The 72,089-nt window shown below is 36.2% G+C and overlaps 1 protein-coding gene across 1 annotated transcript; it reads right to left on the bottom strand.

Annotated features, from left to right (window-relative positions):
* Positions 1-2,311: 2,311 nt before the first annotated feature.
* Positions 2,312-44,682, bottom strand: LOC121386855 (synaptogenesis protein syg-2-like). Its single transcript, XM_041517877.1, has 5 exons — positions 44,418-44,682; positions 20,402-20,704; positions 4,693-4,998; positions 4,092-4,244; positions 2,312-2,401 (listed from the first exon to the last, which is right to left on the bottom strand). Exons 1-5 carry the CDS (start codon positions 44,623-44,625, stop codon positions 2,367-2,369), a joined length of 1,005 nt encoding a protein of 334 aa, XP_041373811.1. The 5' UTR covers positions 44,626-44,682; the 3' UTR covers positions 2,312-2,366.
* Positions 44,683-72,089: the final 27,407 nt, after the last annotated feature.

Raw genomic sequence — 72,089 nt, forward strand, 5'->3', positions numbered from 1 at the left:
TTCTCTCGTAGAAAGAAAAAAAAAAAAAAAGAAGAAATGTTTTATTTAACGATGCACTCAACACATTTTATTTACGGTTATATGGCGACAAACATATGATTAAGGACCACGCAGATATTGAGAGAGGAAACTCGCTGTTGCCACTTCATGGGCTACTCTTTTCGATTAGTATGCACCATCCTACATACCACGGCCTTTAATATACCAGTCGTGGTGCACTCGCTGGAATGAGAAATAGCCAAATGGGCCCACCGACGGGGATCAATCTCACACTGACCGTGCATCGAGCGAACACTTTACCACTGGGCTATGTCCCGCCCTTTCTCTCACAGTCCCCAAATTGTAGTTATCACACTATTTCTCTCGCAGTCCCCAAATTGTAGTTATCACATTATTTCTCTCGCAGTACCCAAACTGTAGTTATCACACTATTTCTCTCGCAGTACCCAAATTGTAGTTATCACACTATTTCTCTCGCAGTACCCAAACTGTAGTTATCACACTATTTCTCTCGCAGACCCCAAATTGTAGTTATCACACTATTTCTCTCGCAGTATCCAAATTGTAGTTATCACATTATTTCTCTCGCAGTACCCAAACTGTAGTTATCACACTATTTCTCTCGCAGTACCCAAATTGTAGTTATCACACTATTTTTCTCGCAGTACCCAAACTGTACCCAAATTGTAGTTATCACACTATTTCTCTCGCAGTCCCCAAATTGTAGTTATCACACTATTTCTCTCGCAGTCCCCAAATTGTAGTTATCACACTATTTCTCTTGCAGTCCCCAAATTGTAGTTATCACATTATTTCTCTCGCAGTACCCAAACTGTAGTTATCACACTATTTATCTCGCAGTCCCCAAACTGTAGTTATCATTCATTCATTAGAATTTTTAACATGCTCCTATACCACGAAGGTTTCAAGCATGACCTCCCCGGGCTCGATCACTGGAGGCCAGTAACCCAGTCCGGGGCGGTAAGAATTATTTGGGACAATTTTGATATTACAGCCAATCCAAGGGGGGGGGACCTTAGTATAGTTAATTTTGTATGCGTCTTTTCCAATATAAATTTTACCTATAAAATCATATACTAAACTTTTGGACGCCATTTTAGAGCGGGTTTTCCGAAATAAAGAAGTAAATAATTTAGAGCACTCATTTAACCCTTAGTTTGTGTAGGTTTCTAGGAGGTTGGGCCTAGGCCACAGGAAAGTTAGCCATTAAGGGGAGTTTAGTAGACACACCGATCCTATTGGGAACTTCAGCGTGGCCGAAGCCGGGGGAGGGTCGCCCGGGGGCAGCGGACAGGCCCCCAGACATGCCTAACTCCCCCTACGGCCAAAACCGCCTACGCCTACCGCCTAACCTATTTCTGGTGGCATGTCCCCCCCCCCCCCCCCCCCCGGCACCCCGCACCCCGCCGACCCAGCCGTCATGCCCTCCATTTTCGGTGTTCCTTGGTTATCACACTATTTCTCTCTCAGTCCCCAAATTGTACCCAAATTGTAGTTATCACACTATTCTCTCGCAGTACCCAAACTGTACCCAAATTGTAGTTATCACATTATTTCTCTCGCAGTCCCCAAGTTGTAGTTATCACATTATTTCTCTCGCAGTCCCCAAACTGTAGTTATCACTCTATTTCTCTCGCAGTCCCCAAAATGTAGTTATCACACTATTTCTCTCATTCAGAGTATGACTGTTTATATATAAAGCTGAAAGAAAGTAACAACCGAAGATATATTCAGGGAGGGGTTTTATCAAACGTTAGGTAACATTTTAGAAACAATGTCTCATTTTTATTCATAAAATACAATGCAGACAGTATGGTCATTTTGTTCCTTCCAAGTGATTTTTTGCTGAGTATTCTTTGCCTCAATCATGAAACAAAAATACAAACAAATTATGTCAAAGTGACAGGAAACGTTACGTTAAGGAGAGGTATAAAATGTCAGATTTTTATGTTATGTAATTTTTGAAAGGTTCCCAAAACATAAATGAATAAATTAATGTTTAAAATAAGCCAACGTGGTTGTGATTGTATGTGTATCTGCTTGTACATCGTGATGGTGTGTGCGCGTCTGTTGTTGTTGGTGTCATCCATGAGTGTGTTTGTGTATGCATGAGTCACTGTATGTGGTGGCATGTGAGTCTGTCTGTCTGTCTGTCTGTCTGTCTGTCTCTCTCTCTCTCTCTCTCTCTCTCTCTCTCTCTCTCTCTCTCTCTCTCTCTCTCTCTCTCTCTCTCTCTCTCTCTCTCTCTCTCTCTCTCTCTCTCTCTCTCTCTCTCTCTCTCTCTCTCTCTCTCTATCTCTGTCTCTCTGTGTGTGTGTGTGTGTGTGAGAGAAAGGTTTGCAATGTTATACGTACACTCTAGCTTCAGACTGCTTCCCATCTGTCAAAAAAACCCCAAAAAAACCAAGAGATAAAAGATATAAAACAACCAACTCGTGTAAACAAACAATATGTTCAAGTAATCCTTCAACTTTTAGTCATAATACACTGAACAACAAAAGAAACGCCAAAATAGTTTTTCATGACAAAATTAAATAAATAAGCAGACTGCCAATACGTTGACTGCCTATACGTAGACTGCCAATACGCAGACTGCCTATAAGTAGACTGACTATACGCAGACTGCCAATACGTAGACTGCCAATACGTAGACTGCCTATACGTAGACTGCCTATAAGTAGACTGCCAATACGTAGACTGCCAATACATAGACTGCCTATAAGTAGACTGCCAATACGTGGACTGCCAATAAGTGGACTGCCAATAAGTGGACTGCCAATACGTAGACTGCCAATACGTAGACTGCCTATAAGTAGACTGCCAATACGTGGACTGCCAATACGTGGACTGCCAATAAGTGGACTGCCAATCCGTAGACTGCCTCTAAGTGGACTGCCAATACGCAGACTGCCAATACCTAGACTGCCTATAAGTGGACTGCCAATACGTAGACTGCCAATACGTAGACTGCCTATAAGTAGACTGCCAATACGTAGACTGGCAATACGTAGACTGCCTATAAGTGGACTGCCAATACGCAGACTGCCTATACGCAGACTGCCAATACGTAAACTGCCTATAAGTAGACTGCCAATACGTAGACTGCCTATAAGTAGACTGCCAATACGTAGACTGCCAATACGCAGACTGCCAATACGTAGACTGCCTCTAAGTGGACTGCCAATACGTAGACTGCCAATATGCAGACTGCCAATATGCAGACTGCCAATACGTCGACTGCCTATAAGTGGACTGCCAATACGTAGACTGCCAATATGTAGACTGCCTCTAAGTGGACTGCCAATACGTAGACTGCCAATACGTAGACTGCCTATAAGTAGACTGCCTATACGTAGACTGCCAATAAGTAGACTGCCAATACGTAGACTGCCTATAAGTAGACTGCCTCTAAGTGGACTGCCAATACGTAGACTGCCTCTAAGTGGACTGCCTCTAAGTGGACTGCCAATAAGTAGACTGCCTCTAAGTGGACTGCCTATAAGTAGACTGCCTATAAGTAGACTGCCTATAAGTAGACTGCCAATAAGTAGACTGCCTCTAAGTGGACTGCCAATAAGTGGATTGCCAATACGCAGACTGCCTCTAAGTGGACTGCCAATACGTAGACTGCCAATACGCAGACTGCCAATACGTAGACTGCCTATAAGTAGACTGCCTATAAGTAGACTTCCTATAAGTAGACTGCCAAATTGGGCCTAAAATGTTCACAAGATATTAATAGACAAAAATACCTAATGGGATTAAAACAGAATACTTTTAAACATTACAAACTAAATTAATATCCGTCTTTCTTTCGTTGCGGAGTATAAAATGTGACTTAATGTAAAATATATCAAAACATCTTAGTGACAAAATAAGAGAAAATACCAAACGATATAAACAAAAGCAATACATGTGTTACATGTTTATACCATACTTGTTAAATGCATGCGTGAGAACAGAATAACGCAACTTGTAATGTAATAATATACATCATAGAAATTAAACTATTATCAACTGAAAAATAAATGTCTTAAATTTACAAATTTGGTTTTCCTTAATAGTATTACCTGATTTTGAAGATGCACACACATAACCTCGTCGCCACAAAATAAACACTGTAACTGTCACTGCAATGGTGGCAACAGCAATCCCAATAACAAGCCCTACGGCAATTCCTTCTCCAGTTACTTTGTTTGATGAGGCTGGTACAAGAGATTCATCTTTAAATAAAATAAACTGCAGTTATCACTAAGACAGTCACTACCACGAGTGCAATTGGAATCCCTATCACAATCTTCACTGCGATACCTTGCCCAGTTACTTTGCTTGATGCCGCTGATACAACTTTAACTAAAATAAATTGCAATTATCACACAGACAGTCACCACGGACGTTCGGGTCATAGTCTGCGGTTATAGGTGTATGTATAGTACCAGTCAATGGAACACCGATGTGTACAACGCTATATAGCCATTGTTCATATATATAGAGAGAGTCGGAAACGATGATCGATCAGAAACACACACCTACTCACTAAAAATGACAAATATAAAACATAAAAACATACATTTACACCACACAACTTATATCAGTCGATTCCTAGAATGATAAGCTTTCTACCATCAAAGATGAGTTTAGGCTCCGCTCACCGACCTTTATTGTTATTACCTGCAATTAAAGTCAAAGCTTCCTGTTCTTTGGTAAAACCTTTGTATCCATATCTGTTATAAGCCAAAACCCGCACCAGATATCTCGTCTCAGGTTGAAGATTTGATATGACAGCTGTGTGGTTTGTATGAAGAACTTTCTCTGGAAACTGTTTAGTGAGATTTGTCCACTGTGATGTTGTGTCTGCTCGGTATTGTATAAGGAACGTCTGATTTGATCCTCCATTAAATTCCTCTATCCAAGACACTGAGACTGAGTGTGGACCATTGCTCCATGCTGTGACATTCATGGGAATATTCGGGGGACCTTCAAAAATCAAAATATAAATGTTTTACTGAAATAATCACTTTTTTTTAGCATTGAATATGTAAATATAATTACCTCGATGATTTCTGTGACTAACTGTTCATTATCCATATTTCAATATGTACTTAGCCTTTATCTAAATGACAGTTAAAGTTAGCCTCATTTTTATTACATATTTTGTAAGTGCAATGAACTACATTCTCAACACACTAAGAATTATTGGGCCAAATTTACGAAGCCTGTTTTTTTAAACGCAGGTATTTAAAGAATGCTTAAGCAAGGCTTTTGGACTGGTGTCCTTATTCAATGATACATAATGCACATTATTGCTTAATATCAACAAGTATAATCTTATAGCTAATTAATAAAATGGTCAAATGTGATGGCTATTATATATAATGGGCGCAGCCATTTTGTACCATCCCAGTGAATATGCCCTCTGGCGAGCCGGTGGCTATGTAATAATTAAGGCGTAACGTCAGGAATGAGTCTTAGAAATAGACAAACAAATGTACCTGGTTTTTGCGGGATGATAAAACAAGCATGCATTGCAATATGTTCTGTAATAATATCCATCCCAGTAAGCCAGCAATAAGTATATATTATTTTTCAATACAAAATAAACCACCATTGTCAAAGTGGTTACACAACAAGTTGAAATAAATACATCATGTTTTGTCCATGCATTAACCTACATACTGAAATGATACACGGAGTGTTTTCTTAGTTAATTGGTCTATTCTGTTAGTTGCCTCGATCTACCCGTTATTCCTGATTTAGTGTTTTCCCTAGTTTGTTTTAGCACAGTGCGCCAGCACCATGCCTCAATAGTCTAGCACCATCTTGCCTTAATCAGCACTATGCTGTCCTGTGACTAAAAAAGCCTTTTTCAATAATTAATTCTAAAATTGCCTTTATAAAACACCAAAAAAGGTATTATTAATTAATAAAATATGTATTTTATATCTTTTGCCATTCATTTATTAACGCAAGCACATAAATTACATTAATGTTTATTTCAATTAATTTTTGTGTATTTTTAATGAAAAACAAGTGCCCTGAAAATGGTGAAAATGCCCCAAAAGTGTTTGGTCTACCATGCCTTGCCTAATTTCTAGGGAAATCTCTATGATTGGCAGGTGTCTATTTGATAGGTAACCAGACCAGCCAATTAATTACCTCTGTCTAGACACAAAAATACACATCGGTATTGTGTAATATCCTGTCGCCCCTAATATGGTAATGGACATGGTTTATTACTGTAAATAGTTCAGTAAACCTATTGATTAAGTAGACTTTCCCATCTAAAATCACAGAACTGACCAATTATGTAGTTCAAAAGAAAAGAAAATTATCACTTGGGTATCATGGGTTGTCGTTTTGCTCCAACGTAGCATACCTATAGGCCTAATAGTGTACATTTTTCCTTTGGATTATTTAACAGAGAAAAATACTATAACCTCATTTCGTTCCTTTAATGCAACTTGAAATATATTTAGTTACCATAAATAGTTTATTATATTATCATGTTATTTATGTTGTTTTCCAAGTTAGGTTGATATAAGAGAAGCACCGAGTCGTAAATTACTGCTTTTCTTTACACTGTCCATACAGGAGTTGGTCGGAGCTGACGTCACTTCGCCCCAAGCTAGAGTACCGGATGCCTCAAAAACAAAAAAAAGTGGCACTGCTCCCAGTTAGCAGGAATAATCATGTTTTTTTATTAACTCTAAAATTATGCATTTTTCATTTGCTAAAGTGTCAGTATGTGTTGGTGGTCCGGGTATGCATCTTTCCAACACATAAGGCTCATGTTTGAGTTTACTCTCCCTTTAAGCATAGTAAATGTATGTACATGTGTAGTTACAGTATGTTTTAGTGGTCCAACACATAAGGCTCATGTTTGAGTTTACTCTCCCTTTAAGCATAGTAAATGTATGTACATGTGTAGTTACAGTATGTGTTAGTGGTCCAACACATAAGGCTCATGTTTGAGTTTACTCTCCCTTTAAGCATAGTAGGCTTTGTAAATTCGGCCCATTATGTTTAGTGGCATTTCAGTCTTTGACATTTCTCAAGATGCTTACACATCTTCACGAACATGACAGTCAACAAGTCACCAATCACTCAGTCACATCATTGCCTTTTTATACAAGTGACTGACACACAGACAACAGTGATTGTCTTGCGTTGTTTTATTGCAGTCATTTATAGCACCTGATATTACTGTAAGTGGCAATAACACAGTCATGAATGTACCTGGTGGAATGGTTGGACTTGTTTTGATTTTATCGCATTAACTACCTGTAACGGGGAGTAAATATTTGTAATTAGTTTATTTTAATATTTACTGTATATGTATTTTATTTAAGTTTTCTAGGTTACGATATTCTGTTGAGAATATCGTATTTCATTTGGACAACACCCTAGCTTGTTATCAGCCAATAGCCAATGATATAGTTTTATTTTATCACGTGATGTTTCATGTAACATCCGTGCAACATTCACATACACACACACCACCATAAGATTTTCATTAAGAAGGGTCTGTTGGTCTTTTTCTGATTCATCGTCATTGAACACAGCACAGGTTTCGATGTGACAGTTTCTTATTTCTGTGAGACTCATCGCCCACAGCGAAGAGTCATGTGTATAATTGTTTTATAAGTTTGGTTCTGCCTGGGAATAAATTCCTTAACCTTGACCCCACCTTGTTTTCTGTCAACGACAACGAGTGTGTTACAATGGAGCCGACGTAGGGACCCAGGTGTTCGTGAACTTGCCGGACTGCACGTGCTGGACCGGAGGGATTCTTTTATGTGTGACATTCCTTTCTTTGGTGTTTTTACTTTTGTGGAGGAACACTGACTTTAGAAAATTGTGAACTGTGACGTTAGTGTTTATTTGTTGTGATTTTATTCTCTTTTCATGATGTATGGAATATACATAAGTAATATTTAGTAGCTATACTGTGAAAATATCTTTTGATATATATATTTTTAATGTTTTTCTTCTTGCCATGGTGATTGATAGATTGTGTAATTTTTTTCCCTGTGATTGTTTTTCATTTTTCATTACTTGTCATGTTGAGTTATGATGTTAACTGATTGCGATAATTATTCGGTTAATAACTCTCTTTTCATTTTTTCTGGCACCAGTGTATAATGTATACATTGAGTAGGTGTACACGTTTTTTTACTTGTTTTCTGAAGCTTCTGTGCGCGAAATTTTAATGATGTATTGAATATGTGGTTTTTTTTTTTTTTTTATTCCCCCCCCCCCCCCTTACCACTCCAATAACTTGTTTACTTAGTCTTGATTTTGGCTTTGCCTTTATTGACTTTAATTTTTTTAATTTATTATTATTATTTTGTTGTTGTTGTTGTTGTGGTCTTGACTTGGAGCTGTGGTTGACTTTGATAAATTTCTGGTAGCTCTTGTCTGTCAGTATGGCTGCATTATGTTTTTTAGTCAAGGATTTAGAACTATAAACTTACATTTAAATTTTAAATTAATTAAATCTTAAATCTTAATTAAATTTTAAAAATTTAATAGCAAAAGGTTTACATTAGTTTATTCAATTTAAAAGTTGATTGTTAAACTTTAAATTAAATTTAACTTAGATGAGTACAACTTAGGTAATAAATTGAATTTTGCACTTGTTTTAATTGGTGTTTGCACTTAACAGACACTGTAGATACACTTGCATTTATTTCATGTACTCATATATCATTTCCCTTTTCAGCTTTCCTTGTAGTTCTTAGTTTCTTTGGGGTTATACATACCTATATACACATACACACACAGCAAATGTTTTATTTCAGGTTGTGCTTATGACTGTGTGTTATTTATTTTAGTAGACACTGAATGGAAACCTTTGCTTTATATTGATGTTTGTCATAGGTTTGCTGGATTAGGTGTACTTATTTGTTCACCTTTGTATCACTTTGAAAGTGGAATTGTTTTACCCAGTGTTGTACATGGGTAATGTTTATATGTAGTGTATCATAGCCTGATTTCAGATTATGCATATTATGCATATATGAGCCAATGTCTCCTTTATCATACATGAAAGGTTACTGAGCTGATATTACTTGCTTATATTTCAGCTTTGATTTACTTTTCTTTTCTTTTCAGATTCAGTGACTAATTTTATTTTATTGTATTTGATTGGTTTTCACGATGGCAGAAGAGAAACCTGGAGATGTTCCTTCAGATGAGGAATCATCTGATGGCATTTCTTTGGTGGAGATTACCAAGTTACGGTACTTAGCACTTTTAGTAAACTTGGAGTCAAACTCAAAGTGGATAGTCCAGAGGATTTTAATGCCTGGGCTGTATCACATGCACAATCGTTGGGTGAATTACCACCACCACCACCACCACCACCGAACTCAGCTGTTAGTACAGTTGAAATCAGTCAACCTCCCAGGGTCTCTTTCTTTTCAGGTGACAGCTGTGCTAAAACTGATCTTTCTTTTGATGCTTGGTTGTACGAGGTGGAATGTCTTCTAAGGGACAAGAAGCATTCTACCGATGTTATTACTCAAGCTGTTCGTCGTTCCTTAAAGGGCGATGCAGCGAGAGTTGCAGTGCGTCTGGGTTCAGATGCTAGCCTTCATCAGCTGATCCATGAACTGAAAAGTATATATGGTTCTGTTGATGAGGGTGAGGCACTACTTGCCGACTTCTATAGTGCACAGCAGCACGAGGATGAAAACGTTTCTTCTTGGGGTTGTAGGGTAGAAGACTTGTTTTACAGGGCTTTCAAGACCAACACACAGCAGATGGACTCCAACCACATGTTGCGTACCCGGTCTACAGCAGTGGCTTAAAGACTGCAGTGGCCATATTTTTGATAAAACCCATGACTTTGATAAGTTAAGGATGGAGTTGAGATGTGTGGAACAGAGCCATTTTGTTCATACAGAGAAACGACAGTCGTCCAAGAAGCCTGTTCCTGCTAAGAGAACATCAGTATCTGTAGCTGCCAAACCGCTGCCGGAAGTCCTATCCGAGGTGGAAACTGGAGGGATGAAGAAATTGGAGACTATGCTTTACCAACTTTCTTCTAAGTTTGACAAGTTAGAGAGCCAGTTACAAGACCGATTCACCCAGAGTAGTGCTCTACAGGGTCAACAGCGATCAACATTTAGGTCTACTCCTTCGACATTCCTGAATAGAAGACCAGCCTCAGGTAATACTGTTCCTGAGAGGGATCAGAACCGTCAGAGAGAGATTCGTTGTTGGAACTGTGGACAGACAGGACACATCGCCAGAGGATGTAGGAATCAGTCTGCTAATTTAAACTGAGTAACACTTTTGTTGAGGAAAAATCAAAAGTAAAGGAAGATAAAAGCTCCACAGTATTTCCTAATTCCATTCCAGCTGGACTTATAGGTAATGTTAATGAGGTGTCAAAGTACTTTATAGTCAAAGTATAATACTTATCCACCTTCTTAAGTCAGGTATCATAACCAAGTGGTATTCAATATACTGCTTACTAATGCATCACACATAAACTGATACTTAAATACCGGCCTCGGTGGTGTGGTTAATTTAAGCCATCAGACATAAGGCTGGTAGGTACAGGGTTCGCAGCCCGGTACCGGCTCCCACTCAGAGCGAGTTTTAAAGACTCAGTGGGTAGATGTAAGACCACTACACCCTCTTCTCTCTTACTAACCAACTAATCTACTGTCTTGGATATCTGCATGAGGTGTGTGCCCAGGAGAGCGTGCTTGAACCTTATAAGCACGAAAATAAGATGGAATGAAATGAAAATAAATGATACTTAAATTTAAGACAGTGTACCTCCAAGAGGTCTGCTAACTTTAAGTAATTAGTGTATTTCTAATAAAAATTGTTTCATTTTGTTAAAGTTAGTGAAGGGGAATTCCTGTATTAATGTTGGTAGCCGAGGAAACCAACAGAATTGAAATACAGATTTGAACATCCCCCCCCCCCCCCCCCCCCCCACTTTTTATTAAAGGTAGGGTCAACTCAAACAAGAGCCTTATGTGTTGGAAAGATGCATACCCGCACCACCAACACATACTGACACTTTAACAAGTGAAAAATTCTTAATTTTAGAGTTAATAAAAAAACATGATTATTCCTGCTAACTGGGGACAGCCATTTTGTTTTGTTTTTGTGACATCCGGTGGTATAGCTTGGGGCAAAGTGATGTCAGCTCTGTCCATCTCCTCTATGCACAGTATAAACAAACGCTCTAATTTACGACAAGGTGCTTCGCTTTCATCAACCTGACTTGTAAAACAACATAAATGACTTGATAGTATAATAAACTATTTAACTAAATATATTTCAGTTTGCATCGATAGAACGAAATGGAGTTATAGTATTTTTCTTTTCTAAAAAAGGCAAAGAAAAAATGCAAATTATTAGGCCTATTGGTAGGGTACATTCGAGCAAAAACAACCACTCAAAATACCCAAGTGATACTTTTCTTTTCTTTGGGACAAAGTAATTGGTCAGTTTTGTGATTTTAGATGGGAAAGTCTACTCATAATCAAGGGTTTTACAGAATTACTTACAGTAATAAAGCAGAACGGCTGATAATGTCCATTACGATTTGTGGGGTATCTGTGCGGTTATTACATAATACTCTGTGATCTTAATAAAAGAGGCACGTCTTTATAGTGTTTCTAGACACAGTGTCTGGGGACCATCTAAATATACACCTGCCAATCAGGAACCACAGGTACAGGCCACGGAAAGAAAATACCAATTAACCAAGAAAACACTCCGATTATAATTTCAGTACATGGATTAATTTATGTACAAAACATAATAGTTATTTCAACACTTTGACAATGGTGGTTTATTTTGTATTGAAAAACAATATATATTGTTGCTGGCTTACTGGGATGGCTATTATTACAGAACATTGCAATGCATCTGCAAAAATCAGGTATGTTTTGTTTTTTCAGTTCAAAGACTAATTCCTGACGTGACACGTTAGGTATTACGTAACCACCAGCTTGCCAGAGGGCGTATTCACTGGGATGGTCCAAAATGTCTGCGCCCGTTATATATAATAGCTGTCACATGTAGCCATTTTATTAATTAACTATATGATTTTACTTGTTGATATTAAGCAATAATGTGCATTATATATCATTGAATATGAATACCAGCCAAATGCCTTAATTGTCCCCTCCTTTAAAAGCCTACTTTATCTCACTTTTTGGGTCTCCTAATTAAAAATCATTTAATATGACAATATCAGCTAGTGAATTGTTTTAAAAAAATAAGTTAATAAATAATAATAAAATACATTTCAGTCTTAATACATGTATATTAACAAGACGCCCATGGGGCCTGAATCACTCACATGGTATTAAACTAACTATCAGGGGTTCAAAAATCCCATCGCCCGACGCCCGTGCCAAGTGGAATTTTCATGCCGGGCAAGCAATTATGTTAACTGCATATGCCCGATGACAAGTGACTAATGTAACCCCTAAAACAGTTTTTAAATTTTGTTACAAATTTCGGTAAAACCTTTGGAAAGAGTTCCGATCGTGCGAGCATTTACATAGCTCTATAAGGAGAACTAACCCTAACCCTAAATGCTGGAACGATCGGAACTCTTTCCAATGTGTTGACACACCAAAATGGAAAACAATGTGTTGAAAAGTTCGATAACAACTTTTAGAGTTATTCACCTTTTACTATCGACTAAGATCGGTAATTTCCGCCTCTGAACGTTCGACTGAATTCATACAAGTAATCGGTTCGATGATCTTCAAACTTAGAAATAGCATCCAATACGCTTTACAGCTTATATAAAAATAAAGTATACCTGCCGTGTGTGTGCAATCATAATGTTGAATCCTTGCAAACATGGTAAATGAGGTGGGATACAGTTTAAAATTGTCATATTCAAATTAAATTAGACGTTAACGTGGTTCCTGAATCTGCTCTTTGCAAATGAACGGGGGCGTAAAGCAAGTTTATAATTTCTGAGTTCACTTGAACAGAGCCTAAATATTATGAACTGTATTCTTATAAAAGTTGCAAGACATTTTAGTTTAGATATAATAAACCTTGTAACAGAACATACTTGATGGGGTTTTTTTCAGTACTTCACAAATGTAAATCTACGTTCGTGTAAAATGAACGGGTAAGGTAAAGTTATATTTCATTAGCCCATCGTCATAATCGTGATGGTGCGATGCCCTCTAAGCATACATGAATATATCTTTTTTTCTGCTTTATTAATAGTGTTTAACAAATAAATTATGCCCAATAAGTTAAAAATACAAGGCTGCAATCGATGTACACCCAGGGAGGCTGTTGTTTACCAAGCCTGCACTATTTAAAAACATTTGAAAAGAAACAGAGCTCATGTTTACTTTGAACCCAGCCACGGCTGTTTGCGAGACTTTTCTCAGCTATTAACAGGGTAAAAACACCCCAGAGAAGTGTTTTGGGGTACAAAATGTTAAATAATATACACACAATAATGACACATGGGCCAAAATCCCTAAACATTTTTGAACCAATGCCAGCCATAAAAGAATTCCTTCAAGATTATTACACTATTAAGCACTGTATTAAATTAAATAGGAGTAACACAATTGGTTACCTTAAGAAATATGGGTAAGTGGAAAAATATATGGGGCAAGTGAATATCTGATTGTCACTTGCCCGGTGGCAAGTAATTTTTGTGAAATTTTTTGAACCCCTGACTATACATGTACCTCTAAAAAATGAACCATAGTAATACTGATTTATCGTAGATGGTCATTTGGTGACTGATAATTTGAGATTCAAATAGCAAATGAACAAACTGAGGATGTGCATAAGTATGTATTGTAACCAGAAACAATAGATGATCCAATTTTATCACAGAATATGCCTTGAAATTTGGTGAATTCTAATTTCGCCTGTATCATAAATGCAGCCACAATGGATTTCAAAGTGGCCCGAAAAATAACAATACTTGGTCAGGGCCATGACAGGATCATTTAGAACACATTTGGTTGAAATGTGCCAAATGGAACTTGAGAAGAACTCGAAAATGTCTTAGTCAATCAGAGGACAGGGTGGCCATCTTGGTCAGAACCATGAGAGGATAATTTAGAACACATTTGGTTGAAATGTGCCAAATGGAACTTGAAAAGAACTAAAAAATGTCTAAGTCAATCAGAGGACAGGGTGGCCATTTTGGTCAGAGCCATGAGAGGATCATTTGGATCACGTTTTGTCGAAACCTACCTGGTGAAACTGGAGAAGAAGATGAAATTGTGAAAAGTTGATGGATGACGTGACATAGCATTTAAGTCATTCGGGCCAGGTGATTCCTGTCGGTGGGCCCATTAACTATTTCACATTCCTGTCAGTGTTCCACAACTTGTGTAACAAAGGCTGTTGTATGTACTATCCTATTGGAGCTAATAATGTTCACAAAAGAACCAGTAAAAGGAAAGGACAAAACCCCCAAACTAATAATTGTTAGCAATTTCTTTTTTTCAACTAAAATATTCCAAGATTGCATGGTGACAAGAAAGATGATAATAATAATAATAAAGACTCCGCAAAATAAAACAAAATTTTATTTTAAATGTTTTGTCAGTCACTTTAATACATGTGTTTATTTTACAGTAAATCAATGTCATTTAATATGATTCTGCTGTTTAATACTAAACTGAGATTAATTAAGTTTAAATTATAAGTTAAAAATAATTAGCTGCTTCTTAATATCAATTTGCTTTGAAAGGAATAATGAGCGATATGCTGTAAAACCAATTTCTCTCATCCTCGGATATATAGGACAGAGCTACCCCATGAAAGAAAGCTATGTAAGAAATTTCTATCTTACATGGGATATCACGCGCTTGCATTTACCATTGGTAATATATTCCTGCCAGTGTTCCACAACTTGTGTAACAATTTAAGGCTGTTGTATGTACTATCCTGTCTGTGGGACGGTACATATAAAAGAACCCTTGCTGCCAATATCTGATTGACCCATAACCATATCTCAGACACCACATAAAATAAAATGTGTTGAGTGCGTCGTTAAATAAAACATTTCCTTCCTTTGGGCCAGGTGAGCTAATAATGTTCACAAAAGAACCAGCAAAGGGAAAGGGAAAAACCCTAACTAATAATTGTTAGCAATTTCTTTTTTTCAATATGATGATAACATAAATAAAGATTACGCAAAATAAAACAAAACTTTATTTTAAATGTTTTGTCAGTCAGTTTAGCTACATGTATGTTTCTTTTACAGTAAATCTATGTTCATTTAAATTAATGATTCTGCGGTTTAATAATAAATTGAGATTAATTAAGTTTAAATTATAAGTTAAAAATAATTTGCTGCTGCTTAATATCAATTTACTTTGAAAGAAATAATGAGCGATATGTTGTAAAACCGATATCCACACTTACACAAGAGATCTATAACAATTAGTGCACAGTTTATGTCTGCATTGAAAGTACTGCAAGAATTATAGGATATTAAACGAGCTTCCATTTCGTATCATGTTTATGTCCCGAATGAAATAATTTTCAATTGTCACAAGTTTCAATGAAAATTATTTTGACGAAGGACATAAACATGATACGAAATGGTAGCGAGTTTAATATCCTGTTTATTACCCATAATTGATCTTAATTTATATCACTCAACTCGTTTAGCTGATGTTCCTGTAAGGTTGTAGTGCACCAATTGATGACGTCATTGTGTGTCGTCAAAAGTGTTACGACCCACTCAGCATTCTAGTGGGATGTATAACTTTGATATGTACCAAGATATTTTTAACCATATGGGTAATAATATCTTAATCTACTTTTGTCATACATTTTTATTTGAATTATAGCATTTAAGGAAATAAAATAAAATAGTGGATGGGGGGGGTGGGCGGGGAGGTTGGAACGGTTGAGGAAAACAGACATGATGGCAGGTACTAAATTCACGTTGATATTTTAATACTAAACAGAATTTATTAACCTCAGAAAAATGTGTCTTTCTCCTGTTTTTGTGCATAATTACCTGTACAAGCTATTGTATCATTCAAAACATTTTAATTGAACTGCAATCGAGGGAATTCCATGACACACTTCATTTTTTAAATTTGGAACTCTTTTTGTGAAAAGTCATAAAACGTACGGCAAAACTGACTCGTAGTGATGAGACTATATATACATGTACGACAGCCCTGTAATGTATCCTTGAATTTTATATGAATGACCGCTGTGTATAGAGATTTGGCAAATGAGGGAAGACTATATAAATGGCAAATAATTAAAAATATATTATTTCATGACAAATAACGGCGAATACGCTGAAATAAAATAATAAACAGTCGGAACATGAACTCACAATTTTTTATATTATTATTATGATTTAAAAAAAAAGGAATTTGTGTCTTTTGGGGTTTCTTTTACGGAGATACCGTACACAGCACCAGTGCAAGTGTGTGTGCATGGAATTTAGCAGGGGCGGGTAACATGTTTTCCAGCATTGCCAATGTGGCTTACGACCAGCCAGTTGTTTTTCGCTAAACGTTTGCAAATTATTTTGACTGATTCGCAAAGTGGTCATTCAGTTTAATGTAAGTTGTAAAAAAAACCAGTGTACTGTTGCATGTTTTGCCGTCAAGGTTGGGTTAATTACAACTTAACCCAGTTGAATCCAGTTCTATATACATGCAGGGGCAAGCTCAGCCTGCCGAATGTGTATGCACACATTTTTATAGTAAAAAAAAAAGAAAGATAAAAAACCACCCCTCCACCCCAAAAAGGTAGTAGTAGGCTAATAATAATAATAATATTACTATTGTTATTATTATTATTATTATTATTACGGTATTATTATTATTATTATTATTATTATTATGTAGGTAAAATCACATCGCTGTGGGGTGGGTGGGGACAGTTTTACAGAAACATTACATAAATTTAGAGGGGGTCCCGGGAGTTGTCTCAGCCTTACTGGTATAAAAAAAAGAAAAAAAAGAGTTTTATTGCTCCTTCCAATTTTGTGCATTTGATATATGACTACATACAGCAAAATAACCTTTTAGTCATATTTATCTGCGGTAAAATTCACTTTTTCAAAAACTTACTTAAGCAGCCTAAAAATTGCAATTGGTGAAAAATTATTAAGTTCAAGTGCTGTTGTTAGTTTGTGTACTGTCCGTAGTTAGTTTCTCTGTCAGATAATCTATCTTAGCAGCTGATAATTTGTAAAATTATTATTTATTTATTTTTGATTTCTATTTTTTTTTTTTTTTATATTATTATTATTATTTTTTTTTTTTTGAGTACTGCAGGGGCAATGTCTGAAAAACATACACAAAGTGTCCACTAGATTCATATACAATCCCCCACCCCTTCCCCATTTCAGACCATGTGCTGTTTTTACAGTACTTAGTATGTATTTCTTCTGTTCCAGATGGTTCGGTAATATGAATCAATCAAATACTTTTTTACCACCTATATACATTTTTGCTGTGTATATAGCCAGCCCTCAACGTATATATATCCACATCATATATAAACACCGTCTAGTTCAGAGTATTCTTTAAAAATGTAATAATTCTAATCCTAAGTCAGCTGTTATAATGGCATATTTTATTTATGAATTTGACAAGGTGAAAAATGAAGGTGTTTTTTTATCTAGATACATGTTTTAGATTTTTTTCACGTATGACTGACAATAAATTTACCTATAGATGCCTAACTAGTCGGGATTGTCAACGTTTAACATGCTTCTGTTACTAAAATAAATTAATGTATAAGCTTATCATTCAGTACATGTTTTCATTAATTTTTAATAACTTATTTTCATTGTTTTTTCTTTGTCTTATTTATTTTGTAACAATATATCCCACAATTCTCACTTCAGCAAACGTTAAACAGTTTGTTGCATTGTTGGAAACCGAAATTAGCCGAAGAGTTCTGAATGAAAAAAAAAGTGGAGTTACTTCTTGTATGATATTTTAGCAAAAGTAGATCTTGTTCTTTTTTTGTGCTTACAAACATTTTATTTACTGGGAGGAATTTTTTCTTGGGAGGATTGATCAAATACCGAGAGACTCCCATGGAATCCGGGTTGGCAGGTCTGATACCCAGGGGTTCACATGAAGCAGGAATCCTGCATATTTGATGCAACTATGAACTAAAATACTCCTAAATAAAATCTGTGTGCATCATGGTTGACGCAAAATATTTCCGATGTCAATCGATTTTACATTCATTTTTTTTTAATACATAAAAAACTAATTCAATTCAATTTCAATTCAATTTATTGCACAATACCAAACAAACTGGTGTCAGATAGAAAAAAAGAAAAGCATACAACATCAATGAAGTTCAATACGAAAATAGCCAACTGGTTCCCAACCTTATTACTATGTTTAACATAACGTAAGTGTTAAAACCAGTGTGTCTCATGTAGTATGCCAGTCCCTTTGTCTAAATTTAGATCATTGCAACAATTATGAATACGCGGTCTTTATACGAATATCAGTCGCGAGTTTTTTTGTGGGGTTTTTTCCCCGCTGTCAATTGCTTTGACATTAATTTAAAAAAAAAAAAATCACCTAAAAACCTAACGACTATGAAGTTTCAGAACAAATATAGACAGGTTTTTCCAATTGTCGCCTAGCAGTTTATGAGGTTGTTGATAGATGGCATAACCATATGGCCACTATTAAGGGAATGAAATTCACACAACAGTGACATGTGACGGCATTGCATCTGGGTGCAATTTCAGTATTTATGACATTTTTGGAATGTTTTGTAAAAGCAAAACCAGTCTGTCGGATAATTCAACCTCATTTAAAGATTGTATATTCATATCAATGTCGGTGGAATCTGTGAATGATTAAAAACAAATAATAAAGCACCTATACATGCCAATACTGTGTACAAAAGCATAGCGAATAAATTAAATACACGCGTTTTAACTGGTTCCCAACCGTATCGTAATAAGTGTTAAAAACAGTGTGGCTGATGTGTGCCAGTTCCTGTCTAAATTTAGATCATCGCAACAATGTCGAATGCGTAGTCTGTTTACGGACATCAGATCATAGTTGACCAGCCGCGAGATTTTAGTTCGGTCTATCTACGGTATCTAGTTTTTTGTTTTGTTTTTATTATTTTTCTTTATTGTTTTTAATAGATGTAGATGGTTGAGCAAATCTCATAATAGGAGTTAGTCATAATTATTGCGCAGATGCAGCTATGTTATAAAGCAGGTTAGCAAGCAGCATTGGGTGATTAAAAGCCAAAGGGTGCATAAAAAGATAGTGCAGGGCGCACATTAAGTCATTACTTTTCTTAATGTGCAGGGCGAGTTGCTTCCCTCTATATAGCAAATTTAAAATAGCGGGGAAAATGTTTTATGTTGTCGTTGGAAGATTTATTTTGTTAATAATGACGTACGTACTTCAGTTAGGATTTATCGAGTACAGTAGGTTATACATTTTTGGTATCTATGTCCATTTGTTACACTAGTACGGTTACAAAATTGTTGAAACAGGGTGCCACAAGTTTTGATTACCAGCTACACAGAGGATATAGAAAGAACCACACTTGATACGTCCCTTCAGACTACATAAAAAGATCCCTTACACGTGTTGTAACCTCATCGTGGTGCAGGGGTGTAACATTCTCTTTCAGAATGGTCAATACAGCACAAATCCTCTTGTTTTCTTTGAGATACAATTGAAATTTTGAGTAAAAGTCAGTATCTATCTGTGATATTTGTATTTTGCACAGTTCTTTACACTGTTTTTATTTAAATCTTGAATTTTTATATTGATGTTGATCATCACTTTATTTGTTTGCATTACCATAGTTTGACACCCAATAGCCGATGTATTTTTCGTGCTGGGGTGTTATTAAACATTCATTCATTCACATAAAAAGACAAGAAAAAGCGCTAAATTATTTACAAGAAAAAACCCAATGGATATACATGTATATGTATTATACAGATAGAATAGTGAATATAATATATGCATGTAATATAAACGAGACAGTTATTCAGTTAATTATGTCATTTAAGAAATATATACATTTTATGCATGACTCCCAAAATAAAACCCTGTGAGTCATAATGACTCACATTTTCCAGATGCTAGGTGAAACCCTGATACTAACTTAAGTATGACTAGGTTAGTACGATATTTAGGGTTCAAGTATACATGTACTTAAGTTAGGCATTTTCAGGAATACAGAACCAGACCTACATTATGGAATGGCAGTAACATTCAATGTCAGTATCTAGCTTTATAATGAATCTAATGAAAGAAAGAGATGTTTTATTTAATGACGCACTCAACACATTCAGTATCGATCTAGCTTTACAATTAATCTCATGATGTTCTAGTTCTAGCACATACACATCTACTCATACCTGCTACATCAAGTGTCAGGTTCACCACAAAGTCTTGTCTTGGAGCTCTATTAGACACAGCAACCTGATAGGTACCAATATCTCCCTGCTGAACATTTGTCAGTGTGAGTTTCCCAACAGCAGATACGTCAGTTGTAGATGAATCGCCAGACCCAAGTCTGTTTTTGTTTCCATCAGTCAGTTTGTACCAGGTGAATGTGGGTGTTGGGTTGGCAATCACTGATATATTCAGAGTCACATTTCCACCTTCTGCTGCTGCAAACTCTTTCTGGAATGGAACTCGATGATCTAGTCTTGGTGAACCTGAAATATATTGATTGGTAAAACTAATTACAATCCACCATGGGCACAGTTCAAGGCTCCTTTATACTAAAGAATCATAGCTAAAGCTGGATTGTAGTGATTTATGGTGAGTTTTATGGCTGGCACACATCCGTACCACAAAGAAATCTTAGTAAAGTCATAAGTACTCTTCTAATGATTAAAATCTATGTGTAGTTCTAATAATGTGAGTTACTGTTTGGAACATCTCAGACTTAATTATTCATTGGTATTGGAAACTTAACTGTTATCTCAATCAATAATAATTGCTGAATGCATAATACTGGAGAATTATTTCCTATGTAATTGCAGTAGTGTTGGTATATATAGTGGATTCTGTCTAAACCAGACTCACTTCGTACCATTGAAATAGTCCGGTTTACATAGAGGACTGGTTTAGACAGAGTTCATCCAGAGTTATGGTTCTTGAATGATCGACAACTCGCGATCAACAATGACATTTGAACCCATGAAACTGATTGCTTTGCAGAGCTCGGTTACATTTGCCCTGTCTTATTTCCATCCGTGAAATGAGAGATCACATCAAATATTTTCGGTATTGTGCCTTGAATGCCTTATTAATACCCTGGTATAATGGCTGCAGCACTGAAGTGGTGTTAGCAGGAAGAAATTTCACCGTTACATTGCTTACACTTAGATATTGACCGTGGGATGATGCATTGTCAATAAATAACAGTATATTTCGTCGTTGTTGTAGCCAATCGCAGAACAGTTGAGATGTCATCCAAGCTTTGTGGTTGGCTGTCCAAGTGACATGTATTGTCCTTGTTTATGTTCTTGAAACAACGAGGATTCTGTGCTTTGCCAATCACCAAGAGTTTTAACAATTTGTCCCGTTGAACTACAGCACAATAAAACAGTTAATCTTTCTTTTGAAACTTTACCACCTTTTGCCGCCGGCGTTTTATAAGCAAGTATTTTGTCAGGTATCGCTCGAAAGAACAGTCCGGTCTTGTGACAGCTGAAGATATCCTTGGAGTCAAAATCTCCAATTATCGTTGGTAGGCGTGTTTTGCAATTGTCAACAACGTCATGATTGACACCTGCACTTTCCCCGCTAACTTTGAATTGCCTGATGTTAAAACGAGTTTTTCACGATGTCAGCCAACCCTTTGATGCTTTAAAGTCTGCTATGCCAAGCTGCTCGACGAACAGAAGAGCCTTTTCTTTTAAAATTGGGCCAGAAATTGGTAGAGTTTTAGATCTTGCCTGATTAAACTATTGGTGCAACAATCCATTTAGATTTTCAAACTTTCCATTTGTTATTCGTTTTCTCTCCCCACAAATATCAGCATTGTACAATTGCAGGTATAATGTTGTTTGCGCTTTATGATGTCCGATACTGTCTGTTTTTCGATTTTAAATTTGTGTGCTAAATCGTTCTGTTTTGACCGATTTGAATCACATTCTTGTATTAATTTGACTTTAGTTTCTAACAAAAGTTTGATACGTTCCCATTTTTTGGGTCGCTCAGCCATTATAAATGAAATAAGACAACACAAAATATACGAGCGACTCGCATCTATTTATACATGCGTTAGGTTGACAAGTATAACTCGCCGAATTCATGAGTGAAATCAGTTAGGTATCAACACACACTAATATTAATTCGATTGATCTAACGGCCTACCGCAATAACTTCACACGAGTGCGATAACATTTTGTATTTGATCTTGCGACGGCATCCTGATTACTTGGCAATTGACGATCATTGATCAACTAATTAAGCAGCCTGTCAGTCAGTCAAATCCCAATCCGGTGTAGACAGAGGTGTAGACAGAGGTAATTAATGCATGAATGGTTCTTTCATTCTTGATTTTTGATCTGAGTCAGGAGTAGACAGAATACGGATTAGGCAGAGATTTATACCTAAGAGATAAACGGTAGCTGTACGGGGCTTTAGAAGTGGACCTGTTTACGTAGAGAGTAGAGATATATATCGATATATAGATATAGATATATACTTTTCAAAAAAAGTAGGGGTACCTGAAATATTAATGTTAATAACAACTAATAGACAGAACATATGTTTTGACCACAGACATCATCTTAGTAAAGAACGTTCAGGTCTGTTTATCAACACTGAAACACATTCCATAGTTTGCACATGCATCACACAGTTGCCCCGTACACGTGCGTAGGGCGTCATTCTCGATTAATCACTGTGGAACATTATTTTCTGTCAATCTTTTTCATTCTGTTGATAATACAGTTGTTATCGTTTTGTTTTGAGTCATTTTTATTGTTTAAATTTGCAATTTACTGATAAAAAATGTCAACTTTCAAATTTCACTTCTGACCCGTCATCCTTCAAGATATTTGGTGGTCATAAAACCAACTGTAATAATGAACTACCGGTTGTAATGTTTACCCAATTAATTCACTATTATTATATAACCATTCCCCACAGCTACTATACCGTACAATTTTGGCAATTGTAAATTCTTATTAGAGTTCCCCTACTTTTTTTTAAAGAGTATATATATATATATATATATATATTGCTCCTGCTGGCAGTAGCTAGTGGACCGGCCTCGGTCGTGTTGTGGTTAAGCCGTTGGACATAAAGCTGGTAGGTACTAGGTCAGGGGTTGAAATTCAATTGTTTTACCACTATCCCAAAGGAATAGTGAATTTGTGGGCATCAAACATTTCTTGTGTCACTGCCCTCTGTTCAGGGTGCATAGAAATACCCATCTACAGAAATATCTACATGTTAACTATAACATTTTATTATTTGCTGATCTACACTTAACTAATCAGGAAAATATAGACATTTTAAAATCCGTTCATGACTTTATTGTAAGCACTAAACGTTTTGAAACTTATTAGCACTGTTTCATTTCTCTACCTGTATTATTTCTATGTACCGTATGTACCTTTCCTTTCTGTAGCTCACTTTTATGTTATTCATCTACTATTATGTTTTATTATTATTATTAGTTATTAATTGTACTTTGTCTGTCATCTTGTCAGTTTGTTTGTAAAAAAAAATGTAGGGAAAGGTCCTAATATAGGCGTGTAGCCTGTCAACCAATTCCACCAGCAAATGGAATAAATATTGTTTAAACTAAACTAATTAAAAAAAACACTATTCCATCTAAAAATGTACTGTCCCTTCAATTATTAATGTACCACTAGTTTTCCTGACTGTGCTACGTCACCCTGTATAACATTGCGTAACAATCAATTGTTTATATACTGCGTACTAGCTGGAATTACAAACGAACTCACTCCAAACATTAGTCTCAATCAAAAAGACGTTTATTTTGTACCGGTAAGTGCATGAGAAAGGTCTTAGTAGCGTGAGGATTTGTTCTGCAGAAAAATGTAGCTGAAGAAAAAGCATAAGCGGAATAGTCGCAGGCAATTTTAGATATTCCGTGCTTTATTTTCACTTTCATGACGGAATATTGGAAGAATTGTTTTACTATTCCCTTTCAAAATTTACTATTTGTGGAATAGCGTAAAATTCGACGCCTGTGGGTTCACAGCCTGTTACTGGCTCCCACCCAGAGCAAGTTTTAACAACTCCACTACACCCTCTTCTTTCTCACTAACCACTAACAACTAGCAACTAACCCACTGTCAAAAGACAGAGAGCTCAGATAGCTGAGGTGTGTGCCTAGGACAGTGTGCTTGAACCTTAATTGGATAGAAGCACAAAAATAAGTTGAAATGAATGAAATGTAGCTAGTGGGAATTTTCCTATAAGTTCAGTTGGTAAAGCGCTGGACTCTTGTACTGAAGGTCTCTGGTTCAAATCCCCTCAGTGGAAGTTGATTTTTCTGTTACATAATGATCGAAATGCTTTTTGTCTATAATGCTGAATAATTATAGGTATATTTGATTTGTTTTGACTCAAATTACTTTGTATGCTTCATTGAAAATTATTATCCAGTGTAAGCTGACACACTGTTTTGAAATGTCATAAAGTGTTCTGAAATAGTCTATAAATGTATTTATTGTTGACTTTTCAATGTAATGTGTCTAATACAGTAAACTGTTGTCTTGAAAAAAAAAGAAAAAAAGGTTTCAATTTGTTTTGTTGTGGTGGTAAACAGGATGGACTGAGCTCAAAAATGTTCTCTATAGACTTGTTTATAAGGCCTTGTGTTTTAAACTGCCCGTCTAGTCCAAAATAATGTAAAAAAAATTGCCAGCCTACAGGACCCTATAGTTTTAAGATAAACATCATGTTGTGGAGTGACATTTAAGCTACATGTCAAATACATGTGAAAATCAATGTTTGTTACATCTCTTTTTAAGTTGACAACACAAATGAATACTATTAATTACCTGTAGCTGTCATGACTTTACCAGTGTGAGACATGCAGCTGAAGTTCTGTAAACATAATGTTCAATGCTCTCTCAAACTTCTTATTTAAACAGAAAGTTTAACATCATGATGCGTGAACTCTATTTATGTGCCCCTATCTAAAAGGTTCAGGCATGCCAATCCCAGGTCAGGGCTCTGACTTCGCCAGTGACCAGACCTGGGACCTGTTAACATGATTGTATTTTTTTAAACATTGTAATTTATATAATGTAGTGAAAGGTTTTTAAACAGGCTTAGCCTGTTGACCAATCCCAACTGTTAAATAATAACAGGGCTCACGCACGAAGGCAAAGTGAGCCAAAACTTCACCTTGACCAACATGACCCCACTGCATGTGCCAATGAACGTAAGGCAAAATCAGTGTTGCCTTTTAAAAATAGTGACCACATGCATTGTACACAATCACGGATAAATGGTGAAGAACTTGTGAAGATAATAATTAAGTGTTAAGTGTTTGAAAGTACAAAGAGATATAGAAAGGCGGTCTAGCTCAGACACCAGTGCCTGTCACTAAAAGTAGCCCTACATGTGCTACTGACTGTTGAAGCACATAACTTTCATTCTATTGTCAGGCGTGTGTGCTGGAAATCATACAAGGGTGGGGATCTAGAGTATGGCAAGCAAATTTTTAGGCAGATTTGGTCGGGCTCCACCAAGAAAATACATTGAAAATAAAACAACAAATTTGTCCCAAAAAATATTTGGGGAGTGATTAACTAGTTTTACATAGACTACATGTATCTCATAATAAATAAATTAAACATATAAACAAAGATGTCGAAATTATAAAATACAGGCAAACCTTTCTAGCAGTCACATGTAATCAGTGGTCTGCTGTAAGCGACCACTTTCCCTACCAAAATATTTTCAATATAAATGTGCTCGTAATAAGCGGTCGCCTGTCTAATGGACCCAGCAGCCACCTAATTAAAGTCGCTAAAATGCACGTGTTAGGCAGCCACTGTAAATTCGATTTAAAAAAATGTTTGAAACAGCAACAAGGTGCAGCAAATAAGCAATCTTCACACCTTCATGGATGGTACCCATTCAGACCAACATGTCTGCTGTGTGTCAATTAAGAAATTGTGACCATCATGGAATGCATCTTGTTATGAATGGATTATTGAGAATACTATTCACTACAGTAGAGACACGGAAACTAAGCTTACCTTTTGCAGATCAAATCTAATAATTGAAACATATTCTAACAACATGGGGCTTAAAAATCATAAAAATTAAATGATTTGGCCTTGTTGATCTGGCACGTATGAGGTCATGTCACACGCACCAAATATTAACTCATCTTCCTCCATTTTAAGTCAATTTCTATGTGTCATGTGGACCAGATGTTTTTTGTGTTTTTTATCCAACTGCCCTCTTTCGTTTCTCTCCTTTGAATTCCATCTCATTTCTTCCCGATCTGGCACATCCCAGTCCTTCTCTCCAACCGCGACAGGTGCTTGTCTCTTGTGGCTATTTGTGCCACACATCTGCCATTCCCCATCAGCTTTTAGCTGTGGGCTCAGTCTGACCACTACGGGGAGTGTTCAGTAGTTACTTCTGGCATTGTTAAGACGCACTTGTAACCACCTACTATGCAGTCCTACTACTGACGGTCGTTAGTGCCATGGGTCAGACCAGCTTTATTAGCGGCAGAGGAAAAGGATGCCAGGTGGGTACAGGGAAATACACAGAGACTGCACCCATGGAGGATGTTCAGACAGGTAGGCGATGGTGTGGACAGCTCAGAAGACAGAGTCGGAGGAAACTGACAGAAAGGGTCGAAACTAGATTAATATCATGGGAGAAATTGGAAAGTTTTTTATATTAAGATAATGAGAATGATAGATAAAGGGTGATAGATGAGAAAGATGAATGAATGTGTGAGCCAGCTTTGACGGGATTTGAACCACTGTCATCAGCTTGATTATCCAGCAGCTTATCCACTAGATCACGTAGCTCATTATGTGGACCCAATATTGGTAATTTTAAGGAATAAACAGAAACGACTTTGTAAAATTAATGATTTTAGGGGTTTGTAAAGTTTTGTATTTAGAAAAACCTCAAAAATGAACGACAAGATTGCGCAAACCGTGCATGAGAAAACAAACTGAATGGAGTTGGAAGCATAACGCAGTTAGGGACATTGACAATACACACACAAACACAGAGAGAGAGAGAGAGAGAGAGAGAGAGAGAGAGAGAGAGAGAGAGAGAGAGAGAGAGAGAGAGAGAGAGAGAGAGAGAGAGAGAGAGAGAGAGAGAGAGAAACGTGTGTATATGTGCGCTCACAGGCATTCGGTTCTTGGTGTACGGGTGAGTACCACCCAATGGGACGAGTCATGCACGTACACTGTATGGTCATACCGGTATATATAGTCAATATATACGATAATATAGCGTATTTACATAGCTTGTTCCATCGAGTTGTCATGACGTCATATTAATTAAGTCACATTGTTCGAAGGCTTCCACCCCTCTTGAAGTGTTCCATTAATAAAAAAGAAACAAGAAAGAAAGAAAAAAAAGAAAAATGGCAGTCAGCAAACAATTACAAGCTTTTTCTCCAAGAGATCTCAGCAAAGTCGATATAGGTGACATGCATGGTTACAATTTAGTTTGTGAAATCTGTGTCATTGTAATAGTTTTTTCTCAAGGATTCTGTTGGGACAAAATGTGGGGGAAATCTAACAGTAATTAAAGGTAGATGAGTAATTTATTGTCATTAATCGTCGTTAACAATGTGGTTCAGACTTTAGAGCATTACATAATTATTGAACGGCAGGATGGAAGGATATGTGACGTAATCAGACACGTCATGACGTGTTGATTATTGTATAATGCAAAAGTGATGACATCACATTAATTACGTCATATATTTGAGAGGCTTCAACCCCTCTTGAAGAGTATTCCATAAAATATTACATGTTGTTTGTCCTAGAAGATCTCAGCGAAGTTGATATAGGTGACATGGTTATAATCTGGTATGTGAAATCTGTGTCATTGTTATGTTTTTTCCACGATTTCTGTCTTGGCAAAATGTGAGGAAAATATATTGGTAATTAAAAGTAGGAGAAAAATGTATTGTAATTGTTAACAATGTGGTTCAGACTTTAAAGCATTATGCAATTGTTGAACGGCGCAATATATACATGTATGTATATATTATTATTTTGTAATGGCCACACCTAGGTGGATGAATTCATTGTTAGTGTTACAGTGTACTATGGTGCTAGTGTATGACAGTGAAAAATAGTATAGAATAGCTTTTCAAAAAAAGTAGGGGAACCTGAAATATTAATGTTAATATCAACTATTAGAGGGAACATATGTTTTGACCACAGACATGCTAGTAAAGAACGTTCAGGTCTGTTTATCAACACACCGAAACACATTCCACAGTTTGCATGTACATCACGCAGTTGCCCTGTACACGTGCACGGGGTGTTATTATCAATTTTGACAATTTCCAGGAAGGTCAATTAATCACTGTGGAACATTATTTCTGTTAATCTTTTTCATTCTCTTCATCATATAGTTGTTATTGTTTTGTTTTTAGTCATTTTTATTGTTTGAATTTACAATTTACTGATAAAAAACCGTCAACTTTCAAATTTCACTTCTGACCCCAATCGTCCTTCAAGATCTTTGGTGGTCATAAACCCTACTGCAATACTAAACCACCGGTTGTAATGTTTGCCCAATTAATTCACTAGTATCATATAACCAGACTTTCGTTTTTGAAAAACCCAGGAGTGCAAAATGCTTACCCATGAACATGATTAAGTTTGAGGAGTAATGATTTCTAAATTAAATATCTTAAGAGTTAATGTTTTGTGTTTTCAAAATAAATATCCTAATTTAACTAATATGATGGTTGTTCTCAAAGATGAAGGAATGGGCCATTGCAGTCTTACACAAGAAAAAGAAACCCCATGAACATAACATTTATCGATTTCTTATGTATTATATGCATATCATGTTGGATTAAAATTCTGAATCCTGATAATCTGTTGACTATTTATGAATAAAGAATTGAAACTGATTTGTTTGTGCTTATTCTGTTTCATCACAGAATGATATAATTTCTCCATGGACACAAACCTGTGAACGAAGAGGAAGGGAAGAGGAAGGAGGAAGAGGAAACCTGCACCAGGGACGGCTCAGGGGGGACCTAAACTGGCGGCTCAACCGCCAGCGGCGATCCTGTCTGCGTCGCCGCCCCCACCCCCGGGACCCGACCAACCAGTGCCAGCCGACGCAGATAACTCTGAACAGACTGAGCCAGTGGACCAGTCGACCCCGCCTGGAGCCTAGCCATCTCCAAGATCAAGGGCCAGTACGCTCGATACTTGGTCGGGGACACCTCGGACACCAGCTCACTGCCGGGAGGCATTCTTGATGGCAACTTTAAGAAGTTTCCTGACGGAGTTGAGTGTGCCATCCACGCCATGGAATTACGAGACGGGAAGTTTGGACTTGTGGTGACGTCGCGCCGAGATGATCTCTACAGACAGGGAATACTCTTCGAAGACATGGACAACTACACCATCCACAGAGTACTGAAGATCATTGCCGGCGCCCATTAGGTCGAGCTAGCTAAGACCTTGCTAGCCCACCGTTGGAGGAAACTGGTGCCACAGTTCAACGCCAAGCACTTCATCTCGTCCCCGTAGTCACCAACCGTTCCAAGGGCTTAGTTGGACTTTAAATTTTTTTTTGTTTTTTTTTGTAAACAGTCCGACGCACTTTATTTTGGCAGCCCGTCTAAATTGCTCAAATCACCTTAAACCCTTTTGGTCGAGCAGTCTATTTTGTTCTTTGGATTTAAATTTTTGTCCAGACATGAGTTGTATGAATGAGCTCACTACTAAATTCGTATTCCAAATTCCGCCCACCTTAAACTCACACGCCCCCCTGAACTAGGAAGAAAACAAGAAACATTCAGTAGCACCTATTAATTAGTGTTCCATTTGTTATTAATAAATAATAATTGTTTATTAATTAAATTGGGTTTTTAACTAGTATCTGATTAACTGCGGACCCAGTGTGGTGGTAAAAATAGACATTGGTTTTGGTTTAGACTTGGGCTTGTGTACTTCAAAGAAATACTGCAGGCATGAAATTGGAAACAATGTTATACACTGTTACTGTTAGACTGCTAAATCTCACTGGTGGTAAAATATTGTGTTACATTTGTGTTTAATTATCGGCAGGAGGTATGACCTTTTAAATGAACTTTGAGCAAACTTGCAGTTTCATGTTATTTATAAGGTGACGAAGTTGGGGGTGGGCTTACTTACAAATGAGGGCCTAATTTCTTAAATGCTATCAAAACGGAGGGGGGCTTATTCAAAGACATGGGCTAATTTCCGGTCAAATACGGTATCTATCTATCCTGTGAACTGAATGTGAATTCACACTGTAACAACTATGGTACTGTTATTAAGAATTCTAACTGTAAAATGTCTAATAAAACTCTTACAAAAAGTAATGTCAGTAGGCCTATTTGTAAATCATTTAAACTAAAAAGAAATTAAAAGTGTAACAACCACATAGCATAGGGTTATCACATTTATCATGATATCATAATATACATGTTATGTACCTGCAAATTCTCTGTTTAAAAAAAATACATATATCATAACAGAGAAAATGTCAACATCTGTTGTTTTCTACCCAAATATATCTTACTGTAATATTTATAAATATATATTTTTTGCAAGCAGGATTAACTCTCATTATCGGTGTACTGTAGCTAACACGTCATTTATTATACTACTAACTTGAATCATAGCAATCCATCAAAAAACTAATGTAAAATTAATTTTAAAATATACATGCTTTACAGGTAAATTCAAATTATAGAGTTGAAATTAAATCGATTTATGTTTGTTTCAGGTGCCCGTCAACTGATCACATGTACTAGAAATCTGACTCTACCAAGGTCAATGAATGTCCTTGGCTTTAAATCACTTGGCAGTATCGTGAAACAAAGTAGAAATGTGCGAATACGTCATATTGCCATTAACAAAACCAAAACCTGCTTTACTAAATTAGTTTTTTGTTGGTGTATGCGTTTATTGTGATATCAACATGTATAAACATTGTACACATCATAGAATTATTGGACAACACACCTATTATTTTTTCTGTATGTAATCAAAACGACGACAGAGTAAAATTTCGCGATCATTACCTGCATTGTACGAAATTAAACAAAACAAAACCGACGAGATCTTAATAATAAGTGAACTCCTAGCCGATTGGCTCAGTGTAAAGATAACCAACCAATCGTGATTCATTTTATAAAAAGTATTCTTGGACATTCATTGTGAACAGAATGGAATGGTTTGTGGCGTTGTGGATTGGATTCAATAAACAATTAAAATGGCAGAGTTAAAAAAAATATACAAACGTGATTTGTTCAATTTCGGGGCACGTTATTTCGCGCCCGTCAGATTGAGTTGAGGGGGTTCACGGGTGTGATAGTGCTCGTGCCCATCAAAAACGAAAGTCTGTATAACCATTCCCCACAGCTAATATACCTTACAATTTTGGCAATTGTAAATTCTTATTAGGGTTCCCCTACTTTTTTTGAAGGGTATAATTTCCAATGTGCATCTGACAAAAATAACAAAACACTAAAGTTTCCTACAGGGAATGCCTATTTTCATACTATGGAATTTAACTACAAGTTAATTATTTCTGAGCCAATTGATTTCTAAATTGTACACAAAAACAGTATTTTTTTGTTATTTCCAAACCACTTTTACTTTTTTCTTATGTGAAACTAAACTGAAATATTTACAAAAAAAACCATTTTGGTAGGAGGAAGGAAGGAACAGACTATAAACATTATTCGTTGTATTGTTAGTGATGTTTTTTGATAGATGTTTTAGTAATTGACAAAGTAACTATACAGCAATGATTAATTTTACTTACAGGTTTATTTCTGCAGAATCGCCGGCATTCATTTTGGACATGGCACGGACCAGAATGTATAATTAACATTGTACTTCTGAGGTGTAAATATCGTATTTTAAAAATATTAAACACTTACTAAAAAGGAAGTTAGTCAATGAGATAAAGAAAGAAAAGAAAGAAAGAAATGTTTTATTTAACGATGCACTGAACACATTTTATTTATGGTTATATGGTGTCAGACATATGGTTAAGGACCACACAGATATTGAGAGAGGAAAATATTGTCAGGTATTCCTTGTGTAAAATTACATTTTTAAAGAAAAAAAGCATTGACATGATTTAGGCTGTGTACTATTTACAATAGTATTTGTTTTAAATTATCGTCAACTAAGGTCGACGACAGTCACTTTTTGCGCCCTTGTTTTGGCTTCATACACACTAAATATAGCATTATCTTACCATAATTTCACATGAAATCCATATTTTGTAAAGGGTACATTTTTTTTTTAAATCACAAGATTTTCTTCAAACACATTCAGGTGCATATTAGTAATGTTCAAACAAAAATGTTCAATAGCAATTTAACATTGGAATTTTTCCAGCATTCTTAAAATGGAAATGTCATATACCCAGTGTATGGTTATTGTAAGGAGATGCAAAGTGACGTCATTGGAATATACTGACATCATTCAAATTCAAAATTAGCTATATTATTACAATGCTTTGTCACATTAAAATAAAAACTGGTCTACTAGCCTTGACCCTTATTAAATTTCTATAGCAAGCAGACAATGCTGTTTACAGGTCAGTATGTTTTTATTTTTCATAATTCTGGACAAAATATTAAATTTAAGTTTTAAGAAGATAAAAAAAATAAAAAGTACCTTTTATCAAATACATGTATATCATATAAAAAAATTACCGTTGGATATGTTTTATTTATTGTGTACAAAACAAAAACAAAGGTGTGAAAAGTGACTATAGTTGACCTTAAAATGTATTTTACGAATCATGTCGAAACATTCCGTAAATATTCCATTAGTTTGTCATATATTTTGTTTGTTCATATATTAATAGACCACAATACATGGCAAAACACATTTATACTGTTCATGTATTTATGAATAATCTGATTTCATTTATATTAAAAAACATTTGTCTCACTCACAATGCATATGCGAATCCGCCATGTTTTTTCTAATTAGAATTTTTTTTGCATTCATCGTAGATCTGTTACCCATAATCAGAGATGGGGTAATCATAATCAGTAATCGTAATCGATTGTAATCGATTACATGTTTTCATGTAATCGCAATCGTAATCGATTACATTGTTTGAGAATGTCATGTAATCGCAATCGTAATCGATTACATTGCTAATGTAATCATAGTCAGCGATTACTTTCATGATTACTCATAATTATTTACTAAACTTAGACGTGTTTAGCATCAACTCCATTAACAGTGCCTATAGTTAGAAGCAGTACTGGTCAGTCAGTAGAACTGATCTCCTATTGTCTACTACTCTCTATTATTTGCCTTGAGAAACAGGGGATCATAACGTCTGGATTATCAAATGAATGTTACCCAGGGGATGAAAGAAAGAAAGAAAGAAATGTTTTATTTAACGACACACTCAACACATTTTTTATTTATGGTTATATGACGTCAGACATATGGTTAAGGACCACACAGATTTTGAGAGGAAACCCGCTGTTACCACTTCATGGGCTACTCTTTCCGATTAGTAACAAGGGATCTTTCATTTGCACTTCCCACAGGCAGGATAGCACAAACAATGGCCTTTGTTGAACCAGTTATGGATCACTGGTCAGTGCAAGTGGTTTACACCTACCCATTGAGCCTTGCGGAGCACTCACTCAGGGTTTGGCGTTGGTATCTGGATTAAAAACCCCATGCCTCGACTGGGATCCGAACCCAGTACCTACCAGCCTGTAAACCGATGGCCTAACCACGACGCCACCGAGGCCGGTATATACTATTAATATCATCAGGAGAACACATGATGTTTATTAAAATTCTTGGGTTCTTGGTAAGAAATAACAATGATATACAAGAGATTGAGATGAACGGTAATGATTTTAAAATAGCATTTGTTTTTACCAATGTCACAATATGTGTGTGTCTCTGTGTGTGTATGTCTCTCTCTGTGTGTCTCTGTGTGCGTTTGTGCGTGTATGTGTGTCAGTGTGTGTCTGTGTGTGTTTGTGTGTGTGTGTGTATGTGTGTCTGTGTATGTGTGTGTGTGTGTTTGTGTCTGTATGTCTGTGTGTGCGTGTGTCTTGTGTGTGCATATATGCAATTTCAGGTGCCTTTGTGCTACAAAAATTGCTCTGTAAGTTTCTAATTAATATTTAATTATCTGAATGATGTTTATCTCAATGTTCATATTTTGTATCAATTTTAGGGGTGGGTAACGCAATATGACACGTTTTGTTAGAATGAAACACACACACCCACGCATGCACACGCACACGCACACACACACAGGCGGCTCACAGGATGGAAATAGTTCCATGTGATACAAACATTATGGAAGGAATTTATGTTTCATTTATACAAATAATGAGAGGGAACTGTCGTTCCAAAGGCCACTTTTTCACATAGTAGTAATATATAGTTTATAGGTACCATGCCACAGACATGAATGATAGTACATACCAGTTGTGGAGCACTGGCTCGAACTAGAAACGACGAGGATTTATTGGGCTATGTCATGTTCAAATCACCGCCCCTCGTTTAATTGTAAGGCCAGGATGATGATGTCAAATGAAAGCTACGACAGGCATTCGATACGTTCTTGTGAAAAAGAACATTATAAAAAATTGGATATTTTATGAGAAGCTACAAGGGACACTGGGGCATGGTCAATTAATGATAACTAATTCATGGCTTTTTAGTGGATATCAGACATTAAAGTAATCCAGATGATCCAGTTGATGATAAGCTTTTATTTGATATATAATACATGCCACTGACGCATGAGTCTGTATTTTGATGCACAATAATTAGAGGGTACCGATTATGACCTGACGTCAATGAAAACACGACATGTTTAGGGTACCCTCAAATAATGGTGACAAATAAGTAGTGAATTCCAATTTTTTCACTGTTACCAGTTATTTTCATATTAGGACTTCTATAGTGGGGCTGATAACCAAAACATTGTGCACGTTTCGTTAAAACATGAAACTTTACACATATATACCTTGACCCATTACAAACATTTTCAGATATACACAATGCATCCACTCACAATAAATGTTGCAGCTTTTTCCTTTCATATCTTGTCTCCATATTTTGTTAATTTTATAAGTATTCATCTAGTAGATATTTTAAACAGAACCTCCTCCATGGGGGATGGGGGTGGGGCAATTTTGTTAGTCTTCCACGGTCATCAGTGGCTGCTGTTAACTGTTTGTGATGTGTCATGTTATCTATGCGTCAAGTTTCATGATACATACAATGTATGTATGTGCATGTTACGTATGATTGCTTCATGACATGAAAGTACAAATCCTCCACACCAAAAAAAGAAGAAGAGTGCTGTATCACTTTCCTGGAACCAGTTAAATGATATATATACTACTCAAAAGAATTTAAGTGTCAAAAATTTATAACCAAATAAGTTTCAGAGTGTATTAGATTGATGATGTAAACTACACCAAAAATTTAATTTATTGTTCCATATTTACAAAAAAACACAAATAAACGTCACTGTATACAAGAAAGTCACATGACAAGCTGTCAAAGTTGAAGGTTGTCAAACATGGATTTTACACATTAGAACATTCGTTTAATAGTGTGTGAATTCACCCCTGGCGCGAATACACTCGACACATCGTTGCCTCATGCTGTTGATCAGACGTCTGAAGAACTCTTGGGGAATGGCCTGCCACTCTGCCATAAGAAGTTGACCCAGATCATGAAGGTTGGCCGGAGGGGCATGGTTATCCCGAACTCTCCTGCCTAATTCGTCCCAGGCGTGCTCTATTGGGGCCAAGTCAGGCGAATATGCTGGCCAATCCATCCTGGCGATACCTTGTTGTCTGAGAAAGTCCGTTACCACCCTGGCGCGGTGGGGTCTGGCATTGTCATCCTGCAGAACTGCCCCGCCGCCAATCTGCTGAAGGCCTGGGAGAACCAACGGCCGGATAATCTCATTCAGATAGCGGATTCCATTCAGATTGCCATCCACCACATAGAGGGGGGTCCTGTGGTAGATAGAGATGCCGCTCCACACCATGATGCTGCCACCACCGAACCGGTGACGTTGTCTAACGTTAACGTCAGCGAAGCGCTCCCCAGGACATCTGTAGACACGAACCAGACCGTCGTTGAACTGGAGACTAAACCTGGACTCATCAGTGAACATCACTCGACACCACTGAACATGTTGCCACCGCAGATGAAGTGTGCACCAGTGACGTCTGGCCATTCTGTAACGTGGTAGGAGTGGTGGTCGAACAGCCTGGCGACGGCAGCGTAGATTATTGGCTCTCAGACGATTGCGTATGGTTTGATCAGACACTCAAGTTCCAGTCGCAGTCCACAGATTGTCACGTAATCGGCGTGCAGTGGTTGTGCGTTGACGTAGAGCCATATTGGTGATGTAGCGGTCCTCTCTATTTGTAGTGCTTCGGGGTCTTCACGAATGTGGATGATTTCGAACAGAATTCGTTGCTTGGTACCGTTGCCACAGTCGGCCAACGACACTCTGACTGACACCAAGTCTCAGAGCAACATTTCTTTGCGTATTACCATCCTGAAGCCAAGCAATAGCCCTTCCTCGATCTTCGATAGTCAGTTGACGTCGTACCATTGTCGAATTTGGAGTGTGCACCGTACACGAACGCAAGCTCCAATTATACGGAAATTTAGCATTGGGAACATGGAATACACATGCAAAGCGTGCAAATGAAGCGCTTTGTGAAAAAGCAAGTTATGGGCACTTAGCAGACCTTTCGCTTTCGCCCTAATTTACGTGCAAATGTAAGCATGTTTTTGCCATTAGAACTAGTCGACAGTGTCAATGACAGTGGATTTTAATTCATTTATGGGTTGCTTAGACCCACTTTCGTCAAAATGGAACAATACCATGCGTGACATTATGGTCTAGCTAATATAATTGACATTCAGAAAATAATGTCGAAAATATCGTCTGACCCTTAAATTCTTTTGAGTAGTATATATATATATATCAGAGATGGGGTAATCGTAATCACTAATCGATTACATGTTTTCATGTAATCGCAATCGTAATCGATTACATTGTTTGAGAATGTCATGTAATCGCAATCGTAATCAATTACATTGCTAATGTAATCGTAGTCAGCGATTACTTTCATGATTACTCATAATTATTTACTAAACTTAGATGTGTTTAGCATCAACTCCAGTAACAGTGCCTATAGTTAGAAGCAGTACTGGTCAGTCAGTAGAACTGATCTCCCATTGTCTACTACTCTCATAGTAGAACTATTATTTGCCTTGAAAATTATCAAATGAATGTTACCCAGGGGATAAAGACACACATTCACATAATGGTATCTATCGTGTTTATGTTTACTATAAAACCGCTCGAATGAATACAGTGTTCTAGCTAGCAATATATAAAAGGGCGCTGCACCATGCCCTAGTTTTGTGTCCTAATTCATTGCCGTAAAAAAAATGAATAATATATATATATATATTTGCTTTTATAATAAAACACTTGCGTTCCTCTGAATGCATATACATCGTTATCAAGGGTCTGAATTCAACTACAAAACGCTTGACAATATCTCCTTTTGTCACTGTCACAAGTCAAGGGTAATCAGAGCAGAATGTGATTTGAAAGTAATTATTTGTAGATTTACTATACTATGTTTATTAGTACACGTGTGGTATTTTTAGTTGTACATATGAAGTTTATAGTATAATATTTATTATCAATTATACGGTAATACAGGTTGTACAGTTGAGAGAAATGGAATATATTAGTCATAGCTTGGATTGTGAAACTAAAGGTTTCTTGGTATGAGATTAATTAAGCAAGGTAGGAATTTGTATTGTTATAGCTTGTAGCAGGATTGAGTGGATGGTAGCCGAAAAGCTGACTGTGTGAATAAAAGAGATGACTTAGTTATTGTTTGGGGCAGTGTGATTTATTTTTGAGAGAGAACAGTGAACAAGATTTGTGCAAGTTGGACAGAAGTTTGTGAAAGACTTTGTGTTTATAGTTCGGGTTAATGCTTAACCGTAAGTAATTAAATACTTGATATTTAGTATATATTGTTATTTTGTGATGGTTATAAAACATAATTGTATTATGTTAAAGTGTAGTAGTATGGTAATGACATATTAATTTTATAAAGATGTGGATAATGAATGTTTAGTATAACTTGTATAATGTGGACATTGAGTAAAGAGATGAAGTTGATTGGTATATAGTGTATGGAATAATAAGGTGTTACATCATAGTAATTAAGTGTATCTTGGTTACAGCAATGTAAGATGTCACGGTTATAGCTGGTACAGCAGTAGTGTGTACCGAGAGATGTAGAGGTGGCTTGCCTGTATGAAGATGTATCCAGAGTTGTAGAGGTGGCTTGTCTGTATGAAGATGTATCCAGAGATGTAGAGGTGGCTTGTCTGTATGAAGATGTATCCAGAGATGTAGAGATGGCTTGTCTGTATGAAGATGTGGCTGAGAGTTGAGCTCATGGAGGAGTGGTACACGAGAGAGTGCAGTGCGGTGGTAATGTGGAAATGAAGTTCCATGTGTGGGCTATTTATTAGCCATGTTTGGGTTAAGTAAACAAAACAACGGGTTGTTTTGTAATATTATTATTATTATTATACTGTGCAAGTATAATAATGGAGGTGTGGTGAATTCGAAAGGTGAAGAAAAGGATGAGTTGTGTAATCAGTTCATAATTGTATTAGTTAACAACGTGCTCATGTATGTGTTGAAACATTAGCAGTGATAGTTGTTAATTGGAAGAAAGTGGTATGTGGAAGAAAGTGGTATGTTACTATAACTAAGTGACTTTGGGTGTTATAAAAGAACTGTTTTAATGAAGATATATTTGAAGTCATAAGTTGACACTGATATTTTATTTTGAATACGTAATATTTTAAATATTACGTGGTGCTATATGTGTGAATTGATATATACTTAATACATTGAGTAGTACTTGTGTGTAGTTAATATTGATTAGTGTGGTGATCTGTACTAAGATGGTGACTGGTGAAATTAGTTAAATGTGTGATGGAGAGAAAGGTTTGGTTGTGAGGGGTTGTGTTAGTGTGCATTGATGTATGATGAATAGGCCTATGATTTGCATAATGATTGAAATGTGTGAGTGTATATGATTATTATTTGGTGATGTAAATAAATGTAGCAAACTTATACTGGTTTTATGTGTTGTTTCTTTGTGACAGTCACAGGTGTAAAAGTCCACCAATGGTACTGTGGCAAACTTTCTTTTCTTTTGTTAGTGGTTACGACTGCAGACGGGCAGCCAGCCAGTCGTATCAAGCTTGATTCCATAGGTAGTCATTCTCACCCTGTTGCAGACACAACCACAAATAACGTAACTAATTAAGCAAACACCCAGTTGAAAGTAGTCTATCACGATAAACATTGGTTTATTTTCCTTTAAAATAGCTTTAAATATTAATACGTCTGATAAAAATTCCCAAAAGCTGATTTTAATAGATGTTCTACGAAACGCGGCGCTTCTAATGATACCAAAATAAACACACCCAGACCAAGATACTTGTAATTTTCACCGATACAATTGGATCCTTATAATATGGCACAAAGCCAGCATGACTGTAAATCGATTAATTAATAATAGTCATTTATAGAATGTCAACAATTAAATGCAATGAGCAACTTGTGCACATGTATATGTATGCAGATATCAATTTAATTATTTATTTACTTGTTTGTTCTTTTCTTTCGTTCTTTATTTCTTCATTTATAGATTTTTTTTAAATATAATTTATTTTAATTTGTGGATGGTATTAAATGGTATACGTTCTACAAACAATAAAAAAAAAAACAAGTAATAGTGATCAGACAGTTTGCAATTACTAATTATGGCTTATTTCAATAATATTACAAAATATATATGTTATGCATTGATACAATAATTATACCTACATGTATGGTTATGGGTACCTTTTCGTCAATAATCCAAATTTAAGAATAATAAATCTGGTTTTGGAAACTGATCCCCTCCCTGCAGTATACATATGTTTATAAATGTTTTAAATAATTTAATAAATAATCCAAAATTATCCATTATGTCTTTCAATGAATGAAATCGGTATGGTTGTAAAATAAAGTGCATAACTTCATGGTGGTAACATCATTTCATTATTTGTGTAGATTTGTGGAAATGTAATCATGATTGTAATCATGATTGCTAGACAATGTATTCGCAATCGTAATCGATTACTTTCAATTATCTTGTAATCGTAATCGTAATCTTAATCATGACATTCTAAAGTAATCGTAATGGATTACTTTTGTCAAGTAATCGCCCCATTTACTCCAATTTTTGTTTTTTTAACGCAATGTCACTTCTGTTACAAAATTTTGACAAAAATAAGTTACTTTTGTCAGTTAAAACTGGCCTGTGCCTATATATACATACATATATATATGAAGAGTTTAGGCGCAACATGCGATATATCCACTTTTTCATTTTTAATAAAAGTGATTTTTTTAATTGGCGTACATCGCGTTTTGATAAAAAAGAAAGAGGGATTTACCCAATACAATTTCATAAGGATCAATCGCATTAAACCCAATGACCACATCTGGCTATCACCTACAGGCAGTGGTAAGGCCACTGGAAATCAAATTCATCCAATCAGCGACCAAATTACAAATTGTTTAGTCCAAAGACTGAAGTGCTCCAAATAATTCACTCACATTGTCAAATTTATGTGTCAAGTGTGTCACTAAAATTTTATATCTGGATACAGTACTGAATACTCATACTGTATATACATCTATATGGGAGTTAAAACCAACAATTTGTATTCTTTTTCATTTTCACTGTCAGATGTACACAATGTTTTAAACAGAGGTGATACTTTTTTTTTGTCTTCCTTACTGCTGAACTGCATAAATTTATGGTTCAATAATAATATACAAATATCATTACCATGATACACTGTATCATTTATTGTGTTAAAGTTTATATATATATATATATATATATCTACACATGTATACATACATGTATATATTAAAACTATTTATTCTTCTTTTTGTCTACACTGCATGTGATGTGGGGTGGGGGCATTGATGACATCATGTGGGACCAATTGACATTTTATTTCCCCTCCATTCTCCAATTAATTATATCGTACCGTCACACGTTTTCGATCGACACGCGTTTCTGATCGCTCATTTGTAATTGCAATAGTGCGAGAATGCGCGAGCATTGACGTCACCACAAGAACGAAAACGAACACGGAAGTCACTGCTTTTGTTCCGAGAAAAAAATGCTGCGTGTCAAGTTTCCAATGGTAAGTTTTAACTCAAATATCTACAACCATAGTATATTTTATCAGTTTTCACTAATGTACATATTTGGTATGAAGAAAATGCTTTACGGAGCAATATCTAGTTGTCAAAAAATGTTGTAAACTTGTCGGCTGCTACACTGACGTCACATCTGTCAAACGTCACGTGATACACCACGTGATACTCATGCAACCATAAAAATATATGGAAGACAATTTGGGTAAAATCTTATGTTGTTTTTGACGTTACCTTGTTATGGACATATTTTAATTAAGGGTTTTTCTCATAAGCTAAAATTTGCCACAGTTATGGGCAAATTTAGAATTGATATTCAATAAATTATGATGTATTTTATATAATTATAAATAAATTTTATATTTAATAAAAAATAAAAAAAATATTCCTTTAAAAATTATGTACCGTTGATTTAGGAGTTAATTTTTTTTTTTTTTTTTTTTTAAAGACCGTGATCAACCGACCAAATGTAAATTACAGACAATACAATCACCAGTCTTTAGAAAATGCATATGAGGCGGTTAAAACTCGGGGAATGCCGATTAAAAAAGCAGCTAGGATTTGTTCAGTGCCATACTCCACCTTGCACGACCGTCTAAGTGGAAAAACGGACATCGATTGTGTTAAGTCAGGACCAGACCCATTGTTGTCTCAAGAAGAGGAGCAAACTTTAGTGACACATGTTGAGTTTATGTCATCTGTGGGCTTTGGGTATACCCGCACTGAAGTCCTTAATATTGCCACAGACCTTGCTGTTCATCCTTGGCAAAAGAGAAAAGGGTGAAAAACCATTTTTCCCTGCGATGGTTTTATGGGTTTATGAAGCGATGGCCCGAGCTTAGAGTTCAAAAACCACGATCACTTGAAATCATGCATGCCAAAGCAACATCAAAAGATACCATCAACAAATACTTTGATAGCCTGGAAAAGATTTTAGACAAGTATGGTTTACGAAACAGTCCAGAGTCCATCTACAACATTGATGAAAAAGGCATCGTGGAAAATCACAAACCCCCATCTATTGTTGCATCACGTTCGAATGACCCAGTTGCTGTAACAACGAGCAGGTCCAACACTACTACGGTTATTGGGTGTGGAAATGACCTTGGTGTTGCCATACCACCGTATTTTGTTTTCAAGGGAAAGCGCATGCGGGAGGAATTGTTAGCAGGTTGTACGGCAGGCACAGCAGGAACCGTTGGTGAAACGGGTTGGTCGAATTCTGATATTTTTCAAAAGTATCTTAAAGAACATTTTTCAAAGTATGTTCCAGCAGCATCTTCTGACAAGCCTGTCTTAATTCTTTATGATGGTCACACGTCACACATAAATGTTTCCCTGATCCAGTGGGCACGAGAGAGGCACATAATATTATTTGTATTACCTGCTCACACATCGCATGTTCTTCAGCCAATGGATGTGGGATGTTTCGGCCCGTTTGAACGCATTTACAATGGCATGAGACATACGTGAACATGCAACATCGGGTATTGACAGACATTCCCTTTGTGAGACTGTCTGCAAAGCTTACTGTGCAGCACTCACACCCGCCAACCTGCAGTCAACGTTCAGAAAGACCGGGATTTATCCATTTGATAGAGACGTTATACAGCCTTCAACATTCCTGCCTTCAGCTGTTTTAAGCAACAACATGGAGTCAGAAAATGAATCACAAACCAGGGCAACTGTCAGCTTTGAAGACAATTCATCAAAATGCAAGACGTTTTTCACAACTGCAGAAGAAGTGATCACAAGAAAACCAAAACCTACTAAGAAGAGGAAAGTACTCAGTGCTGTGGTCAGTGGTAAAGCCATCACGGAAGATTTGGTTTTGGAAGATATCAGGGAACATCAAAAGAACAAACAAAACAAGGAAGGATTGCAGAAAAGAAAATGTACAAAATCAAAGAAAACTGAAGATTCACCAAAACCAAGTACGTCAGGAATTTTTCTCCCACCCAGTGCTAACACAAAACAGCAGCTTGAAGACGAAGACGATACATCGGAGGAATCTGACGACCCTAGCGATTTTTGCTGCAAGTGCAAGAAGAGCCAACCAGACGAATACAAACACTGTGTTTCACTTTGCTTCGTTTTGTGGGCACAATGCACCTATCCGGCATGTCAGCATTGGGTACATTTAAAATTTTGCACTCCAGTTAGGGTTGTACGGGGACATTCCGAATTTTGGTGTCCTTGCCATAATGAAATGGAAGAGTAATAATCACTGGAGTAAAAAAAAACTGAAAAAAATTATGTAAAATATGTTAAACGTTTAGCCTAAAAAAAAAAATATTCTGAAAGTTAAGTAACACTGATTGAAAGTTACACACATTTTTAAATCAGTTATATAACGTGGAATTAAGTGTAAAATATGACATCAATAGTGCTCCATACAACGCAACAGCGACCGAGAAAATAGCCGACCAACAAAACGATCAAAAACATGTGACGTTACTAAAATACAGAGGAAATTCCTTTACGACAAAGCAAGACGTTTTCTCCAAGGATATTATGGAATTCATTGCGGATTACTGGTGTTTTATGTGGTAAACTATTGTGGCAACAGGTAGGTAAATTATTAAATACTTACAATTTTTTATTTCTATTTTATTCATATATTTCGCTTAAACGATCGAAAACACGTGACGCCAGGATAAATTGATAAACTAATTAATAGACTTGGAGAATTAGAAAAATCTGTTATTCGACTAACACATGGCATATACTGGCACTGACCAGATAATTAATGAAGGATATAATTATGTATATGAAACACAAGTTATCTTTTAAATTTCACCCCTGCATTTAGACTTGAACTAGCTAATTTTTTGTGTAACTCACATCTTACAATAAGCTGCACACTTTCACTGACAGCTGACTTGATGCTGTTTCCTGCTTCACACATGTAGTATCCTGTATCCAGACATCCAGCCTCGTTCCACATGTACTCAGCCTGTTTAGAGTTTGTCACTTCACGCAGAGTCTGCGAGTTGTTCAACAGTTTGATGTGAGATCCTGGATTACTGTCAACATCACATTTCAGAGTCATGGCAGTCAGCTCATCAACTGTAACACGTGTAGACTTCGAGTTCAAAGTCAGAGAGGTGATTGAAGATTGGTCTGCATGTAAATTTAATATAATATAAACAAATCATTCCACAAAGAATTGTTTGTGAGTAAACAAATGTAAAGGCTGCAATGGGAAATGGTCTAGTAGTTGTTATGAAATTACAGTTTATATCACCCTTCTAGTACAAAATTTAAACAGGCAACATTAATGAAAATCACAACTATTAAACCATTTAATAACTTTTACATAAATATTTTTGGAAGTAAATAAGATTTTTGTTGTTTAATTGGCTTACTTTTAATCTTTAGGCTCCGTCCCTCATTTCCCCCCAAGGGGCGAGGGGATATTAAAATGACCAAATTTACAATTTACTTATTCTTGTGTCACAGCTTGGCATTTATGGAACAAGAGAAGATTTGTGCCCCACCCCTCAGGCACCCTCCATGGGTTAAGCAAGGAATTTATTTAGAAACTTTGTAATTTGCATTATTATTCATACTTACCTAGTCCTAGCACAACAAATAAGCTATACAAACCAGAGTCATAACCTCCACTGTAGAATTATCTTCCCTTTGCCGGATGTACATGTATATAGTATACCCGTGCAGGGGCAGACCGCAATGACGGAATGAGGGAAGACCTCCCTCTGGGTGGGTGGAACCTTTGTTGTGCTAAGTAAGTATGAATAATAATGAAAATTCAAAACTCTTCGCCTGGTGCCTGGTTCTTAGCCACAAAAATAGGACGAGTCCGTAAAGTGACAGACCCATCCATGTTGTAATACACCAAGTCATGCAAAAAAGCCTGAATCTCACTAATACGACAACACACCGCTAGTGAGATAACAAAAAAGAGGAAACCAAGCTCTGGGGCTATACGAGCCTGACATGACAAGGTTACCATTTGACCTTGGCCTAGAGTCCTGCCTGTTTGTGCCTGAGGAAATGGCTGAGCAAATTCGATATCAATGGCATGCGTATCAGTTCCTGCACTAAAAGTGACAGGAGCTGAGAAAACCAATCTCCGGGGTTATGAGCATGACACAACAAGGTTACCGTTTGACCTTGGCCTAGAATCCTGCCTGTTTGTGCCTGAGGAGGGGTGAAGTATAAGTAATGCATTTGGTGGGACGCTTCCTTGACTCATGGAGGAACAAAATCAGGAAATCTGACACACACACACACACACACAACACACACTTCCCCTGAGACATGGGTATGGTGCATTCCATGAGTGTGGTAAGTGGGGTCAACAATTTACTCAGGTGATTGTTTAGGCCTGATGGTATAACAAATAAAAAAATTAAAAAAATTAACACGTATTTATTAAGATTGAAAAATATTTTTTAAGTTCACTCATAGAAGAAAAATATAAGGGAACTTTATTCGTAACTCTTAAAACGTGATTGAAATTCCAGCTCTGAGCACGTCATAACAAGGTATTGAAATGTTCTGGGTAGGACCCTACTCAGTACCCTCGTCACTCGATCCACATAAAAATGATGTAACACCAGAAAGAAAATAGGTTAAGTTTAGGGTTAGGGTTAAGAAAATCATAGTAATGATAAGAATAATTAATTTTGTCAAAAGATTAACTTTAAAAAAAAAAATCTGCCAATTTGTTTGTGTATAACACCATACCCGTTTTACCCTCTGGCAGAAACCCTGAATGGGTAAATTTATGTAATATAAACGATCTGTGCTCAAACATTTTTCAGGTGGTAAGCAGGGATGCATGGCGGTATACTATGACAAGGTTTGACTACACATTAACCAATATATATTTTCGATTTGGCAAGATGAATGGAACAGTGTGTTTGTAAACAAGCTTCATTCTGTCAAGCCGGTCCTTTAGGCGGTGCCAGGAGAACAAGTTGGTCTCGCGTTGTTCTCTCACCGCGACACACATTTAACACATAGAGATTATTATACGAGCTTGTGTCGTACTGATTTTACAAAACGAGTATCAAGATTTTTGTATTGCTTGAGCGAGAGTGAGGGTAATACATGACTCCTTACACAAGTTTCGAAAAATCAGTACGATTTGCATGCAAGTATAATAGTTTTTTCATGATCCATAATATGTCAAAACATAACTAGAAGGAGACGATGAAATGACAACATTTTAGTAAACGATCACACAGAGCTAAAACTGGAGAAGCTGCATTGTGTTATAACATTGCTTCCCAAAATTACGTCATTCATCAATTCTGCATATCAAAATCATTATGACACAAATGTGTCATACTGGATATTTATTATTCATATGGTTCAACATAACCAAGTTAATAATAATCATATGAAGCACATGTGTAATAACAAGTGTAATGGCGTAATTTTGGGAAGTGACATCATAACATGACGTTGCTTCTCCAGTCCTGGCTCAGGCTGTGCACTTGAAATATGATGTCATTTCGTCGTCTCCTTCCAAGTGTGGCTGAAACATTTTGAGTTGGGTCAAGAAATTATTACACTTGCGTTTGAGTTGTACTGATTTTACGAAACTCATGTCAGGATTCATGTATTACCCTTGCTCTCGCTCGGGCAATACAATAATCCTGACACTCGTTTCGTAAAATCATTATGACACACAAGCTCATATAATAATCTCTATATATCTAGTATTTATTATCCACATATATGTAGTTCAAAATATACAGGGAAATATTATTTCCCTTTATATCTTGAACTACACAATATATGGATAATAAATTCATTTATTTTTAAGAAAGATCCTCCTATATTCAGCATGAGCACTGCCAGTGTACACTATCTGTGCACCACATTTTGGTGGAGTGTAATATCTGAGGCCGACGATTTGAGAGATGACATGTCTACACCGGCGCGTGATCGTACCTCTACTGTCTGCCAGTGGTCACCTTTTGAACAATGGCAGCAGTTTCCCAGTAATTAGAACACCACAGATAGTGTTGTGAAATAATTGCTCCTCTTTGAAAGCTTAATAAACAATGAACACCACCTGTAGTAACGGGTGTAGGTAGCAAGATAAATCTTTTTATTTGTATGTGTTCATACCTGCATTGCATCATACCGATCTGTCTAAAACAATAAATTCAGATCCCTATTTTATGTGATATTAATCAGTAAAATAATTGTATTTATTCTGCTTGTTGTTTTAAATGCTTTCTGATCTGAACACATATTTTTGTTACAGTCAAATGTTAATGTGTGCTAGGGTACTGTTAAAGATTCATTCATTCAGTACTAATTTATGTGTTTTCAAACATTTCGTATTCAGACAAAACATTAACCATGTCAACCGACTGTTCTTTGCCTTAAGGTGCTCCCCTGAATAGAAAACTACATGTATGTACATCATTTGTTATAATTATAACACTGAATATTGTTACTCACACTGTACGTCCAGAGTAATGGTCTTGTCTAATGATTTCTGTGTGTTTGTGTTTCTAGCAGTACACGTGTAGTCACCAGCTGATGATCTCTGTATGTTATTTAATGACAACACAGCATTGGCTGGTTTTATCTGAGATTTAAACTTCCACGTGAAAGAACAGGATGGAGAACAGTTAGTAGCTCCACATGATACAGATACATGGTCACCTTCCTTCACTGTCAGTGGAGAAGTGATATTCAGCTGGACACTGTCTGGACCATCTACGAACGAGACAAAAAAAACCCAAGATAATTATTTTGTTAATATCTCAGTGATACCAGATACAATGTATAGTGTTGTTAATTCTTTTCACTAGTTTTATGTATATTTTTCACTTAAATGAACAGTCAGAATTTAAGCAATTCAGCTACTGGTACAAATAATGTGTTATGATTGTTTATAACTAGAATAATAATAAAAATGCCATGCATGTCAACTCATCTTGCACATAATAGCAAAGTTATAATAGTCAGCTCCGTGACACAAGGCACTGTTTTTAACCTCTTGAGAGTCAATTTCATACACATGCATGTACACACTCACTCGACACAAACCCCACAATCGTAGAAAGCCCACACACGTTGAACGTATTGCTGCAACTAAAATGAACTCTTCTAAGTCCGTGTCGTGACATCACACGTTTTCTCTACAGTGTCAATTTCAGTAAAACCCTGTAATTCTATAAAACATTTTTTTAAATTATTATTATTATTTTTTTTTTCAGTATGAAATAAACTCAACAAATAACAATAAAGTGTTGGGTAAAAATAAAGATCGCTGTGGGTAGATTGCGCACGTTTTTCACACTCCACAGCTGTTAATTATGTCATGCAGTAACGTACTGTCTACCAGACCGTCTATTAAGAAAACCTCGATTTTTCACACTCCACAGCTGTTAATTATGTCATGCAGTAACGTACTGTCTACCAGACCGTCTATTAAGAAAACCTCAATTTTTCACACTCCACAGCTGTTAATTATGTCATGCAGTAACGTACTATTTTGTCTATTAAGAAAACCTCGATTTTTCACACTCCACAGCTGTTAATTATGTCATGCAGTAACGTACTATCTGGTCTATTAAGAAAACCTCGACTGAGGCCTCAATAAAGGTTTTGGAGTGGGATTTAACTCAGTCGGTTGAGTGCTCGCCCGAAGAGCTTGTATAAGCAGGATCGAACCACCTCAGTGGATCCGTTCAACTGATTGGGGTTTTTTCTCATTGCATCCAATGCATCACAACTGGTAAAAGGAAGTGGAATGTGCTTTCCTGTTTGTGGGAAATTGCATATGAAAGATCCCATGCTACATTAGGAAAATGCTCTGTTGACTACAAGTCAAAATTACCAAATGTTTGACATCCAATAGCCGATGATTACTTAATCAATGTGCTCTAGTGGTGTCATTAAACAAAAACAAACTTTAACAATAGATGTTTTAGATATAAAGTATTTCTATCTATACTGTAAGCGCGGCAGTAATGTTGTTGTGCATACTGTATACATGTAGTAATGGAGTTGAAATAAAGGGACACATACTGAATTTCTACATGCATTGAATGAATTAAATACTCTATTCCCTTTGATGCCACCTGATTATACAGACAATAAAAGGCAGGTTATTAACAAAAACATGAATTTGAACAAGTGTGAACTTGAACTTCAGGAACCAGACAACGAAATGCAGTGTTGTACATGACATCTCAACTGAACTGAAAAATGGATCTTCTCCACATCACAAAGACCATGAGTGTGTAGGACTACATGTAATTTCTCAACTTAACAAAGAGCATGAAAAATATCAACTCTCACAAAAAAGAACCTGTGGTTGGTCCCCTAAAATTTGTCAAACTAAATTCAAAATAGATCAGCTTTTAATAGCCTTTGTATTTAACAAGATGCATTTCGATAAGTTGTGTGAAAATAGCATGTCACAGCAGGTTAAGTTTGGTGAAATGTTGTAATTTTGAGTTTGACACTGAAAAAAGTCCAAAATGTGACAACCCATTTACATACAATGTACATTATATCCAAATGTATCATGTGTCCAAATGCCATAGGAATTGACAAAAATATATTGAAAATGCCTCTTCTGTTAGGCATGTTTATATTGCCCTGACAGCCATACTGGGTGTGCAACTGGGCTGAAGTTTGGTTTTAAGAAGTGGTTAAACTAGGTGGAATCACAATTTAAAGGTTTTTGGTTGTGCCCCCCATCAGGCAGAACTGAGAATCGCAGTTCCGCTGAAAGTGGTCTGTGAAGACCTAACTATGGCCCAGGGGTACATGTGGAGTTTGTAGTTCTATGCCTAGTTAAAGATAAAAGTTAACAGCGACAACTATGTTGGACGATGGACAATGCATGATGATATAAACTAGCTCACCTACATGTAGGCGAGTTAAAAATACCTAGGTATCGCCCCCAAAAGAAATGTTATGTCCAGGTTTACAATTAAGTGGATTTATCCATGCACTATAGTTCAGCAATGTTTGAAGCTTCCTGTCTTTCCATGGAGGGCCCTGCTTAAGTTAATTGACAATCATAATTAAAAAAAAGTTCTTCAGCAGTTACCCTGAATAAATTAATAATGGCAGGAACAGATCGATTGGAGTTTAGAAAAATAAGGATATGACAGAAAAATCAGTCGGCCATTCTAGTTCCACTGCACATGGCAGCTACGATGATGACACAAGCAAGATTTTAGCAGGGTTTGTATCCTCTAGTCACAAATCCTGTTCATAGGGGGAGTTTGTGTAGTGATGGTTATGAAGTGGAGGGGATTTGTGTGGACACCTAGGGCTGGTTTCTGTCATTTTCATGTACAAATGCATGTTTTCGAATTTTTTTACTTCAGATTATGAACTCATACTAATTTTGAATTAAAATATGCTATTTGCAGTCTACAAATGCAGAAAACATTACCACATTGTGAACATGAATGTTGTTATCCTGGATTGGAACCCCCTCTAAAGTTGCAAAATTCCTAATTTTCTACCCTGAAACTGATAGCTAGGACGAAAATATACCACTGGTACATATAGTTTATTTCCACATTGAAATGACTAAAACCCACATTTTAATCGCTGAAACACTGACTTTTCATTTGTGCCCGTATTGAGAATAATTATCATGCATATACATTATGATTTTCTACAAAATTGAAAACTGACTGATAAGTCTGAATATTAAGTGTATTGTGCATTGCGTAAAATTTTATTTTACTTTTGACCTCATTTTAACAATCTTAACAAACAAAAATTGGAATAATAATTAAATAAAAAGTAAGATAATTATTAATAATAAGTTCAGTTAGAAGTCTTGATGAAACATGACTGCTTTTAACATTCAAAAGTTCATGACTACACCTACTTTTGCTACTATTTCAAGATTATGCCATTAAGGAGAAAATGACACTTTTTGGATTAATTTCTATTGCAGTTGTACCGTATATCTTCACCTATAAGTCTAGTTTTGTTTTTTTATCAAAATATTATTTTATAACTTAGGGGGTTGACTTATAAGGGGATCAGAAAATTACACCAATTTCTTTTTTAGCATTTTGGGGAAGGTATTGCCCGGTTTTATTGCTGAATTATCCCAGTGTTTATATTCAAATGTGTTTTTATAACTTTAATTTTTTGGCATTAATTGAACTCGAAACTTGTTTTTACATGCCTATATATCCATTTAAGGTTCAGGCATGTCGCTCGGATTCTACCCCTGACATGTCTCTCAGTTTGATCCGAGGGAAGAGGGAGATTGACTGAGACAATTTAGAAATGATTAACAATGGGGATGGAGACATTATTATTTTGGAAGTGTCAATTCCAAAAAAGAAAAACTGCAATGATATTGAATAACTAATAATATGTTTAGTATGACACATAATTTTGATCGGGCTGTTCTAAAATATATATAACTCATATATTTATCTTATTAACTTACATGTAGGGCCTAGAAGAATGGTTCGGAAAGGGGTGGGCTTCGCTCATCATGACCAATCCAGTCTGCCGATCCAATATCCAGGCAAGGTTCCACACACTCACCGGGTCGAATTCCCATGACGCGGGCCGGATGAATGCTAGACAACCCTAGCTCCTAACACCCAAACTGCCTACAACCTATCACCCCTATATATCCAGCATTCCGTCCCATCCCACCCAAGCCATAGTAGGCCATTCCAGTAAAGCCATGTGCAAAAAAGGGAGTTATATTGAGATGACTCATAGTATACTCAATATTTGGGGAGGGGGGGGGGGGGATATATAATATATATATTCACTAGTTATAGGAGGTTAAAAAAGGAGCACATTGATTAATTAATCATCAGCTATTGGATGTCAAACATTTGGTAATTCTGACTCATAGAAATTATTCCATTAGCAGCAATTAAGGGATCTTTTATATGCACTTTCCCACAGACAGGAAGGCACATACCACAGCCTTTGATCAGTTGTGATACACTGATTGGAATGAGAAAAAACCCAATCAGTTGAATGGATCCGACGTAGTTTGATCCTGTGATGCAAGCACCTCAGGCAAGAGCTAAACTGACTGAGCTATATCCTGCCACCATATAGAAGGTGAAGGCCACAAGGTGGTGCATGGCCCTCACTTGGAATATAATCAAACTACAAGGTGGTAGTCTGTTTGAGTATGACTACCAAGTGGTGGTCCAAGATATTGTCACAGGAAAGTGTTGGAGACAACCATAAGATTAAGGCTGAATCAATTGGTTGAGTACCCTATCCGCCATCGGGTTCATGTGGTGGAATGTTTTTTGTTGATTTAATGCTTGCTTTTAATAAAAGCATGTTAGAAAGCAATTTTAAAAAAGCAAGTTAAAAATCAAGAGAAGCAAAACAGAAAATATAACGAAAATTAGGATCTCTGGGCTGAAGAAGAGACATGTTCATTGGTAACACAGACACTTTTTGGCACCTTCCTACTCCTGTGACCATTATGATACTACTGCAATAGGAATTTTTAAATCGCTTCATAAAACTATTTACCTCAGTCTTACAATGTGTGTGTATGTGTGTGTGTGCTTGCATATGTATGTATATTTGTGTTTGTATGTACATGTATGTCTGTGTTTGTAGTTAGTTATTTGTAATAATGTCACTAGACAATGAAATCATATTTAACAAATTTATAATATAAAGAACCCACATTGTTGTTGTTAAGGTTTATTTTCTATGGTATCCAATCTTTCTGCAGAAAGATAAAATTATTAGTAGACAATTTATTTATGGTTTCGAAGATTTCTGCAAAAAAATATACTTTTTATGGTTTCCAATTTTTGTGTAGAAAAATTAACTTGTCCATGTGTATTACAATAATAATAATAATAATAATAATAAATTCTTTATTTAGTGAGGGTAACAGAGTTAGCAAAAGCTAATCTTCCCTGAGGCCCTTGGGTACAAACAATACAGAATTTATGAACAAATAGAAAATACATATATGGTAATAAACATATGTACAAATGATACTATTTTAGAAAATATTTCTTGAGTCTATATTTAAAAACAGCAGTATTTGGCGATGATCGGATAGCTTTAGGTAATTGATTCCAAAGTACTTGTCAAGAGTAACTGAAAGCATGTTTAAATAAAGACATTTTAGGTTTTGGAATTAATAGATTTCTATCCTCTACATTTCGAAGGTTGTAGGGATTGTTTTCTCCAACATATATTAATAAGTTTGAAAGATAGTTTGGGGCTTCATTGTATAGATATTTACAAATTTGTAAACATATGTGATAGTGGATTCGTGTTTCCAATGTCATCCATTTTAACTGTTTAAATAGTGGGGCAGATGGATTAATAGGATCTACATCTAATATCATCCTTGCAGCTCTCTTTTGCAGTTTTAGTAAACGTTCTAATCCATCCTGATTACAGTTTCCCCAAATTACACAGCAGTAATCGATGAGTGGTAAAATATACCAATAGTAGAAAAGTTTTCTTGCATCTAAATTTAAATACCTAATGATTTTCAATAAAAGATACAGACGTTTAAAGATCAAGGAACACACATATTTAACCCGATTTGTCCATTTTAAATTATTATCAACTTAAATTCCTAAAAGTTTTTCACAATCAGTGTGTTGCAGACGTTCTGAATTTATTATAAAAGAAATATCATTTTGGATTGTAACTTTTTGTCTTGTTCCTATAGTCATATATTTGGTCTTTTTTGTGTTTATGAACATTTTATTATAGGAACACCATTTTTCTACACTATTCAGATTTTGCTGTAGTTTATCTTGAATATGAGTAACAGTTTTCCCCGACGTAAACATTGTTGAATCATCTGCATACATACTTGTGGTACAATGTTCAATGTATAGTGGAAGATCATTTATGTACAGTATAAAGAGAAGAGCTCCTAGTATGGAACCCTGTGGAACACCATAAATAATGGATTTATGTTCTGATGTTGCCATTCCTATAGTGACTTGCTGTGTCCTGTTAGTTAAATAAGATTGGAACAAGTTAAGAGAATTCCCTTTGCAGCCATAAATGTTTAACTTTTGAATCAGAATTGAATGGTCCACAACATCAAAAGCTTTTTTGAAATCAAGAAATATGACTCCATTTAGATTTCCTTCATTCATTTCATGTAACCATTTATCAGTTATATCAATAATTAAGTGCTGTTTGGCATGAGTGTTTTGGTCTAAAACCTGATTGAGATGAGTGTAAAAGGTCAAATTTTGTTAAGTAATCATAAAATTGCATGGAGATATGTTTTTCTATTAATTTGGACAGTGTTGGCAATACAGATATTGGCCTATAATTTGTAGCTTCAGTTTTGTCGCCAGACTTGAAAATTGGGGTAACTTTAGCATTTTTAAAACATTGTGGATAAATACCACTGTCTATTATTTTGTTAAAAATAAATGTTAATGAAGAAGCAATTGCCAAGGCACCTAACTTAAATATTCATGGACCTAAGTTGTCATCTCCGGATGATTTATTGACATTCAAGTTCTTAAGCTCATTATAAAGCTTATTTATTTGTACAGGAGCTATCTTAAACTTTTCCTCATTAGAGAGTCTCTCCTTTACAAAACATTCAATTGACTATCGATGCATTGCTATTGAGGTACTGACTGTGACAAAATATCGATAGTTTGATGTATTGTTATACCACTAAAATTACTAATAGGCCCATTCTGCACTAATTAAGTGTGCAAATTGCCCATTTTCATGTCGCCCTGATCTACATTTAGTGTTATTTGCTATATGTTTGTCATAAGTTGACCAAAAACTACATATACTTGTTCTGTCTTTGTGATATATGTTTATATATTCCTCAGTCCCCCAGTTTGTCGACAATGTGTCAGTGAATAGCTACATTTAGCAAAATTAGGAATGATGCCATCAGTAACCTACCTAGTAGTTGTCAAATACACCCGAGTGTACCAAGAATGAAGGGTTTTTTGTTTGGTCTGATAATATTAACACCATTGAACATCATTTGATGTTAATTTCAGGGGAAAATACTTTGGGAGAAAATTTAAAACACCTGTCACAAATTCCATGATAGATACATTACTGTAATACATCTGTAAGCAGGGCTCACCCTGGATAAAAAATACCTGTAGACAAAATATTAGTCAAATAAGATTTATTGCAGATAAAATAATTTATGTTGAACTATTCTAATTTCTGTGTTAATATAAATAATATTACTAAGTACCAAGTTTATGCCAGAAGCACACAATCAAACTCGTTCTACTATTATTATAAATAGATTGACTAAATTGATATAAATAGATTAACCAATCAAAACACTTTATGTGACTGAAAAACTTCTGCCATTAGACATCTAGAGTCACAGGTAATTAAATTAAGCATTTTCTGTTAATACACATGAGATATGGTCTCATTCATTTACCCGTGTTAAATATTATATTCACTTGGATGTGTGTTTTTTGGTTTTGACCGGCGGTTCTAAAGGAATAGTCGATTACTCGATACGTTGGCAGAATTTCTATATGTGTAGTTATGTAGGTCAAACTACAACTTGACCTTTGAACTGGTGGCTGTGGGCATTCCACGATGGCAATGGCAGAAAGTACAGTGTAAGTGGTTGTTTTAGGACACTCATTTATTTGTCGGTTGCGCGATTTTGCCGACAGTGAGACCAAAGAAAATAATTTGCATCTTGACAGAGACTAGTTCAGGGTGTGTTTTAGAGCGCAAGGTGGTTAACTCTAAAGCAACTTCGTCTACGACAGGACCTGTTGACATTTTACCCTGTGTTTCCACGGGTTTTGTTTATGCAGATTGGAGGAAACGACCCTGACACATGCAGATGTAACCCCATAGCATCTTGCAAATGACATTGCTAAATTTGCACAGGAACTCGTCACTAGAAGTTCAAATACTTCAGTGATTATAATCGGACAGTTGTTGTGGAGAGCTCCCCATAAAACACCACTTGATTATAATAATCAGGTGGTTGAGACCAATGTTTTGTTACATAAACTTGTAAATAAAATGGACAAAATTATATTCTGTCAAATTATATATGTTTTCTTCAAATGACCTTCACCTTTGCATGCGAAAAAAAACGTGATGACTTGTTTTGTTGAGATTACACGTTGTTTTTGGAAAATAAACCTACAATGTATGAGATGACTGGAGTTACGATAATGTGATATATTTTCCTCTATAGACCTGCAGTATTTAGCAGTTTGTAATAAAAGCCGTTGAATCACCACACATGTTACCATACTGTCATGCGATCTCGTGTGTCACCAATTACCGTGGTACCTAATAAGAGCATGTGTTAATGATTCCAATTTCAAACAAATTAGTTATGCTCATATCCATTCAACGTCCAGGCATGTCTAGTCTGGGTCCAGTCTCTAACAACGCCAGTGATTGGGTCCAGGGCACGGCGTAAGAAGGTGCCAAAAAGTGGGGTGGGGGTCAGACCTGTCAACCTTTAGTCAAGAGAAAGCAGGAGGTGTGTGTTGAAAAAGCAGGAGATTTTGTCAAAAAGCAGGAGATTTTTTAAATTCACACAACTTAACCCAAAATCGCAAGATTTAAAAAAAACATTATTACAATAAGTTATATGAATACTATATAATGTTATATATATACTTGTTAACCTTAGATCTTGGCATTTTAATTTTTTTTTTACAGATTTAAAAGATTATTAATTATTATTTTATTTTTTTAAAGTTTAAATATTATTATGATTTAATACATATTTAAAATAAAATAAAATATGTTATCCAAAAATGTTAAGAACATGAACAAGACATTAAAAAATCAATTAGTACATTTACGGTATTACACTTACAGCCTTACAGGTTGCGTTACATTATCATTTGTGGTTAGTGTACCTAAGTACCAAAGACAAATTTATATAAATTAATATTCAGTTTTTACTATAATGAGGAACGGTGGCGTGGTACTTATTTAAAATCATTATTCTGATGCAATAAACATTGTATTTTCATTAATCATAAGTAAAACTTCATTACGGACATCGTGTGAAATATACCGGAATTATACCCATTTCCATGAGTAACTTTATGTCAATGTCAAACACAACATTTTTTAATTGTACAAAAATTATTTCTTGAAGTGTACCCTTATAACCAAAATTTTACTGCACAAACATACAAAATTAACTTACACAAGTATGTTTATACAGCTAATTGGTCTTTTCGTTGTTTTGCTGTGACATGTGATTTTAACATCATAATGCATCGTGTGTATCGCTGTCAACTCGGAGTCTGGCAGTTCAGATTCGTCACAGTTGCATTAAGTAATCCAGTGGGAAGACATTTTACAATTCAGAGGTGTTATTTGAACTAAATTGGATAGTTTTTTTTATATGGCAACACTGAATGTCAATACACAGCCTGTTGAATTAGCGGCAACACGCTTCGTAGCCATTATGATTACGATGACAACAAACATTATAATAACACATCATTTTATAAACTCTATGTGCTTTTTTAACAATATAAATAGGCTATCCCACAATTCTCACTTCGGCAAAGGTTAACAGTCGGGACAATTCGGCCTGTTATATTCTCAGAAACCGAAAGTAGTCAACATTTTCCGAATGAGAAAAAAAGGCAGAGTTACTTCCCTTAAGTTATTTTGACAAAAGAGGATCGATTTTTTTTTTATGCTCACAAAAATGTCATTTAACAGGAGAAATTGTCTCCCGCACAGGTGAAAGGAGATTTGAACAAATACTCTGAGGGTTGACAGGTCTGGTGGTGGTGTACAAAAACCATCGCTGCTGCCCCCCCCCCACCCCCCATGCACACACACCCCTCAACCTCCATTTAACACACACACACACACATTAAAAATAATACATAAATGCTGAAAACATACTTAAGAAAATAGACCATGGTGTCCGACAATATTTACGTTTTTGTGGATACAGTCGCATGACAGAATGGGATTTCCCTCCACATTTTTTATTCTATAATTAAATGGGTCATTTGGTTAATCTTGTTATTACAATTATGTTTGTTGGAGAAAAAGTTGAAATTAGGGTGGATTTTTTTATTATTGTTAAATATAATATTTATTTAATTATTTGTATTTCAAATAATTTAACACTGAACATTTCATCCCTTTTCCTAAAGCTTTGATTGTATTGTTCCGAAACGTAATGCACATATTCTCTTGGTAGTCTCCACAAAATAATAAAGATGTCTAAACTTGTAAAAACATTATTATTTTTTTTTTTTAAATTAATGAGATTGTAAAATTGAAATGGAAATCTTGATTGGTTAATTCTGAAACTTAGTACCTGTATTCTACAGTGATTCTCTGGAGATACCTTCACAAACTAATAGATAAAATTAACATATCTACTTTTATTATAGATTATTTTATTTTATTTCTTTAATGTTAAGACTTTAACATAATTGTCCAGCCATTCAAATATAATTTTCTTTCAGTCATACTCCATCTGCTCAGATGGTCCGAAACCAGTGGACTTTGATCCATTACCTGTTGTAATGAGATGGAACAGCAGCAGTGTTTGTTCAAGGATATGTCATAATCTCTCTCCACCAAAGTTGTCTTTAAGGACACCACAAAAAAACTAAAAAACTGTTTTGTTTAATGACACCACTACAATACTTTGATTTATTGATGAATGACCAATTTAACAGAATTACAGAGTTTTTTTCTGGTTAAATTGACTTCCTAAAAAAGACTGCCTTGGTGCCCTTTGAAAATGTATGAACGTAGCCTTTGTGCCTTTTAGATTAGCCTTGGTGCCCTTCATTTCCTAGATTTTTAAAGGCTATTATAGCCTGCCCTTTTAACACCGAATTTCGAGGCCTGAAATAAACCAGTAGTCCAGACCCATAGTGTCACCCCAGTTAACCTCTCAGCTGGCATACCTTTAGGCTCTTCAGTCCTAGAAAGAATAAAGATTTTATAGACACAAGGGTGTTGGAGACCAATTACTGTGATGACCATGTGTCATTCCATGTAACAGGGGGACTGATTCAATTGCACCATGTTCAGACCTCTAAGCAGCCATTGTCCAGTGAACATTGGACAACCTGCTTTAACATTTTTATGGCCATATATATTTTGAAGGCGCCATCCGAAGCTGCATGGTAATCTCCTTAAGTATGCTGCCACCATTTGAGAGTTGCACTCTAACCATGGTGATCTTGCATGGAGGCAGTATGATAAGAGGTTCTGCAGGCTACGTCAATCTCACCATCCACCATGGCAAAAGCCAGTAGAAGAGCTTTATACAAAAGCTGCTAACAGGCGTGGTAATAATGTAACATCCATTGCCATTATGGGCATAATATTTCTCAACAATGCCCCTTTAGCAACAAGGTCTGTTTTGCTTACAACAGAGGTGAGACCTGTGCAACAAACCTGTGGGGCAGCCTCCCATCCCAAAACAAAGTGCTTTAAATTGTTACACCAGAGGCTGATCGCACATGCAAAGAAACCAAACACTCCCAACTCCGGTACAGCCTGCTTGATGCTCTAAAACAGCAACTACATGGGTACAGGGAAGATTTACTAACTACTCTAGTTAACAGGTTCACCTTTGGTTTTCGATTGGGTTATGACGGAAGCCATCATAATATATCATCTTCTAACCATAAGTCTGCCAGGGAAAACCAGGATATAGTGGAAACTAAATCACAAAAAGAACTAGACATGAGAAGAATTAGAGGTCCCTTTTCAGAATTACTTTTCAAAAACTATACAATTTCTCCTTCTGGGCTTGTTTCTAAATCTATTCCAGGTAAATACAGACTTATCCATGACCTTTCTTGTCCTCGTGGGTGTTCAGTCAACTCTTGGTATTTCAGAAATTCATAGTACAGTTCATTATGATACTATAGACAATGTGATTTCTCTAGTTAATAAATTTGGTAAGGTTTGGTTGTTGGCTAAAACAGATATTGAAGATGTTTTCTGTATAATTTCAGTACATCCAGATGATTATCACCTCTTAGGTTTCACTTGGAATAATTTATTCTATTATGACCGTTGTCTTCCCATGGGAGCCAGTAGTTCCTGTCAAATTTTTGAATTGCTCAGCACAGCATTGTAATGGATAATGGTAAAAAGAAGTGGTGCATCAGGCATGTCCCACATCTTGGATGATTTTCTTTTTGTTGGTCCCCCTGATTCAGATAAATGCAAAGTTGATTTAACTTAATTTTTGTCTTGATGTAAAACAGTAGGAATACCTATTAAGAAAGAGAAGACTGAATGACCCACACAAATCATTACGATATATGGATTCCAGGTAGACTCCATTCAGATGGAATGTTGTCTACCTGTTGACAAACTGCATAAGATGGAACTGGCTCTGCAGAATATGTGTAAGCACAGGAAAGTTACATTACGGGAACTACATATATTCTATGTATTATTATCAGAACAAGGACTTGTCTTATGTTTTCATATGCTTAGTTTTGCATGAGTCCAGCATGTGGTTGCTCTTTTTAAAGATATGAAGATTTATATCTTGTGAACTGTGGACTATTTAGCTGCAATGGTTCATTTATTCAGTTGCCTGAATCCAACATATGGCTGCTGTGTAGAAACATTGAACAATATGTGGTACTTTAAATTCCTTATTGTACAGTTTAATATGTCTACTTTACAGGGGTACAGCATGTGGCTATTCCTGTCAAACGATACAATTCAAGGTCCTCATGACTGAATGCATTTAATGTTTGCTATATATATTCTCAAGTTTTATTTTATTATTTTCATGCAGGAGTTCAGCATGTGGCTGCTCCTTTCTTTCCAGTATGGTGATGTAACAATTTTAGATTTGGTCACTGGCAGGAGTTCAGCAGGTGGCTGCTCCTTTCTTTCCAGTATGGTGGTGTAACAATTTTAGATTTGGTCACTGGCAGGAGTTCAGCAGGTGGCTGCTCCTTTCTTTCCAGTATGGTGGTGTAACAATTTTAGATTTGGTCACTGGCAGGAGTTCAGCATGTGGCTGCTCCTTTCTTTCCAGTATGGTGATGTAACCATTTTAGATTTGGACACTGACAGGAGTTCAGCATGTGGCTGCTCCTTTCTTTCCAGTATGGTGATGTAACCATTTTAGATTTGGACACTGACAGGAGTTCAGCATGTGGCTGCTCCTTTCTTTCCAATATGGTGGTGTAACAATTTTAAATTTGGTCACCGGCAGGAGTTCAGCAGGTGGCTGCTCCTTTCTTTCCAGTATGGTGATGTAACAATTTTAGATTTGGACACTGACAGGAGTTCAGCAGGTGGCTGCTCCTTTCTGTGCAGTATGGTGATGTAACAATTTTAGATTTGGTCACTGACAGGAGTTCAGCATGTGGCTGCTCCTTTCTTTCCAGTATGGTGATGTAACCATTTTAGATTTGGACACTGACAGGAGTTCAGCATGTGGCTGCTCCTTTCTTTCCAGTATGGTGGTGTAACAATTTTAGATTTGGTCACTGACAGGAGTTCAGCATGTGGCTGCTCCTTTCTTTCCAGTATGGTGGTGTAACAATTTTAGATTTGGACACTGGCAGGAGTTCAGCAGGTGGCTGCTCCTTTCTTTCCACTATGGTGATGTAACAATTTTAGATTTGGACACTGACAGGAGTTCAGCAGGTGGCTGCTCCTTTCTTTCCAGTATGGTGATGTAACAATTTTAGATTTGGACACTGGCAGGAGTTCAGCATGTGGCTGCTCCTTTCTTTCCAGTACGGTGGTGTAACAATTTTAGATTTGGTCACTGGCAGGAGTTCAGCAGGTGGCTGCTCCTTTCTTTCCAGTACGGTGGTGTAACAATTTTAGATTTGGTCACTGGCAGGAGTTCAGCAGGTGGCTGCTCCTTTCTTTCCAGTACGGTGGTGTAACAATTTTAGATTTGGTCACTGGCAGGAGTTCAGCATGTGGCTGCTCCTTTCTTTCCAGTATGGTGATGTAACCATTTTAGATTTGGACACTGACAGGAGTTCAGCAGGTGGCTGCTCCTTTCTTTCCAGTATGGTGATGTAACCATTTTAGATTTGGACACTGACAGGAGTTCAGCATGTGGCTGCTCCTTTCTTTCCAATATGGTGATGTAACAATTTTAGATTTGGACACTGACAGGAGTTCAGCAGGTGGCTGCTCCTTTCTTTCCAGTATGGTGGTGTAACAATTTTAAATTTGGTCACTGGCAGGAGTTCAGCAGGTGGCTGTTCCTTCCTTTCCAGTATGGTGATGTAACAATTTTAGATTTGGACACTGACAGGAGTTCAGCATGTGGCTGCTCCTTTCTTTCCAGTATGGTGGTGTAACAATTTTAGATTTGGACACTGGCAGGAGTTCAGCAGGTGGCTGCTCCTTTCTTTCCACTATGGTGATGTAACAATTTTAGATTTGGACACTGACAGGAGTTCAGCAGGTGGCTGCTCCTTTCTTTCCAGTATGGTGATGTAACAATTTTAGATTTGGACACTGGCAGGAGTTCAGCATGTGGCTGCTCCTTTCTTTCCAGTACGGTGGTGTAACAATTTTAGATTTGGTCACTGGCAGGAGTTCAGCAGGTGGCTGCTCCTTTCTTTCCAGTACGGTGGTGTAACAATTTTAGATTTGGTCACTGGCAGGAGTTCAGCAGGTGGCTGCTCCTTTCTTTCCAGTATGGTGGTGTAACAATTTTAGATTTGGTCACTGGCAGGAGTTCAGCATGTGGCTGCTCCTTTCTTTCCAGTATGGTGGTGTAACAATTTTAGATTTGGTCACTGACAGGAGTTCAGCAGGTGGCTGCTCCTTTCTTTCCAGTATGGTGATGTAACCATTTTAGATTTGGACACTGACAGGAGTTCAGCAGGTGGCTGCTCCTTTCTTTCCAGTATGGTGATGTAACCATTTTAGATTTGGACACTGACAGGAGTTCAGCATGTGGCTGCTCCTTTCTTTCCAGTATGGTGATGTAACAATTTTAGATTTGGACACTGACAGGAGTTCAGCAGGTGGCTGCTCCTTTCTTTCCAGTATGGTGGTGTAACAATTTTAAATTTGGTCACTGGCAGGAGTTCAGCAGGTGGCTGCTCCTTCCTTTGCAGTATGGTGATGTAACAATTTTAGATTTGGTCACTGACAGGAGTTCAGCATGTGGCTGCTCCTTTCTTTCCAGTATGGTGATGTAACCATTTTAGATTTGGACACTGACAGGAGTTCAGCATGTGGCTGCTCCTTTCTTTCCAATATGGTGATGTAACAATTTTAGATTTGGTCACTGACAGGAATTCAGCATGTGGCTGCTCCTTTCTTTCCAATATGGTGATGTAACAATTTTAGATTTGGTCACTGACAGGAGTTCAGCATGTGGCTGCTCCTTTCTTTCCAGTATGGTGGTGTAACAATTTTAGATTTGGACACTGGCAGGAGTTCAGCAGGTGGCTGCTCCTTTCTTTCCAGTATGGTGGTGTAACAATTTTAGATTTGGACACTGGCAGGAGTTCAGCAGGTGGCTGGTCCTTTCCAGCACAATGTCCTTGAATATTCTCAAGAGTTTATGAACGACACTATTTATAATATATGTTACAATGTATCTTATCATTTCTAATGTAGAGTACAGCATCGTATAACCTTTTTGTCTATCATGTCTAGACATATCATGTTCTATCATTTTGGAGATCGTGTTTGGTGGATATCACAAATTTACAACTAAGTTTTGTTGAATCTTTTAAAATACGCGTGTACTGGAGCACAATTTGGGTTGGGTTGGCATGGGGCTGCATTTATTTGCCCTTAATTTGGGCAGGTTTTGTTTTTATATAAATTGGTACATATTAATGTTGTTTAAGTAAATACATGTACATTCATATAACATAACTGAAATAATTATACGTCATTTTAATTTTTAAAAATGACATTTACTACAAAGACCAAATTGTGTTGTTCTTTACAGTAACCAAAACTAGCTTCATTGTGCTCCTGGGAATAGTATCAACATAAATGGAATTTTTATTAGCCATATTGAAAATGTTTTAGCCAAAATTGTTTTGTGCAGTACTGTATAGAGTATTTATATATGAATATGAAAATGCATCTTTTTCAGCTAATTGTGTACAAACTGGAATAAATATGAATAACAAAACCATATTACCTGATCAAAATCAAAGACAGCAATGGGGGTATAGGGGCAGTTAATATATTATTTTGATTTTTCAGTGGGGGTTAGGGGTAGTGATGCATTATCTTCAGAGTTGGAAGCCAGTACCCCATACACCCACCCCCACTTCTAAGGCCTATGACATTAAATTAACAAACATACAGAAATATTGGGGTGGATGGATGTTTATGGAGGGTGTTGGTTTTTCTTTCTTCCTTTTTACCCAAATAAATATTGGAAGCTTTCTTTTTTTAATATATACCAAACAAAAATGCATGCTTGCGGCTAGGTTGTTGCAAGGTAGTTATAAGGTTGTTACAAGGTAGTACAAGCATTTAGCTTGCGTAAGGTAGTCAGTAATTCTGCAAGCTTGCCGCATGCATGTTTTCATTTGTGAAAACATGCGCAAGCTTGCTGCATGCATATCTTCAATTGTGCAAGCTTCCCGCAAGCATGTTTTCATTTTTGCAAGATTGCTGCAAGCATATCTTCAAATGTGCAAGCTTCCCGCAAGCATGTTTTCATTTTGCAAGCTTGCTGCATGCATATCTTCAACTGTGCAAGCTTCCCGCAAGCATGTTTTCATTTTTGCAAGCTTGCTGCATGTATATCTTCAACTGTGAAAGCATCTCTACACTTGTGGAGAAAAAGCTAAGTCTAAATAATTTTCATGTTTTTTTTTTTTTAATTCATAACTTCTCATATAATTTATCAAATTCAGTGGGAACAGTGGCTAAACAACCAAACATACATGTAACAGATTTAGATAGTATTTACAATAATAATTAAAACAAAATTAATATTAATACATACGAATGATAATGCAATATGGTTAAAACAGAATCATCTTGTAATGATTGGATTTTCAATTGGCCCCAAAAATAATAACATACATTTTATGCATGGCCATGAGAGGATGACATGGGCCATGTTTGGTTGAAATTAGCCTGGTGGAATTTGAAAAGATGTTGAAAATGTCTGAGCCAATCAGAAGCCAGGGTGGCCATCTTGGATTTTGAATCAGTCCCAAAAATAGCAATACTTTGTCAGGTCCATGAGAGGATCATTTCAACCAAGTTTGGTTGAAACCTGGATGCATGGTGGACCTTAAAAAGAAGTTTTAAAAATGTCTCAGTCAATCGGATGCCAGGCCGGCCATCTTGGATTTTGAATCTGCTCATACGTGGACCATGCATGAGAAGTCAAAACCAACTCGGTCAATCAAAGGTTAGATCGGCCATCTTGGATTTTGAAACTGCCCAAAAAATAACAACTCTTGCTAAGTGTCATGAAAGGATCACTTAATTGGACCGAATTTGATTGAAATCTGGCTGGTGGAACTTAAGAACTAAAAGTTCTCAGTTAATCAGAGGCCTGGGAGGCCATCTTGGATTTTGAATCAGCCACAAAAATAGCAACACTTAGTAAGTCATGAGAGAATCATTTGGACTAAGTTTGATTGAAACCTGCCTGGTGGATTTTGAGAAGAAGCAAAAAAACGTCTCTGTCAATCAGAGGCCAGGGCAGCTATCTTGATTTTAAATCTGCCCGAAAAATAACAAACTTGGTCAGGGCCATGAGAGGATCATTAGGAATATATATGGTTGAAATTTGCATGGTAGAACTTGAGGAAAAGTAAAAAATGTCTCAGTAATTCAGAGGCCAGGGCGGCCAGCTTGGAATTTTTATTTGCCTGAAAAATAATAACACTTGGTCAGGTCTATAAGAGGATCATTTGGACCAAGTCTGGTTGAATCCTGCTTGGTGGTACAGGAGAAAAAAGAAAACTAGAAGAAACAAAAAAATTACTTTACACCACAGTGTGGATCTCCAGATAGTGGAGGAATATAACCTAAAACAAGAAGAAGAAGAAGAATATAGGACCAGGAGCTTTTCAGCATATTAGTTTAGTCAAGACTATTCCACATACATGGAACATGTCTATCATACAGGTAAACCAATTTTGTAGCCTAAGTATCTGACAACATGTAGCACCTATTTTTTTTGTTTTAACTGTTCATGTTTTTCACTTTAAAACCATTGTTGTTTTTTAAAAGAATTATACAAGATGCAAGATGGCTGCCACTGATGGTGGCATAAACTTGTAGGTAGATCGTCGCAAGCGTATATATACAGTGTTCGAGATTAACAGTATCCCGATATCCCGGGGATACCAGAATTTTATTTTGGATACCAGACTTCAATAACCCAGTATCCCACAGGGATACCATATGTTGTTGTTTTCTTAATCCTGCATTTTTTTTTTTTTTTTTTGCTGAAACAATGAACGTCGTCATTTACTGGTGAAATTATTAAGTAACAGTATTTTCGAGCTTGTACCCAGTCTAATGCTATGCCATGATAACAATATCTCTCTAACTTGTACCCAGTCTAATGCTACACTGGAGCAATATCGGCATAGCAATGGACTAGGAACCATTAAGTAGCTATTGTTTTTGATGGATGTTTCCTCCCTTCAAATTTTATTTGAGATATTGATTCCACATCTGCAGAAAATTGATACAGGTAGGTTTATCATTAGTAATGTCAGAAACACTTACAGATTACTGCTAAATATTAATTTATGTCAGAATTACTCAAAAATAGATGCAACAAATCTTTTTGCCGATTCTGTGTGATTGCGAATTTCACTATTTCGATTACGGTGTAGTAATAGACTGGGAACGAGAAGAGTGTCGTCCAAGTTTGTTACGATGTTATTTGTGAATTTCATTTAAGTGGGATACTAAATTCTCAGGTGGGATACCAGATTTTGAAATGTTAGTATCCAAATGGGATACTGCCCCAAATTTTTAATCTCGAACACTGATATATATAAGCGAACGTTTAGTTTTCGCTCGGTCTGGCTGAACTCAGCCCTTGGGATAGCTTACATGTCTTTCGTTCCTGAACTGGCAGGTCCTGAACTGAATTGTCGGTCTGTTTTTATTACTTTAAGTTATACAGATCTTCCAGACATTGCTGTCATACATGTTGAATGCATGCCGTTAAAATTAATAACCATGATTATTAAAATAAGCAAACATCATTAGGCCTACACTGTATTCTGGATGAACACTGTTTCTCGTTACCGGTCGCGAGATCGCTATTACACTAACTGAATATTTGGAATTATTATTATATTTGAGGTGTCAGATAGATTATGTAACCATTTGTTCACATCAGAAGATAGAAAATGGCTTGGCCAAAATTTTAGCCACTTGCAAATTTTATTAGCCATTTTTTGGTCCTCCCAACAGCACAAGCCCTGTTTAAGCATAGATCCACATTACGGTATACCAGAATAGAATAACTGGATATAGATCACAATGGGTGCAGGTTGAACCATAATTCATTTACAGAATATATGATACATTAAGTTAAAACCTTAATTTAATAATAAAATGTAGTTAAGAGTATATACAGCATTTGTATTTTTTGTGTTAAACATATACGTTACAAAATGCATCATGGATATGTCCACTGTATCTATTATGATGTGCTGTTTCACTTATTTATCCATAACATCCATGGTAGGCATTCAATATATATAGGCATACACTTTGTATTGGCCATACATACATAAAATTCACAGAAATTGCATAATAGTCGCCAAATATGATACAACCAGATATTTCATAAAAAATCAGTTGCATTTGGGATATTTTGATTTCCCCACCGCTTGCATATATATCACCTATTGTGACATCGAGTCAGCTAGAAGTGTGCCAGGATAAATCTGAGAACCAAGATATTGTGTTTGAAACGAATTTTGTCACATATATTTTGTATCTAATTAAAATCAAGTGTAATTATTGCATCAATGTGGTAAATTTCTATTTCTTGTTACATAAAAATGAAATGCATGCTATATCATTTGTTTTTATATTCCATGTACACATAAAAGAAAAACAGCTGTAATATTAAATTAATCAAATCAGTTATTTGATAAGTTTGTCTGGTGTTGTGGTAATGCATCTTTTATAAAGCGGTAACATACAGTGTATATGGTACAAAACTTTTTTTTTCAAATTCACTTTGTACAATAATAATAATGCATATATCGGTCGATAGTGTACATACCATTGATGTAATATTGTTTGTACTGAATTTTACTTTAGTTCGATAATCGAAAAATAAAACCCCTGAATGATTCCAATTTAATCAGTTGATGCACCTGCTGATTAATACCACTGTTTAAAGAAATAAAGTACATATACAATGAAGTTACCTGCTGTACAATCTACAGTAGCTGATGATTATAAGACTCCATTACATGCAGTCATGTGGGATAGAAAAAGTACACCCGAGGTGGTCCCATGGTCGAAATTTTCACCACCGAGGGTGTACTTTTTCTATCCCACATGACCGCATATGCAGGCCTCGAAATGGCCTGTGGCCAGGTTGCCAAATGCGACCAAAGTCCCATTTGGGTGACTTAAATGTTAAAAAATAATGGCGTTAGTCGCCCAAATAATATTATTTGGGCGATCTTTTCTCTGTAATATATGAGCCACTGTTAATAATTGTATGACATTTTGGTTCGCAAAACTGAACGTATATCGGCTTACCGTAATTTGCCAACATTCATTTATATTAATTATAAACATTGATGTTGTAGACCGAATGCAGTTAGGTGTAATTTTTATAAAACAAAGACATTCGGATCCAGTTCATAACCATTCAGAAAATCTCGGGTAGAACATTCCCGAATGCTGTCTTAGTTTTTGTCATCTACTTCATGGTGTTCTGAGTTCTGTTTTTTAAAAATCTTGTTTTAATTAGGGGTTTTGATTGGCCAGTCAATTTGGTGCCTATTGAATTGACTAAAGATATGATTACAAGTAAAATCACAATCATGATGTCATCCGCCGGATGGAATTTTCTTAAACACACATCAAGAACCAAAGGGAAAAAGCAAGCATACCAAGGAAGTTTACTTTGTTTTCAGTTCTGTCTAGCGCAAATGAAGGTAGGTTATGTTAGGATAAGGAGAACTTTACCCCACTTGGTTTGTATCTATTTCTTACAAATACTTATACTATCAAACACTGAACACGTGAACAACACTTCGCTAACATGTGAACAATTATGTAGCACAGTTGGTTGTACATTATGTTTTTGTATTATATGTGAGCTACCCCTGGGAGACGAGTCACGCCATGCAATTTTGTGTTAACGATGTAAACAAAAAATTATTAAGTTCAGACATTTTGTAAAATTGTACAAAATAAGTAAATAATTTGCTCAAGTCGTGTTTTCTTTTAATTTTTCATTTCAATACTATGTATGTTGGTATCTTTGCTATGTAGAAAGGGTTCTTCAAATCAATATTATTTTATTGAAGCACATTCCAAATACTTACTTAAATATTTGGCTTAAAACCTGAAATATGAATATTTCATGTTTGGGCTACCTAAAGCAAGTTTGGGCCACTGAAAATGAAATTTTAGTGGCCCAGATATTTGTTTTTGGGCCATCATATTTTTTGACGAGTTTCGAGCCCTGATATGATGGAGTCTTTTTCTCTCATTCATTCGGTAAATAAACCATTATTTTACACGGACAAAGATGGCTGAACAATTAACTTTTTTATTTGACCATTGTATCATAAATAAACTGCACTATCATATTTACCGTGTTTGTTTCATGTGTTAAATAATATTTAACACTACAAATTAACAAGATAGCTCGTAAAATGAAGGTTTTAATAACAAAATATTAATTTAAAACTGTGTCTAATGACCTCACATCACCACCTCACATAATATGACGTCATATATTACCACCGACGTCATGTTAAACGCAAGCGTGTGATATCCCATGTAAGATAGACATTTCTTACATGGCTTTCTTTCATGGGATAGCTCTGTTCCAAATACCTGAGGATGAGAGAAACATGTATATACTCTTGAGAAATCTTGCTACAGTGAATTATATACATGTATGCATGTCATCCACGCAATGGGTGGGTTACCACGCATGCTCTGTTCGGATCTACAACACAATGTTGTGAAACAGCCGCAGTTCAAAACATGAGGTCGAGTCGGCTGCAGTGGTCAGTCGGCATTCCAACCAGATAATGAAAATACAAATGATTTCCACCTTGTGTGGAGGATTCAGTACGTGTTTGCCATCTATGGCAATAATTGGTACATTGGTTAATTAGGTTCTACAGACTGATATAAATGATATGGATACATGCATACCCTATCATAGCACAAAGTTCAGAGTCAGATCATCTTAAAATTGTCATCAAAGTCAGGTGAAATACGGATTGCATTTAAAGAGTTAATTATACCACTTATAGATACACATGTAGATCGTTTAGTTAAAAATAAATTGCCAATTGTTTCAATTTTAGTTTTAATACAGATATGTTATCATGTGACAGCAGCTATGCAATCAGCCACTGTTTGTCACTTGTATTGCAGAGAACATTTTACAGAAGCATAGAAAATAGTTTGGAGTAATGTTTGGCAGAAAAACTGTAGTCTTTTTTTCTTTTTTTTTGCAATAAAAATATATTACTGGTATATTCATCACATTGTGTCACTGATATTATCAAAAATGTATCCAGATTAAGATGGAAGAATTATCATTTATTATATTAAACTCATAATTAAGTTGATCTGTTTCAATAATGTATATTTAATTATGTCCTAATTAGGCATACATTTCAACAATTTTGTACTAGACATCAACCATGAATACTTTATATTACTGAAAGACACAAACCCTGCAATTATGAAAATGACCATGGTAAAACAATTGCCGTGAAAAAATAGTGTCCATGGCATTTTCCACAGCAATTTTACCATTAACATGCTTGCATCGCTGGATTGTAAGTAAATTTCAATGACGAGTTTATTTGTGTTGTTTGCCAATATGCTGTAAGATTCATTTATACCAGTGGCGGTATTTATTGACTGAAAGTGATGTAACAGTTAACGTGTGAATGACATGTGCACAATCAAGAACAATGGGGTTGTAAGGGGATGACAATTTATCATATACAGTGTAGTCAGTCTGCACTGAAATGCTAGTTCAATCTTTATCTTTTAATTATATTACATCAAAGTGTCAGAATATATTTAATGCGACATAGAATTTAAATAATTTTCTTTAATAACGGCATAATTGTTGTTAGGAAATCTGTCACCAAGACCGAAAGCCCTAGTCAAACCCAAGTAAATCGGTAAAGTTTGTTTTGTTTTGGTGGATTAGGCCACTTGGCACAAGAAAAGGTTAGCGTATTTTGTCAATATAAATGTCGGAGAAAATTTTATTAAACTATCGAAACGATCTCTCTCTATATATGTATATATATCATTATCTCATTATCAGGCTGACCATAACACTTCAAGCGACTTGTATAGGAGTGTATGATGAATAAAACACCC

The sequence above is a fragment of the Gigantopelta aegis genome, chromosome 12, assembly GCF_016097555.1.
Source record: "Gigantopelta aegis isolate Gae_Host chromosome 12, Gae_host_genome, whole genome shotgun sequence".
In the NCBI taxonomy this organism is placed as follows: domain Eukaryota; kingdom Metazoa; phylum Mollusca; class Gastropoda; order Neomphalida; family Peltospiridae; genus Gigantopelta; species Gigantopelta aegis.

Coding starts and splice junctions, on each gene's coding strand:
- LOC121386855 (XM_041517877.1), bottom strand. CDS start 44,625: ATGACTCTGAAATGTGATGTTGACAGTAATCCAGGATCTCACATCAAA. Junction 20,705..44,417: donor TGTGCAGCTTATTGTAAGAT/GTGAGTTACACA, acceptor AATATATTTCAG/GTTCACCAAGACTAGATCAT. Junction 4,999..20,401: donor CCTGACACTTGATGTAGCAG/GTATGAGTAGAT, acceptor TGATTTTTGAAG/GTCCCCCGAATATTCCCATG.